The 70,616-nt window shown below is 33.0% G+C and overlaps 5 protein-coding genes across 13 annotated transcripts; 3 read left to right on the top strand and 2 right to left on the bottom strand.

The window, feature by feature from the left end:
- Nucleotides 1-8,490: 8,490 nt before the first annotated feature.
- LOC108456694 (probable cyclic nucleotide-gated ion channel 20, chloroplastic) lies at nt 8,491-31,636 on the top strand. Of its 4 annotated transcripts, XM_017755295.2 has the most exons (14): nt 8,521-8,890; nt 9,621-10,146; nt 15,830-16,015; nt 17,899-17,997; nt 18,921-19,058; nt 19,352-19,481; nt 19,578-19,600; nt 19,841-20,089; nt 21,455-21,600; nt 27,983-28,060; nt 28,719-28,848; nt 30,234-30,480; nt 30,644-30,812; nt 31,181-31,636. In XM_017755295.2, the coding sequence occupies exons 2-14, from the start codon at nt 9,637-9,639 to the stop codon at nt 31,290-31,292; spliced, it is 2,217 nt and encodes a 738-aa protein (XP_017610784.1). In that variant the 5' UTR covers nt 8,521-8,890; nt 9,621-9,636; the 3' UTR covers nt 31,293-31,636. The 4 variants fall into 4 exon arrangements, 3 of the variants coding, with proteins under 3 accessions (XP_017610785.1, XP_017610782.1, XP_017610784.1); XM_017755293.2 differs by having other exon boundaries at nt 8,520-8,890; nt 19,352-19,600; XM_017755296.2 differs by lacking the exon at nt 31,181-31,636 and having other exon boundaries at nt 8,491-8,890; nt 19,352-19,600; nt 30,559-30,655.
- Nucleotides 31,637-32,107: 471 nt separating this feature from the next.
- LOC108456696 (uncharacterized) lies at nt 32,108-33,798 on the top strand. Its single transcript, XM_017755298.2, has 5 exons — nt 32,108-32,387; nt 32,479-32,724; nt 33,028-33,109; nt 33,286-33,500; nt 33,573-33,798. The coding sequence occupies exons 1-5, from the start codon at nt 32,206-32,208 to the stop codon at nt 33,691-33,693; spliced, it is 846 nt and encodes a 281-aa protein (XP_017610787.1). The 5' UTR covers nt 32,108-32,205; the 3' UTR covers nt 33,694-33,798.
- Nucleotides 33,799-34,467: 669 nt separating this feature from the next.
- On the bottom strand, nt 34,468-35,475 carry LOC108456110 (transcription factor MYB114). The gene is made up of 2 exons (XM_017754707.2): nt 35,076-35,475; nt 34,468-34,996 (listed from the first exon to the last, which is right to left on the bottom strand). The coding sequence occupies exons 1-2, from the start codon at nt 35,321-35,323 to the stop codon at nt 34,624-34,626; spliced, it is 621 nt and encodes a 206-aa protein (XP_017610196.1). The 5' UTR covers nt 35,324-35,475; the 3' UTR covers nt 34,468-34,623.
- Nucleotides 35,476-45,968: 10,493 nt separating this feature from the next.
- LOC108454841 (1-deoxy-D-xylulose 5-phosphate reductoisomerase, chloroplastic-like) lies at nt 45,969-50,191 on the top strand. The gene is made up of 12 exons (XM_017753441.2): nt 45,969-46,446; nt 46,623-46,813; nt 47,010-47,096; nt 47,369-47,494; nt 47,583-47,645; nt 48,097-48,246; nt 48,394-48,461; nt 48,554-48,665; nt 48,786-48,890; nt 49,058-49,179; nt 49,438-49,584; nt 49,744-50,191. The coding sequence occupies exons 1-12, from the start codon at nt 46,353-46,355 to the stop codon at nt 49,913-49,915; spliced, it is 1,437 nt and encodes a 478-aa protein (XP_017608930.1). The 5' UTR covers nt 45,969-46,352; the 3' UTR covers nt 49,916-50,191.
- A 246-nt stretch (nt 50,192-50,437) lies between these two features.
- Nucleotides 50,438-63,405, bottom strand: LOC108456931 (pantothenate kinase 2-like). 6 transcript variants are annotated; one of them, XM_053021943.1, is made up of 23 exons: nt 63,051-63,405; nt 62,146-62,544; nt 61,338-61,571; nt 61,095-61,153; nt 60,279-60,395; nt 59,711-59,830; nt 59,517-59,611; nt 59,326-59,419; nt 59,053-59,184; nt 58,543-58,655; nt 58,260-58,452; nt 56,513-56,721; nt 55,905-55,949; nt 55,705-55,753; nt 54,923-55,005; nt 54,276-54,392; nt 53,101-53,164; nt 52,667-52,813; nt 52,389-52,547; nt 51,978-52,061; nt 51,695-51,889; nt 51,508-51,579; nt 50,438-51,034 (listed from the first exon to the last, which is right to left on the bottom strand). In XM_053021943.1, exons 2-23 carry the CDS (start codon nt 62,477-62,479, stop codon nt 50,945-50,947), a joined length of 2,805 nt encoding a protein of 934 aa, XP_052877903.1. In that variant the 5' UTR covers nt 62,480-62,544; nt 63,051-63,405; the 3' UTR covers nt 50,438-50,944. The 6 variants fall into 6 exon arrangements, with proteins under 6 accessions (XP_052877903.1, XP_052877904.1, XP_052877902.1 ...); XM_053021944.1 differs by having other exon boundaries at nt 61,341-61,571; nt 63,092-63,402; XM_053021942.1 differs by having other exon boundaries at nt 63,092-63,401.
- Between the last annotated feature and the right edge of the window lie 7,211 nt (nt 63,406-70,616).

Genomic DNA, 70,616 nt, shown 5'->3' with positions numbered 1-70,616 from the left:
TAAAATATTTTAATTTAATTAGTTTTTCAGTCTAGTTCAATCAGTTCGTATTGACTTATGGGTTAGCTAGTTTTATGTCTCTCTCTGAATTGATACTCGAGCTAGTTCTCTATTTGACCGGTTGGTCCAGTTTTATTTAAACAATCATGACTCTAAGTTTCCACACTTCGTACATTTAGAACTTAGTCATTCAACTATTATTTTAATAATTTAATCTCTATTTTATTGATTTAAAATTTGATTTCTAATTATATATAACAACATAAGATTTTAATTAGAAATTTAACGATATTTATCTTAACTAATTAATAAAATTATAAAATTATAGATACTAAGTTATGTTATAAATTAAAGTATTAGGATCAAATCTCAAATTTAAGCATATTTGTAATAGCCTGAATTTCAACGATGTCGAAAATAGTGGTTCGAGACCATCAAATCTGACAAATGAACTCGTAGATTATATTATTTAATATTTACGAGCCAAATGAAGTTTTTAAAAGATTTTTGGAATAATAAATTGTGTTTTATAAAGATTTATTTGGTCAAGAAATTGAGAAAAAGAGGTATCGAGATCTCGATGTTATAAACCGACCCATAAATATTTTTATAAATATTTACGGAATGTCAATAAGATAGTACTAAAATTTCGTTAGAAAATTTTGACGTTTGGGTGGTCAATTAAACAAAAAGGATTAAATTGGAAAATGTGTAAAAGTTGCTAAAAGGATTAAATAGCTCGATTGTCAAATGAGGAAGGACCTAAAGTGAAAATAAGCCCAAAGGAGATATTTTGGGCGGCAATAGCAGAGAAAAATCAGGAAATTGGTGAAATAAGGGTAAAATTGGAAAATTGCCAAAATTAGCTAAATAAAAATGGGACTAAATTGGAATATCTAGAATTCTCTTTATTTCTCTTCATATTCATCAGTTGAAAAACAGCCATGGAAGGGGGTTCAAGCTGGTTTTCATGCTCTAGCTTCATGTAAGTTTAATTCTTGCTTTCTCCTTGAAATTTCTATGTTTTGGGAATTTTACAATTGGGTCCAACTTACTATTTCATTAGTTTTTGATTCCATGGCCAATTTTTAAAGTTTTTATGGATGAGTGCTGAAATAATATGATGAATAATCATAGAATTGAAGCTTTAATTTTGGTATATGATGATTTTATCAAGTAAAATTGATGGAAATTCATTTTAGGACCTAATTAAGAAAGAGTTTGGAATTAATGTCTAATGCTAAAGTTCTGATTTTTAGGGGTTATGAAGAAGTTTAAAATGATAGACTAAAGTATTAATTGAGAAAAATTAGCTCAATTGAGGGGTTAATTGAGCAAGGACTGAATTGTATAAACTGTGAAATTTAGGGCAAAATGAAAATCAACATTTTTCACTAAAACTGTTTTGGACAGCAGCAGTAGTATAACTTTGAAAAATCACCAAAAATTGTATAAATCGAATTAGAGGATGAATAAAATATGAAATTAAAGCTTATTGAGTCTAGTTTCTTATAAAAGAAACGATGTAAGAATGGAATTGTGAATCATGAGATATAATAAATTTTATGAGACATGGTCAGAATGATTTCGGGTTCCCCTGTTTTGACTTTGGAAAATCATAAAAAATTGGAGAAAAATAATTAGGGGCTTAAATTTATATGTTTAGAATCCTTAGTGAGCCTATTTTCCATAGAAACAAACGAAAACATCATTTTAATCTTGTACGAGGATATAATTAATTTTTAGTGAAGAAGAGTCGGAACTGTTCGACAGCAGAATAGGGGCAACTTTAAAGAATAAACTGTACTTATTGGCTAAACCAAAAATTCTGAAAATTTTATGGTAAGAAGATATATGAGTCTAGTTTCAGGAAAAATTATCGGATATTAATTTGGAGTTATATAGCTCCAGATATAAATAATTTAGTGACTATGACACAGATAGACAGCTTGAATATTCATAAAAGTAAATAATAAAGATTATAGATAATGTTACTTACAAGTGTGTTATATACATTAAGGATGTGGAATGGAGAGGAGGAGGAGGAAAATATATATGAATATTCAGCTAGCATGGTTAATTTGCATGTTTTAGGCTTAAGGACTGAATTGAATAAAAGTAAAACTTCAGGGGGTAATTTTGTAAAAATGTCAAAAATGACAAATTGAAGGGAATGAATTTTTTTATTATCTAAATTAATAAATTGAATGAACTTTTCAATTTAAGATCGGGTGAAAATTGGGAAAATGGTAAATTACCAAAATGCCCCTTAATCTTGATATTTCTGCAATTTCGCCAAGTACGTTCGTGTAACTTGAATTATATTCTTAAATACTTGAAATGCATGTGTTTTTTATATGAATATGATTTGAATGTTCATTATATGGAAATTTATGAAACATTGATATATTTGAAAAAAAAAAAGGGAAAAAAATCCCGGTTGAATGGAAGGAAAATTCGATGGATCTCTAAAAAGGAATTGACGGTAAAAAGGATCTAACCCGGACGGGTGATCCTATCATGATATAGCCCTCCCAAAGAATATGTGGAAAATGGATTTAGCCCGAACGGTAATCCAATTAGGTCTCAATTTAGCTTTGGACTAGTAATTCGATCCAAGCTCATTAGAGTAATTGTCGTTGCAGGGGATTTAGTCTGGACTGGTAATCCCGACAATACTCTATGAGTTTATATTACAGGGGATTTAGCCTGGACTGGTAATCTCACTGTAAGGATGAGGTTTGCGGGAGTGTGCTCTCTGATATGGAATGTGTAAGACCATGGTTGAAAGATACCATGGCAACCTGATATGAAATGTGTAAGACCATGGTTGAAAGATACCATGGCAACGTGATATGAAATGTGTAAGACCATGGTTGAAAGATACCATGGCAACGTGATATGAAATGAATAAGACCATGGTTGAAAGATACCACGGCAACCTGATATGAAATGAGTAAGACCATGGTTGAAAGATACCATGACAACATGACGGGAAAATAAATAAGACCATGGTTGAAAGATACCATGGCAACATGATAGAAAACGAGTAAAACCATAGTTAAAAGATACTATGACATCATGTCGAAGATAAATAAGATCGAGGAAGAGAAGCGCCAAGATATCTATTGAATAATCGATATTCAGGTAATATGTATCAAATGGAATGGTTATATGAAATGGTTGTGTGAAATGTTTACAGGAATTGGTCATATGGAAATATATGTACAAAATAGTTGTATGAAATAATTAAGAAGATAGATAAATGAAATAAGTATAGGTACATGGAATTTAATTTATGTTAAGTTTAATACGAACTATTACCGAAATAAATATATACAAGATATAAGGAAATGATGGTGCATGAAATATTGATATAATGAAATGAATGATATATGCTTATGAAGAAACAAGAAGAGAATAATATATTTTGTGACATGTACATATATAATTATCTTTGATATGTTGATACAAGGAAATTATGTAAGTTGAGACTATTATTAAACTCAAGTGTGATATGTTGAGAAAATAGGTATATCAATGTTGAATTTATATGAAATATGTGCAAGTATACTAACAATGTTGTTGTTTGATGCTTAGACAAGTGCTAAGCTATTGATTGAATGGTAACATGTTTAATTATAAGGAGCATTGATGTAATACCCCGAATATTTTTACAGTAAAATATTATCCGTGATATAGTAAAATAAGGAAATAAAGTGACAAAAATGGAATTTTTGAGTGCTGTCAATATTGAGAAGTATATTATGATATATTAATTCAAGAAAGGACTAAATTGCAAAGATGAGAAAAGTTTTGTTGCATAAGAGTAAATACTCAAAATTTAAGGGGTTGAAGTGTAAATATAAAAAAGTTGAAGGACTAATGGTGCAAATATTTTAAGGGTGGAATGATCTAGAAACCAAGAAAAATTGATGAATTAGGACCAAATTGAATAGGTAAAAAAATTATGAGGGACTAAATCGCAATTTTACCAAATTAAGTGATGACTCAAGGATGGAATTCTAAAAGATCATGAAGGGCAAAATGGTCAATTAGTAAGAGAGAGAATTCTAGAATGTAATGATTATGTTGATGATATTTTAAATTAATTAATTAGATAAATATTATTTTATTAATATTTTATGAGATGTTTATTATTATTATATTATTATTTATTTAGTATAAAAGGAAGGAAATATGAAGAATTAACAACACATTTCCTTTCTCATGCAAACTAACGTAAGATAAGAAGAAGAAAAGAAGTTTGCTTTCTTTACAATTTAGTCCTTTCACCAAAAATTCATTATTTTCACCTAAAAATTGAAAGAATTTCCATAGCCATCAAGAGAGAAAGATAGCAAGGAGATGATGGGGAGCAAGAATAGCAAGTTGGATTCAAGAAATCGAAGCTGGAGGAGAGAGAAAAATCAAGTTAAAGATTGAAGTCAATAAGAAAAGGTAAGTACATCAAGATTTCAATATGTTTTTAAGTTTGTTATTATTGATAAAGCATGGAAATAATGTTATAGTAGAGTTTTCTTACATAAGGTCCTATGTTATTGATATGTTAGTGAAGAAAAAAAATAGAGAAAGTGATGAGAAATGGTGTAGAAAAAGAAAATAAGAGTGTTATAACATGGTAATTAATAGCTTGCACAAAAACAGTTTGGACAGCAGCAGTAGACTAACTTTGAAAAATCACCATAAATTGTAGAAATCGAATTAGAAGATGAAAAAATTATGGAATTAAATATTATTAAGTCTAGTTTCTTATAGAAGAAATGATGTAAGCAATGGAATTGTAAATCATGAGACATGATGAATTTTGTGAGCCAAGGTCAGAATGATTTCGGGTTCCCCTGTTCTGACTTTATAAAATCATAAAAAATTGGATAGAAATAATTATGGGATTAAATTTATATTTTTAGAATCCTGAATGAGTCTATTTTCAATAGAAACAAACGGGAACATCATTCGAATTCTGTACGAGGAGATAATAAATTTTTAGTGAAGAAGGGCCAGAACTATCAGACAGCAGAACAGGGGTAACTTTAAAGAATAAAATGTACTTATTGGATAAACCAAAAATTCTGAAAATTTTATGGTAAGAAGATATATGAGTCTAGTTTGAGGGAAAATTATCGGATCTTAATTTGGAGTTCTATAACTCCAGATATAAATAATTTAGTGACTATGACGCAGATAGACAGCTTGAATGTTCATAAAAGTAAAAAAATAAAAATTATGGATAATGTTACTTACAAGTGTGTTATCTACATTAAGGATGTGGAATGGAGAGGAGGAGAAGGAAAAATATGTATGAATATTCATCTAGCATGGCTAATTTGTATATTTTAGGCTCAGGGACTAAATTGAATAAAAGTAAAACTTTATGGGCAATTTTGTAAACATGTCAGAAATGACCAAATTGCATGAAATGGATTATTTTATTATTTAAATTACAAAGTTGAATGAAATTATTAATTTAGTTCAAGATCGGGGGGAAAAACATGTTTTAGGGATTAAATTGAAAAGTGTTGAAATTATGGAAAATTCTGATATTTTATAGAATTCATGGACTTTTATCAATATATATGAGAATAATAGCTGGAAATAAGGATTAAATTGCAATAATTTTATTTTCCTGACCCTAAGGACGAAATCGTCATTAATTAAAAGTTTAGGGGCAAAATGGTAATTTTGCCTAGAGCATTAATTAAATGCATTAGAAGATGAAATGAATGAAAATGATGATCAAATTTATTTATAAAGATCCGGACGACTCAAATATGAGACTTGATCGTGGAAAAGAAAAGATATCGGATTAATGAAATTATAAACACAAACAAGCAATGAGGTAAGTCTGTGTAACTTGAATTGTATTTTAAATACTTGAAATATGTCGTTATGTGATGAAAATATGATTTGAATGTTCAATTCATGATATTTGATGAAATATTGATAATACTCGATATAAATTGAAAATAAATCCCAGTTGAATGAAAGGAAAATTCGATGGATCCCTGAAAAAGAATTGACGGTAAAAAGGATCTAGTCCGGACGGGTGATCCTATTCTGATATAGCCCTCCCGAAGAATACGTGTAAAATGGATTTAGCCGGATGGGTAATCCGAATTAGGTCAATTTAGCTTTGACTGTAATTCGGATCCAAGCTCATTAGAGTAATTGTCGTTGCGGGATTTAGCTCGATCGGTAATCCATTGTAAGGATGAGTTGCGCGGAGTGTGCTCTCTGAAATGAAATGTGTATGACCATGGTTGAAAGATACCATGGCAACATGATTAGAAATGTGTAAGACCATGGTTGAAAGATACCATGGCAACATGATTAGAAATGTGTAAGACCATGGTTGAAAGATACCATGGCAGCCTGATATAAAATGTGTAAGACCATGGTTGAAAGATACCATGGCAACTGATATGAATGTGTAAGACCATGGTTGAAAGATACCATGGCAACGTGATATGAAATGAACAAGACCATGGTTGAAAGATACCATGGCAACATGACGAAAATGAGTAAGACCATAGTTGAAAGACACTATGGCATCATGTCAAAGATAAATAAGACCGTGGGTGGGAGACGCCTAACATCTCATTGAACAATTGATATTCGGGTAATATGTATCGGATGACGAATGGTTATACTGAAATAATTATGAAGATAGATAAACGAAATAAGTATAAGTACATGGAATATAATTTATGTTAAGTTTGATATAAGCTATTACCTAATAAATATACATAAAATATATGGAAATGATGGAGCATGAAATATTGATATAATGAAATGAATGATATATGCTTATGAAGAAACAGAAGAGCATGATATGTTTCATGACATGTACATATATGATTATCTTTGATATGTTGATACAAGGAAATTATGTAAGTTGAGACTATTATTAAACTCAAGTGCGATATGTCGAGAAAATAGATATATAAATGTTGAATTTATATGAGATATGTGCAAGTATACTAACAATGTTGCTGTTTGATGCTTATACAAGTGTCAAACTGTTGATTGAATGGTAATATATTTATTTATATGATGCATTGAATCGGTAAGTATTTAAATTTTTTTTTTAGTGATCTGTAAATGGTAGTAATGCTCCGAAACCCTGTTCTGGCAGCGGATACGGGTTAGGGGTGTTACAATTGAAATGGTAAGTACTTAGATGAAAATATAATTTAAGATTTTGTGAAATTTTTTATGATCTCGATTTTATTCCAGTTGGTTTCTAATGTATGTTTTGGGCTTCGAGGGCCCAATAGAGAGACGTTATGATTATTTCAAAATATGAATAATAAATGACTCAAAATTATCTGAAAATGTTCAAGAACTCCAGTAATGCCTCGTACCTATTCGGCAATGAATATGGGTAGGGGGTGTTACAATATTAAAATGATCAAAATTGAAAATTAACTATTCCATAAAATAAAAAAGGAAAAAAAGTTGGTGGGTGTGTGCCACGTGTCATAAGGAGAAAGGTAGATAGGTATATAAATATTTTAAAAATTAAAGTATAAAGATAAAATCTCAAATTTAAGCATAGAAGGATCAAAATGAAAATTATCCACTTTATAAAAAAAAAAAGAGTTGATGAGTGCTTGCCACGTGTTATAAGGAGTAAGGTATTTAGAATTTTTTAACAAACACATTGGATAAATCCTAAAATTGTATATAAATTATGGTCTAATGTGTAATTGTGTATGTGATTTTTATTTTGTGTAATTTTATACATAAAATTTTGATTTAATCTAATTTTGTAATTATTAATACAATTATTAATGTAACATCATTTTATATTTATATATTGTATACATAAATAATTATATTTATCAAATATAAAAATAAATTGATGCATTTGTTTCTTTAAATGTACATGATTAAATCAAAATTAGAGTTTCAAGTATATATTTGAACCACAATTAGAGAGTTTCACGTGTATAATTGCACAAAATTAAAATTTATGTATATAACTGCACATTAAATTAAAGTTCATATATAAATTTAATATTTCTCCATTGTTTTATATATAAGTATATAGATTATGCGATTATTACTATATTATATATTAAAATATTTAATAATAAAAATTTTCAGTAATTTATTTGACAAAGATACTAAAATAATATAAACTACAGTAGGAGTGTATGGTTTTTATCACCTAATTATGAAAAATTACAAAATGATCACTCAATTATTTAATTTTTTTTTTGTCACCAACGCCTAATGTACAAATTGAACCATTTAAAAATCCAAAATAGTTGAGTGCCCCAAAAAGATAAAATAGAATAGTTGAGTGGTCATTTTCTAATTTTTCATAGTTGGGTGACAAAAAAAACTAATAATTGAATGACTATTTTATAAATTTTTATAGTTAGGTGATAAAAAGTTTACTAATATTTGGAGGACTGTTAATGCAGTTTACCCAAAAAAGAAATTATTATTATTATTGAAGGAGTTAATAGTTACGTACCGCGTTGTCAGTCATTGTCTGAAGAAAAAAACAAAAGAAAGGAAAATAGCAAATTGAAATAAATTTCCAAGCAACTAGCCTTTGCATGTGGTCGGCTTCCGCCCAATCCAAACTCCTTTCTCTTTGTCTTCTCTACTTATTAAATTTCTCGGCTCTACACTTCGCCCCACTCGACTTTTCAAAGTCTCTTTTCTTTTTCTTTTTCTTCTTCTCTTTCTTAATAATAATGCACATTCTCAGTCAGCGCTTTGAGTCATTGCTTCTCCTTACATACACAACGCAATACCTCCCTTCTCTTTCATTTTTCTAAACATATTTTATCAAAGGCATCAAATTCCTCAGTTTGGGTCTCTCTTCACCACTACCCAATTCAGCTTTAACCAGGTTCCCATCTCTCTCACTCTTTGATTTGGACTTTTTTCTTTTCTGAGTTAAGCTTATTATTTTTCTTTTTAATTAGCTGAAAGATGCTAACTAAACTAAGCTAAGCTAAGGAAAAGCTAGTGTCAGTGTCATACACTGCGAGAAATAACTCATCACGTCCTTCGCTGTCGTATTTCTTTTGGCTTTTAGAAGCAATCAGCATCTAGATACACCCTATGTACTGAATGCAATGCGATGGATGATACTTTGTGGGGTTTTCATTGGCTTCTTCTTTAAACTGGTTTTGTCAAAAATTGATATGAAATACGCCATTGATTGAGCTGGTTTTTGGCTCTAGCAGCTTTGGTGAACTTATTAGTGACCCAATTATGTTATATAATCTTTTACTTGCAACTACTGAGAAGACTTAGGATTGATTAGAGTTAGCTTTACATATTCATTCTGTCAATTAGTGTTTTTAAACCTACGAAACTTTGGTGATAGAAGTGCTATGAGCATAGCAATAGTTTCCTTAAATGGATTAGGAGTTGATATGGCTGGAAATGTCAGTTAATACTTCCACTTTTGCCTAAAGCACAAACAAGCGCAATAAAGCTTGAAAAAGTACACAGTCAACTAACTATGAAGTTCTGATCTTTATTATCAAGCCCTTATCTGGTTGGTTCCTACTGTAGATATAAAGTAGCATCTGCAGTTAACTTATCTGACTGTTTTTTACTTTCCTATGTAGATTTAGTATATGAGAAATGGCAAGTTATGATAAAGATGAGGTTCCAATGCTGTCAGATACCTATCCTCAGTCATCAGAAAATAATCGGGATTCTCAATCTCAGACATTTATCTCGAGGACTCGGAGTGCTTCAATTTCTATCCCAATGAACTCCATGGAATCGTATCAAAATGCTCATCTGGTAGGGCATACTGGCCCCTTGAGGAATGAAAGAAAAACGCCATTTATTCAGATGAGCGGTCCACTATATATCAGTCGTAAGCCTGAAAATTCTTTTCAACTAAATCAAAGTACAGCGGCAGGCCAAAAAATGATGGAACCTAAGGCTGAAAAGTTTCCTTCCTTTAATGGTAAGGATGAAAACGATTGGCCAGATAACAACTATTCTGGCAAAAATGAACATTTACTGAGGTCTGGGCAACTAGGGATGTGCAGTGATCCTTACTGCACCACTTGCCCAACATATTACAATTTCAAACCAGAACAACAGAAAAACTCAAGAGTTTCTGGCATCTTTGATACCAAGGTATTTCATAGATAGTTGTCATTTTGTTCCTTTTTAATGGTTTTATATGTTATGGAGTGCATACATTCATTCACGAGATTACATTTTTCCTAAGTCTTTTCCTCTGTTTGATGATATTTTATTGACTTGACTATGATTTCAGCTGTTAGTAGCTAATTTGCCTTCATCTGCACATCAATGAAATTCATAATATAAAGTTTTACAAGCAAATATGATTAATGTTGCTCTCTAGTTAGCTATAATTGCTTAATGTTGGGCACAAGATGGACAACCCCTTTTTTTACTTTTTCTTATTGCATGAAAATCTTGTGTGGAACTGTGGTTTATCTTCATGCACACTTCTCTAGTTAATAAAATATGATCTCTAATGCTTCAGTTGTTAGATTGGGATGTCCATAACTTATATTTTTGTATTATATTAACTTTATTTATTTAACCTATAGAAAAATGAAATCTCCGGTCAAGAAGTGTGCATGTAAAGTATCTTAAAATAGGATAGCTACTTTAATTGTTAATACCATGTAGCCTACACCAAACTTGTATCTAACTTATTTTCTTTTTTTTTTTCCCAAGAATTTTGTTATATCTGTTAAATTTTGTTGCACATCCTTCAGTTTTCAGTACTTTACTTCCTTTCTCCTTTGCATATTTAATGTATATCAGTGAGCAGCTGCTTGCTGTAGACTATCCTCCCTTATTTTGCTTTCATATGAACGACAAGTTTGATTCTTGATTTTCAGTGAAGGTTTACTTCTTTGTTAGTTATGCACTATTTAGACAAATGCAACTATAACTTCAATTGCACCCCCTGAAATCAGTTTATTTGATGTTGTAGTAGTTTTGTTACTTAATCATTTTTTGAAGTAAAAAAATCTGACGGATTTGGGAATGCCTTAACTAATTACTGAAAGTTTTCAAGAGAGCTTTTGCACAAATTCCTTGAGCCATTGATCTAAACTCAGCCTCTGCACTACTTCTTGCTACAACACTTTGTTTTTTACTTCGCCAAGTCACAAGGTTTCCCCAAACAAATGTATAGTATCCTGATATAGATCTTCTATCTGTTATTGAGCCTGCCCAATCTGCATCTGTATAAGCTTCAATTCCTCTTTGTTCGGATTTCTTGAAGAATAAGCCCTTTCCCGATGAACTCTTCAAGTATCTTAGAATTCGAAACACTGCTTCTTTATGTTCCTCCATTGGGGAGTGCATAAATTGACTCACTAAGCTCACTGCAAAAGCTATGTCTGGCCTTATATGTGATAAGTAAATTAACTTACCAACTAATCTTTGTTATTGCCCTTTATCAACTAATCGACCTTCTTTATTTCCGAATTTTACATTTGGATCAATTGGTGTATCAGCTAGGCGGCAACCATTCATCCCAGCCTCTTTTGAAAGATCAATCACATATTTTTTTGAGAGACCACAAGACCCTTCTTTGATCAAGCAACTTCCATTCCAAGAAAATATTTCAAAGGACCCAAGTCTTTGATCTCAAACTCCAATGCTAGATGCTCTTTGAGACGCCTTATTTCATCCACATCATCTCCTGTAAGAATGATATCATCGACATAAACTATAATAACTACTATTCTACCTTTTTGTGAATGTCGATAGAACATTGTGTGATCAGCTTGCCCTTGTGAGTAACCTTGTTTTTTAACAACTTGAGTGAATCGTTCAAACCAAGCTCGAGAAGACTGCTTCAGACCATACAAAGATTTCTTGAGTTTACATACTCGAGTTCCAAATTTTTCTTCAAAACCTGCAGAAAGATCCATGTAAACTTCTTCTTCAAGTTTTCCATTTAGGAAAGCATTCTTCACATCTAGCTGTTGTAAAGACCAATCAAGATTAACAGCAATTGATAAAAGAATTCTAACGAAATTTAATTTGGCCACTGGAGCAAACGTTTCAAGATATTCTATCCCGTGTGTTTGAGTGTACCCTTTAGCCACCAACTGGGCTTTGTATCTATCTAAAGATCCATCTGGTTTGGATATGGTTGTGAACACCTATTTACAACCTACTGTTTTTCTCCCTACAGGTAATTTCATTGTTTCCCATGTACCTGTTTTTTCAAGAGCGTGCATCTCCTCTAAAATAGCCTCCTTCCACTCAGGAACCTGTAAAGCATGTTTCACATTTTTGGGTATTTGTACAGTATCGAGACACGAAACAAATGTTGAGAATGTCGAAGACAATGCTTTATAGGATACAAAGTTAGACATGGGATATTTGACAATATTTCTAACACCTTTTCTTTTGGCAATTGGAATATCTAAATCAGAAAATTCATTGGCTGGATTATGAGTTTTACTTGGACTTTTGACAGGATCTTGCGGGTCGGATTCTTGGTGATGAATCTGGTGGATTCCACTTTCTTGATTTCGATTTCTTCTTGAGTAAACAATTAACTCCTTTGTTTGTTCTTTATTTTCATGATTAGACTCTACACCTTCATCCTCCTTTTTATTAACATTAACATCATTAATTTCTGTGTTAATTATAAATTCGCCTTCCCCATTATTAGAATCCCTATGTTGTATATTCCTAGTCTTTTCTTGATCAATTATAGAAGCTTCCTTAGTATAATTCCCTCCCTGAAGATTAGAATCAAAATAAGATTGTGTTTCAACAAATGTGACATCTATGGTAACAATAATCTTTCTATCAATTGGATCATAACATTTGTAACCTTTTTTATTAGAAGCATAACCAACAAAGACACATTTTTTTCCTCTAGGATCTAGTTTACCTTGGTTGTGAAGATGAACAAAAACACTACACCCAAAAACTTAGAGGAATAAATCTGTGATCAATTTAGAGTTAGGAAAATTATCTTTAAAGAGACGAAAAGGAGTTCTATAATTTAGAGTTTTACTGGGCATTCTATTAATAAGATATGTAGCTGTTAACAAGGCTTCGCCCCAAAGATAACGTGGTACCTGACTAGTGAACATCAAGGCTTTAGTTACTTCCAAAAGATGTCGGTTTTTTCTTTTTGCAATCCCATTTTGTTGTGGTGTATTTGTACAAGAACTTTGGTGGACTATTCCATGTTTGGTTAAGAAAACACCTAATTGGTCGCTAAAAAATTCCCCACCATTGTCAGTCCGAAATACTTCTATTGTCAGACTTATTTTTTAATAAAGACACCCAACAAAGTCGAGTATGATCATCAATAAAAGTGACAAACCAACGTTTTCCTGAAAAAGTCGAGGCTCTTGAAGGTCCCCAAACATCACTATGAATTAACGAAAAAGGTTTGGAGGCTTTATATTTTTGAGGTGGAAAGAATGACCGATGATGTTTAGCCAATTCACAAAATTCACAATGATATGAAGAAGGACTTTTATTTTTAAATAGATTAGGTAACAAATATCTTAAATAGTAAAAATTAGTATGTCCAAGCCTATAATGCCAAATCATAACCTTATCAAAATCAAAAACAGAATTTAAACATAAAGTAGTTGTTGGTTGACTTAGATGGTCGTCTTCAAGAAAGTAAATTCCACCAAATTCTTTAGCATTGCCAATCATCCTCCCCGAGACCATGTCCTGAAACTTACACATAGAGGAGTCAAATATAACATGACAATTTGAGGACCGATATGAGATTACAAGCTAGATTTGGCACACGTAAAACATCATGTAAAACCAAGGAAGATGAAATTTTAACAGTGCCTTTCCCGGCTATTGCTGAGAAGGACCATCTGCTACTTTGATCTTTTTGTTTCCTGCGCAAGGTGTGTAAGTTGAAAAAAGAAAATGACTACTAGTCATGTGATCACTAGCTCCAGAATCAACGATCCACGTGTTTGTTTTATAAGGCTTGACACTGAAAAAATAGAAAAATCAGTACTTGATGGGCAAAAGAGGAGGAAGGATTATTGAATGAGTTAGGAATAGAAGAATTCATCCGGAATTGTGGTGATTGAAAAAACTTGTGTAGATGCTCTAATTGTTCCTTAGTGAATAGAGACCCTTTCAGAGACCTTTGGCCCTCATAATTTCCATTAGTTGTTTGGAAAGCTCTGTTATCCCCTGATTGTGAACCACGACCATTGCCACTCTTTTTCCTTCCATTTGTCGGTTTCCCATGGAGCTTCCAACACGTTTCTCGAGTGTGCCAATATTTTTTGCAGTGATCGCACCAATGTTTTTTCTTATCTCCAGTGAAGGCTGTTTTAACCATGATGTTACTAGAGATTTTAACCTAGCTCTAATACCATGAAAGTTTTCAAGAGAGCTTTTAATAAAACTGTTCTATATTATTAACTAAAGAATTGAACTTAAATAGAGAAAGAGTCCTAATCCTAATTGGGAAAATAGTTCCTTATTCTAATAAACTACTAAAATATAAAAGAAAATAGTTCCTTCTTTTAATAAACTACTAAAAGATAAAATAAAATATTCCTAAAATATGAATAAAACTTATCTACCTAAATAAATTTAAAATATATACATATTTCAACAATTACTTTATTGCAATTGGTTGGCACTGTTTGTGATTTAGGACTTTTTAGTGATGATGACATTATTATTAGTCTGCAATCATCAAATAGTATATACAATGTTACTTAGAAAATGTTGCATCACATCCATTGGTTATATGTGGAGAATGCTCTCATCCAACTTGATTAAAAAAAGAGGGGAAAAATGCAAGAGATCAAGAAAAACATAGAACTTGGAAGCTTAGTGAATGATCTATACATGCCAGGCAAATTCTTTTTCTTATTTTATGGTCTAAAATCTTGTTTTATTTTTCTTGTAATTTATCTATATTTGTTTCATTAAAAATGTATAAAAAGTTTTGAGTTAATCTATTGGACAAGATAATTCCTTCATCCATATTGTACTTTGTTGAACTTACTGTGTTATCATTATGGAGGTGTCTGGATTTTTTTTTTTATTAATTATTTATATGGTAACCACTAAAATGATATTAAAGAAACAAAATTAGCTAATAGAACCACATAAATTCAGTAGTTAGGTTCTCAAATAAGTAAAAACTTCTTGATATTCGATAGAGTGAATATACCATAGACCGCTAGTGAAAAAAAAAAATTGTTAGTCATCACATGGGTACAGAAAGGTCAGTTGCTGAATTGAAAGTCTCAACTAACTATAGAACTTTATCAGTTTGTCCTTTAATTGAATATTAATAAAACTGTGATGATTAAATTCATTAAAATTGGAGCAAAGGTGTACTATAATTGCTGAATTGAAATAGTAGAGGGACTAAGGTCATACTTTAACCTTTCTTTAAAATATTCCATTGTAATGGTCTTTTCCTTCAAGGTAAAGCTCCATTTTCAAAGAATCAGGAGTAATATAAGCTGCAATGCATTTGGTAGACTAAGCTGAACTGCTGATAAAACTTTTTTCGTTGGACTTAAATGGACATCAAAGTTGATATATAACATATTTTGTATGCAAACCTCTAACATCCTCCATATGCCTTTGTCCTGTTACAAATGATATCTTGTTTTTGCTTATAGGACAGGGAAATGTCTTATAAGTTATATTCATGTATTGTTAGAACATAAATATAACCCTTAGAGATTTTCTTTTTTCTTGAAGATGCATGAAGAAAGATACCCAAACACAAACCATTCTATTATTTGTTCCTAAATACTGCCATAATCATGCAGCTTTATTTATGGCTTGTTTTCAGTATGCTTTCTATGGGGATGCCAAAGGTTGGGCTAGGAGGTCGGTCTCTTTTCTGTGCTCTTATGTTCCTGGTATTATGAACCCTCATGCTAAAGTTGTTCAACAGTGGAACAAATTCTTTGTCATTTCATGCTTGATGGCAGTTTTCATAGATCCACTGTTTTTCTTCTTGTTGTCTGTGCAGAAGGTAAGTTATCTTTTGTTCTCTTCTAGTTGTTTTCTTGATTATTCTGATTACATAGATTTTTTTTAAAAAAAATTCTCATATGGTTTGCATCATTATCATAATACTAGTAATTGGTTGTTGTTTCTTGCAGTAATACATGTTTAATTGCATTATTTGCCTTGGTTTAGCAAGCAGATTCTACATGATATTGAAATTTTTCATTTTTTAGCATTAAGCATTAGGTTCTTAATGATGCTTGCTTCTTTATAACTTTTTACTTCCATTTTATCCTTTCCCTGTTTCCTTGGAGTCATGATGCTTGCTTTAGTTAAAGATAAGTGATATAAGTGTTTTCAGAAAGCAACTGATATTAAATATATTTCTCCATAAAAATTCCTTTTAAACTTTTTGGTTGGTGAATGAGTTATGCTTTTGGCGCTTAATTACTTAAGTGTAGGAATGAGGTCAATCTGAGTGGAATTTAGTACAAATGCGTGGTAATAGTGCATGAAGAGTTTTTGTGGATGATACTTGTTAAGACAGTAACTGATCAGGATCAAAATATTCTAGTTCCTAGATAGAGTAATTAGAGAGAAAGTATGAGGGCCAGTGGATGCTGCTGATGAGTAATGGGATGGCTTACCTCAATACCAGATGTCTTTCACATTCCTTTAACAATCTTAATGGAAAATTTTATTGGACTAAGGCATGGTATAGAGGTGAAGTAAAAGAACCTAAAGGAAAAGAAAATAAAAGAGGCGAAGAAGCTTAAGGAAAAGAAGTGATTTATTTATCTTTTGTTTGATAGTAAAAAACTGAAAATTAATAAAAGAAAGAAAATAAAGAATTCTAATATCTCTTGTTTAGTTAAAATATAGAAAGGAAAGGAAAGGAAAGGAAAGAAAATGATTTGCTTTGTTAAAATTTTCAGGCTATAACCTTTGCAGCCTTTACTTAATTAACATATAATAACAAAATTATTCATAAAAGAAAATATAAAACATATAAGAAACCAAAATTATTCATAAAAGCATGATATAGTATTAAAATAATTCATAATTAAAGAGTGTTCAGCTTAACCGAATTAATATATTAATATCAATATATCCTTGTTTAAAACAAGCTAAAAATTTTATATTAACTAAAGTATTTTATTTTAGCAATATAATGAATTGATTGCTAAAATTCTAGAGAGTTCAGAGGTTAATTTGCAAGATACAAATAAAAAAAATATAAAATTCCTAATCAAAGATAAAAATCCCAATTACAATATATTGTTAAGTTTGGATCATTTCTTGTCCGTGTTGTTTTGCGTAGGATACTTTTCCATGGGTTTGAGTTGTTGATTTTTTCTTATCAAATGATATTGGGTCAAGTTTGGGCAAGATATTTGGTATTTGAGGTAGCTTTGCAAACTCAACTTGGAAGCAAATTATTTGAAGATTTATACCATAAAGAAAATGTTTTGTCGTAATGGAAAGCATATTGTTTTGTTGATTAATTTCTCTGTAAGTTATTAAACATAATTGTAATTTCTACTAACTACTAACTAGTTCATGTAAATTCACCAAAAATAGATTTCTTTTACATTGGATGTCTGCAATGTTAAATTTACAGTATACTAATAGTATAAGCAAACAGGCATTCTCTTAAATAAAGTTTTTATTACTTGCTCTGATCACAATAAAAATTCTCCTAATTTAAAACTCAAGTAGCTTTTTCTTTTTGCCCCAAATTATTTTAAATATTACCAACCATAGCTAATAATTAGTTATTGGAAAGTTATATCATCTTTGTAATTTTCTTCCTTTGCTAAAAACAGTGGTTTACATATTTTCCTTGTTCATTTGGCTTTCCTGTTTCTACATATGGTGCTACTGCAATGACTTGTGATTTGGATGCAGGAGAACAAGTGCATAGTCATTGATTGGCCTGCCACTAAACTGTTTGTCGTGTTAAGAAGTGTGACCGATTTTATCTATATGCTTAACATGCTCCTTCAGGTAGATAGCTTCTTTTCCTCTAAATCATTTTATCTTCATTAGCATCTCTCTCTCTCTCTCACACACACACACAATCATGCAGTTTGAATAATAAAAGGAACAGACACCATTTCAATTCATTTAAATATTATTAGATTATATAATGGCGACAAGATAACTGATGGGGTGAAACATGAAACCAAGAACCTACAGTTGTCATATGATTGAAAAAAGACATCCAAATGAACAAATTAATATTGTACCATACACAAATCTAAAACAGATGCTGATTTTTATATGAACCTAGCTAAACTCAACTTTTGCTCAGAAATCAAATTGAAGCAAAAGTTGCTTATTATTTCTAGGTTTAAAAATTCTATGTTAAGATGCAAGCTTAAGAGGCATGTTAATGGTTCCGAAGTAACCTGCACTTCTAGTCGACATGAACAAAATTTCAAGAGGACCATTTATAGTTTATTATCATTCAAGCAACTGTCAATTCGATATGAAGCATATTTTATCTGAAACAAAATTTAACTCTAAGAGGACAAATCCACTCTTATACCCTAGAATATATTGCAACGGATCAAAATCACTCATATTGAAGTTTTTACCAAGATAATTATTGCTTTAGTAAATATTAAAAGTACGCATGTTACTGTCTTATCACCAACGTAGAGAAGAAATAAAAAGAATCTCACTTATATTTATGAAATAATAATGTTGAATCAGAAGGCTTTGCATGAAAAAGTAAATTATAGTATCATTGTACCCTATTTTTCAAACCATGTATGTGGTGCCTAGATTATATAAGTCTCCTTGAAGCTTACAAATTTCATTAACTTGGAAAGACAACTATTACCTTGATAATTCATTATAACCTTTTGATAATTTTCATTTTCTTGTGCAACTCTGACAAATATTTATTTGATTTTTCCCTGCAGTTCAGGTTGGCTTATGTAGCTCCTGAGTCTACAGTAGTTGGTGCAGGAGAGTTAGTTGACCATCCAAAGGAAATTGCTTTCAATTACCTTGGGGGATACTTTTCTCTTGACTTGTTTGTGGTACTCCCACTTCCTCAAGTAAGTTATTCTGGTTTTCCATGTTGTAAAACAACTTCAAATGCCGTGAACTCCACTTTTGATGAATTTTATTATATCATTTTGCTGATATTTATGATTTTTTCCCATATTCATGTTTATCCAACTTCACTTACCAAGTTATAATGGTATACTTGGCATATATTTTCTTGAATGCCCTTTTACCTTCATTTTGAACATCAGTAACATAATTATTTGTTTATTTGTTCATTCGGTGCTCAGGCTCTTTATTAACAAAAAAATTCTGTTGTCATGAATTGTTTGCTTAATTCCAGATCATGATATCATTGGTCCTACCAAAACATTTGGGATCGTCAGGAGCAAATTTTGCAAAAAATCTTTTACGGACAGCCATTCTTATTCAGTATCTTCCCAGATTGTATAGGTTTCTACCTTTCCTGGCCGGTCAGTCTCCATTGGGATTTATATTTGAGTCAGCATGGGCAAATTTTGTCATAAATCTTCTCACTTTTATGTTGTCTGGCCATGTCGTTGGGTCAGGGTGGTACCTCCTTGGATTACAGGTGGGCAACTGCCATTTTAACATTTAAAAACATTTCATGATCTTTAATAGCCTTTCGGAAATTGTCTTTAATTTTTCTATGGTTGTATTATGAATGCACTTATAAGTTACTAAGGAACTAAAAGCTACCTGAAACCATGATAGTCTCCGTGATCTATACTAAGAGATGTGAACTATGAAAGACGATATCATCCAGTTCCATAGCATACCCTTTAATAGTCTCCTTCTGTATCTTTGCCAGAGGGTTAATCAATGTCTTCGAAATGCCTGTGGTAACTCAAATATCCCAAAGTGTAAGGAGTTTATAGATTGTGGCTCCGGGCATTCTCCTAGTCGCAGTGAGCTGCAAAATTGGACGAACAATTCCAATGTCTCTGCCTGCTTTACAGAAGATGGATTTTCTTACGGAATATATGTACCGACCGTCAATCTAACGACAGAACCAAGTATTGTTACTAGATATGTATATTCATTGTTTTGGGGATTCCAGGTAATTCATTGAGTCTATCATCATTTTCCACAGTTATTTAAGTTGTGCATTTTTACTTTATTACCTGTTCGGCATATTTTAGTTGCACTGAGTTCAATTAAATATTATTGGTGTTTGGTTGTTGCCTTTTGCTTTTTTCTATTTATTTAGGTTTGCTTTCAGAAGCAAAAGGTTACTACTGCATTGAAATATAAAAGAAAATAATATCTTTAAAGATTTTAAAATTAAACATTTTAACATATTTTAAGAACAAAAGACAATGTTTCACTTTTGTATGAAATACTTCTGTTTAAACAATGTTAAGTTTTATCCATTTGCTCACTTTTTTTTTTTGTAAATGATGACTTTTTATTTTCTATTTGCTTTTGTTTTCTAGCTAAATTTTTAGGAAGCAAGAAACCAAGTAATAAAAGTAACAAATAAGTGAAGCCCTAGAAATCTTTTTCTGTAGTGACAGCTCATTAGGACATATATCATCACATGTTTTTGCAGATTAAATTATAATAAAATTAGCCTAAACTCTCATAGTTTCTCATGGTGGTCTGTTATACTCATTTTATAATCTCTTTTGTTGGTGCCCTTGTATGTATTAAACCAACACTTTAGGATTTTGTATGTCTTCTTCTTTGTGTTCTTTTATATGTATATATGTTGTGTGTGTGTACACACAGACATAATTATGTACAGAGAGAGAGAGTTCACTGATTGATCTTTTGTCATGAAAAAGGTGTAAAGTGTTTCCTGGCTAAATTTCATCCTTTAAATATTATATATCATCATACATATCATTGGTCTTCATAGAAAACCGTTGTCAATGGGCTGGGAGTTTAACCTCAATGGAATACTCTGGGAAATGGTTGTTGGCAAATGTTACACTAACATTTTGCTAAGTAACTTTGGAAGATACTATATTCTACGACATTTCTCTGTATTATAAGTAAAATGCTTTGTCAAAATTCTTATCGCAAAGAGCACATGTTGTCTATTCTTTTTTTCCCTCTTATAACAGTTTTATCTTTTTGCATTTGTTTGTAGCTTTCCCCCCTACCCCGAGGATTCTTATTACTGATTAAGTATAAAGTAGATTTAAACGCTCTTGTTACACTGCTTCTATTTCATCCATCTTATTTGCTTAATGCTGTCATGAATATACAGTCTTCCCCTTAAAGTAACCGACTGAATGTAGTGAAACAGCTAAATCATCAATCTATCACATAAGGGATTTTGTCTGTCTTTGTTGACATATTTGATTTTTGTACCTTTTGTTTAAATACTATGAGCAGTTCTATCAACTAATAATACCTTGCATTGACCTGTTTCTTCTTTCTTCTTCTTCTTATTTTTTGTCAATTTAATATTTTGAAGCAAATCAGTACTCTGGCTGGAAATCAAACTCCCAGCTATTTTGTTTGGGAAGTTCTTTTTACCATGGCCATTGTTGGACTAGGCCTCTTGCTTTTTGCTCTTCTTATCGGAAATATGCAGAACTTTCTCCAAGCACTGGGACGGAGGTATAACATTGCAGAAAGTTCTTCAAATTGCATTTTAGTTCCCAAAGAAGGCGTAGTTGTTGCTAAAATTCTCACGAAGTTGTTCTATAGCAAATAGTATGAATAAGCTTGTCAGTGTTCTACAAATTCTACTCTTAAAAGAACTCCAAAAATGGAAACTATGAAAACACTCTAGAAAAAAGGAAATATGGAAACGAGGTCCTTACCTCAAATTTTGGAGAAGTGAGAAAATACTCCTAACCACTAATTACTTTCGGTAGATTACTGAGGTATATCGAGTTGTGTCTTGTGCTTGTTCTTCCATCTTCTCTTCCATATCCTATCCGACATCATATTCCATGTCCAAATCCTGTAGTTACCAAATAAATACTGCATTGTGTTGAGAATTGATCATGCATAAACAAAGCTACAAGGGAAACTTGTGGCAAGAGTAGGGTTTTATACCATAGGATTTTCAACATGTGAATATTAATCCTCTAAAAATACCAAGTTAGTTTATAGCAAACCATCAGTTATCCAAGTATCTGACCTCTAATAATACTCTGAACAAGCAAAGAATGTAAGAGACTTCTTGAAGGATGAGGCTAAAGTTCAACCATACCAGATATATTGCCTTCAATTTCAACAATTGAAGATTATGACTGATCATAAATAAATACTCCAAAAAGGAAATATGGAAACGAGGTCCTTACCTCAAATTTTGGAGAAGTGAGAAAATACTCCTAACCACTAATTACTTTGGGTAGATTACTGAGGTATTTGGAGTTGTGTCATTGAAATATGTATATATTTTAAATTTAATTAAGTAGATAAATCTTATTTGGATAGATAAGTTTTATTTATATTCTAGAAATATTTTTATTTTATCTTTTAGTAGTTTACTAGAATAAGGGAACTATTTTCTTTTTATGTTTTAGTAGTTTATTAGAATAAGGAACTATTTTCCCAATTAGGATTAAGACTTTTTTTCTATATTTAAGTTCAATTCTTTAGTTAATAAGAGAAGTACAATTTTATTCAAAGCTCTCTTGAAATCTTTCATGGCATCTGAGCTAGGTTAAAATCTCTAGTAACATCATGGTTAAAACAAATTTTCACCGGAGATAAGAGATCCAAGAATCAAACAGAGGAAAAAGTTCTACATTGAAACAACTACCGAGAGTACAATGACTCAAGGGACAGAGGCGTCTCACCTTTCTTTTCAACCGACATCTCACAAGTTGAATGGCAAGAATTATCTGGAATGGTCGCAATCAGTAAAATTAGCAATTGATGGTCATGCAAGCTAGGTCATTTAAATGGAGAAGTTGAGCAACCATAGGTGGGTGATCCAAAGATGAGCAAGTGGAGGTCAGAAAATTCTATGGTAATTGTGTGGCTTATTAATTCCATGGAAGCTTCCATAGGTAAACCTTTTCTTTTTCTCCCAACTGCTAAAGATGTTTGGGACGCTGTGAAAGACACCTATTCAGATTTAGAAAACTCTTCACAGATTTTTGAGTTAAAAATAAAACTGTGGAAAGCTAGGCAAGGGGAAAAAGAAGTTACTCTTTATTATAATGAGATGATGTCTCTTTGGCAAGAACTGGATCAGTGTTATAATGATGAATGGGAGTGTCCCGGAGATGGTGTAAAAGCTATGAAAAAAGAAGAGAATGAAAGAGCTTATTTGTTTCTGGCTGGTTTAAATAAAGAATTTGATGAAGTGAGATCTCGAATCCTAGGGAAAAAACCGCTTCCAAAACTTCGTGAGATTTTTTCTGAGGTTAGAAGAGAGGAGACAAGGAGAAAAGTAATGTTAAAGCCAGGGTTTGAAGCTAATGATGATAATTCTGCTATTGTAACTATTAAAAATAATGATGATAGTGAAAAAAAAAAAAAACCTTGGTGCGATCACTGCAAAAAATATTGGCACACTCGTGAAACGTGTTGGAAGCTCCATGGGAAACCGACAAATGGAAGGAAAAAGAATGGCAATGGTCGTGGTTCACAATCAGGGGATAGCAGAGCTTTCCAAACAACTAATGGATATTATGAGGGCTAAAGTTCTCTGGAAGGGTCTCCATTCACTAAGGAACAATAGAGCATCTACACAAGTTTTTTCAATCACCACAATTTCGGATGAATTCTTCTATTCCTAACTCATCCAATAATCCTTCTTCCTCTTTGCCCAATCAGTCTTCGATTTTTACTGCTTTTTCAAAGTCAAGCCCAGAAAACAAACACATGGATCGTTGATTCGAGCTAGTGATCACATGACTAGCGTCATTTTCTTTTTCAACTTACACACCTTGCGCAGGAAACAAAAAGATCAAAGTAGCAGATGGGTCCTTCTCGGCAATAGCCGGGAAAGGCACTGTTAAAATTTCATCTTCCTTGGTTTTACATGATGTTTTACATATGCCAAATCTAGCTTGTAATCTCATATCGGTCAAGAATTATCCCATCCTCAAATTGTCATGTTATATTTGACTCTCTATGTGTAAGTTTCAGGACATGGTCTCGGGGAGGATGATTGGCAATGCTAAAGAATTTGGTGGAATTTACTTTCTTGAAGACGACCATCTAAGTCAACCAACAACTACTTTATGTTTAAATTCTGTTTCTGATTTTGATAAGGTTATGATTTGGCATTATAGGCTTGGACATCCTAATTTTTATTATTTAAGATATTTGTTACCTAATCTATTTAAAAAAAAAAAGTCCTTCTTCATATCATTATGAATTTTGTGAATTGGCCAAACATCATCGGTCATTCTTTCCACCTCAAAAATATAAAGCCTCCAAACCTTTTTCGTTAATTCATAGTGATGTTTGGGGACCTTCAAGAGTCTCGACTTTTTCAGGAAAATGTTGGTTTGTCACATTTATTAATGATCATACTCGACTATTAATGATCATACTTGACTTTGTTGGGTGTTTTTATTAAAAGATAAGTCCGAAGTTAAAAATGTGTTTCAGTCTTTTTATGCTATGGTGAAAACACAATTTGGTGTGAAAATAGAAGTATTTCGAACTGACAATGGTGGAGAATTTTTTAGCGACCAATTAGGTATTTTCTTAACCAAACATGGAATAGTCCACCAAAGTTCTTGTACAAATACACCACAACAAAATGGGATTGCAGAAAGAAAAAACCGACATCTTTTGGAAGTAACTAGAGCCTTGATGTTCACTAGTCAAGTACCACGTTATTTTTGGGGCGAAGCCTTGTTAACAGCTACATATCTTATTAATAGAATGCCAGTAAAATTCTAAATTATAGAACTCCTTTTAGTCTCTTTAAAGATAACTTTCCTAACTCTAAATTGATTACAGATTTATCCCTCCGAGTTTTTGGGTGTAGTGTTTTTGTTCATCTTCACAGCCCAGGTAAAGCTCATAATCCAGCCAATGAATTTTCTGATTTAGATATTCCAATTGCCAAAAGAAAAGGTGTTAGAAATATTGTCAAATATCCCATGTCTAACTTTGTATCCTATAAACCTTATCTTCGACATTCTCAACCTTTGTTTCGTGTCTCGACATCTTGTCCAAATACCAAAAATGTGAAAGATGCTTTACAGTTCCCGAGTGGAAGGAGGCTATTTTAGAGGAGATGCGTGCTCTTGAAAAAACAGTACATGGGAAACAATGGAATTACCTGTAGGAAAAAAAAAGTAATGTAAATGGGTGTTCACAACCAAATTCAAACCAGATGAATATTTAGATAGATACAAAGCCCGATTGGTAGCAAAAGGGTACACTCAAACATACGGGATAGATTATCTTGAAACATTTGCTCCAGTGGCCAAATTAAATTCCGTCGAGTTCTTTTATCAATTGTTGTTAATCTTGATTAGTCTTTACAAAGAACTAGATGTGAAGAATGCTTTCCTAAATGGAAAACTTGAAGAAGAAGTTTACATGGATCCTCTTCCGTGTTTTGAAGAAAATTTGGAACTCGAGTATGTAAACTCAAGAAATCTTTATACGGTCTGAAGTAGTCTCCTCGAGCTTGGTTTGAACGATTCACTCAAGTTGTTAAAAATAAGGTTACTCACAAGGGCAAGTGATCACACAATGTTCTATCGACATTCACAAAAGGTAGAATAGCTGTTATTATAGTTTATGTCGATGATATCATTCTTACAGGAGATGATGTGGATGAAATAAGACGTCTCAAGGAGCATCTAGCATTGGAGTTTGAGATCAAAGACTTGGGTCATTTGAAATACTTTCTTGGAATGGAAGTTGCTCGATCAAAGAAGGGTCTTGTGGTCTCTCGAAAAAATATGTGATTGATCTTTTAAAAGAGGTGGGATGATTGGTTGCCACCACCGACACACCAATTGATCCAAATGTAAAATTTAAAAATAAAGAAGGTCGATTAGTTGATAAAGGCGCATACAAAGATTAGTTGGTAAGTTAATTTACTTATCACATACAAGGCCGACATAGCTTTTGCAAGAAGCTTAGTGAGTCAATTTATGCACTCCCAATGGAGGAACATGAAGAAGCGGTGTTTGAATTCTAAGATACTTGAAGAGTTCACCGAAAGCGCTTATTCTTCAAGAAATCCGAACAAAGAGGAATTGAAGCTTATACAGATGCAGATTAAGGTGCTCAATAATGCATGTAAGATCTACATCAGATACTGTACATTTGTTTGGGAAACCTTGTGACTTGGCGAAGCAAAAACAAACTGTTGTAGCAAGAAGTAGTCAGAGGCTGAGTTTAGATCAATGGCTCAAGGAATTTGTGAAATGGTTTGGTTAAAAAGAATTATGGAAGAGTGAGAAACCAATAACTTCACCAATGAAGTTGTACTGTGATAGCAAAGTCGCCATTAGCATTGCTTACAACCTAGTCCAACATGATGAACTAAACATGTTGAGATTGATAGACACTTTATCAAGGAAAAGATTGAAGAAGGCCAAGTGTGCATGCCGTTTGTTCCTTCAAAACAATGATTGTTGACATAGTCACCAAAGGACTCTCTAAGACAAGCTTTGATTTTCTTGTAAGCAAGTTGGGCATGATTGATATATATGCACCAACTTGAGGGAGGGTGTTGAAATATGTATATATTTTAAATTTAATTAGGTAGATAAATCTTATTTGGATAGATAAGTTTTATTTATATTCTAGAAATATTTTATTTTATCTTTTAGTAGTTTCCTAGAATAAGGGAACTATTTTCTTTTTATGTTTTAGTAGTTTATTAGAATAAGGGAACTATTTTTCCAATTAGGATTAGGACTTTTTTTTCTCTATTTAAGTTCAATTCTTTAGTTAACAAGAGAAGTACAATTTTATTCAAAGCTCTCTTGAAATCTTTCAGTGTCTTGTGCTTGTTTTTCCATCTTCTCTTCCATCTCCTATCCGACATCATATTCCATGTCCAAATCCTGTAGTTACCAAATAAATACTGCATTGTGTTGAGAATTGATCATGCATAAACAAAGCTACAAGTGAAACTTGTGGCAAGAGTAGGGTTTTATACCATAGGATTTTCAACATGTGAATATTAATCCTCTAAAAATACCAAGTTATTTTATAGCAAACCATCAGTTATCCAAGTATCTGACCTCTAATGATACTCTAAACAAGCAAAGAATGTAAGAGACTTCTTGAAGGATGAGGCTAAAGTTCAACCGTGCCAGATATATTGCCTTCAATTTCTACAATTGAAGATTATGAATGATCATAAATAAAAAAATCAATTGGGAGGGATGGGAAACTTTTCTTATATGGGAACTAGGAAGTGGTCACCAATATCCTATTCCAAGTAGGATTGTGCCTTAACTATTTTGTTTTGTGCTTTTATCTAATTTAATTAGTGTATAAAGTTTCAAACTTCTTTAGATTAAGTCCAACTTAATTTATGCCGAATTTAATCTTTCACAAGCCATGTTCTATGGTGAGAATGTAATTCTTAATAAATTTAGATAGTCCAAATTGTTTAATTTTATTACTAATTCTTTAATTAATAAACTTTAGATTTGTAGATCATGATTAACATCTAGCAATGAGTTACAACCCCTTTTGTTAAGAAGGCTCAATGGGGTTTGAACAATTCATCTGTGTTTGGTTTCTCAGTATAGTTATTATCCTTTCATCTTTTAGTATCTTGGTTTATTCTCGAGCATGAATTAGTGTCTACTCAATTAGTTTAATCATATTAAGTCTCAGGATACACAGTCAATTCTTCGAATAAGTTTTTAAACTAGAGGTTTAAATTTAACCACTGTGGTGTTCCCTTGAGGACAATATCCTATATGTTTACTAAAACTTTCTTCAATTTCACCCCCACTACATGCCTTTATTTGTTCGAATTAGATTTACTTATTATTTTGAGTTATAATCTGACTTTGCTTGATAAATTTTGTTCTCTTTATAGGAGGTTAGAAATGTCACTAAGACGTCGTGATGTGGAGCAATGGATGAGTCGTCGACGCTTGCCTGTAGAGTTAAGAAGGTATGTGTCCAAGTTTAAGTCTCTTTCTCCACCTTTTTTGCTCTTATTCTTATTATGTCTTGTAACAATTTTCTTCCGTAAGTAGAATTAAAATGCAATCTTATTTCTTATTTTACTTTTTGGTTTCTAGTATTGACGCAGTGTATAAGTTTTGAAGAAAATAAATTGAATTGAGCCTATACATGGGTCCTACATAGAAGAGAAATAAGTTAGAGATGCGATCTTCAAGTTCTAGTCTCAAAGATACCCTTTCTGGAGTGGTTATGAATATGCTTTAGTACCATTATCTAACTTATTATCTCTTTCTTGGGCTTGTGAATGTCATTGCAGCGTGGTATGATTTTTCTCCCTCGGTTAAAAATGTAAAATGTTACTGTGCCATATCTACTATCATGCACCACTGCTTGGAATGTATTTATTTGTTAGCATAGTTGTCATATTGCATTATGCTTCTCAGTTGGCACTTCGATCTTTGTTCCCTTGAAGATTGCTGCCTTTTAGATGAAAAGCTAAAGGCCCCAACTTTAACATAAGACCAAAGAAAACCCAATATTTATTAGAATATTGGACAAGATAGGCTTCAGCCAAAGCCTACATTCTGCATCATATTTAAACATGTGATGTTCATTTGGAATTAACCATTTAAATTACTGTGTAGGAAAGTACGAGAGGCTGAACGATATAATTGGGCTGCCACAAGAGGGGTAAATGAAGAAATGCTTATTGAGAACTTACCTGAAGACCTTCAGAGAGAGATAAGACGCCATCTCTTCAAGTTTGTTAAGAAAGTGAGCTTAAAGACTAATACTCTTTTCTGTGTACTGAAAATTTACTAGCACAATTAAACTATTTACATCTCCGTATTGCAAAATATCTTACTTGGACTCCTTTCAAAAGCACCTCCTACTTGTCCTTGTATGAAAATCAGTTAGCTTACCAATTGAAGCTAGCGGCATTAATCTGCTAAAAGCCAAAATCACTTTTTCCACTGGAGGTATGAATGATAAGCCTTTGTATATACATGTGAATATTAAAGATATATGACTGACTTCGATGATGGCTAATAGATTAGAGAATTTGTGTGTACTCTATCCCTTAGACTAGAAAATACATCCTTTTGCATTAACTATGGTTGTTACTAGAGGATATAAGTTCATATTTTTAGCTGTTATGCTACAATGATGCTTTATATATCATCGCCTTCTATCAAGACATCTTCCAAAAGGTTTCTAATTTAGTTATTGGTCCTAGTATTAAAATATGTTAGGATTAGGACTCTTTTCTCTATTTAAGTTCAGTTCTTTAGTTAATAATAATAGAACAGTTTTATTAAAAGCTCTCTTGAAAACTTTCACCTAGCATGCACTTCAAATTACTTTATGCAGTAGCTTTTCCATTTTTCATTTATTTTGATCTTCTGTAAACATGATAACAGCTTTAATAATTAGTCCTATTGTTTAAAAAGATAAATGCTTACTTCAGAAAGTGGCATGCTAGAAAACCTTGTTATATTGTTGCTGGTGCCATGTTTTTACACATTTTCCTTTATTTTCCTTTTCAGAAAAGGGATGTGGCTGATGGTTACCTAACTCAGCATATTTTCCTCCTAGTTACGCTCAGCTTTATGTGTGATAGGTTTTTCTTGAAAATTACCTAAAAACGTGCTTCTTGTAGTTTTTAGTTTTAACAAATCTCAAAGGGAATATATAGAGTCAAAACTTGTACTGGATAAATGCTTCAACCCAGAAATTTTCTATATTCTGTAAGTGTATGCTTTTTAACAACTAGCATCTTTACAGTCCATTGAAAACTTCTAAACTGTAGAATCTTGTGATTCCAATTGCCCTTGGTCTCATAACCTTAAGCTCACCAAAATTAATGCCCTTGCTCCTGGTGAGGACCAAAATGCTATTAGCTTCAATTTATGGAAGTATTCTAGTCCATGTGCCTATGGAAATGTTTCTTTTGCCATCCTTCTAAAGAACATTGACTATGGTGATGACTTTATGAACCTTTGAGTTAGAAACATCATTTACCAGGTTTCTTCTCCTGAGAACTTTTACCTGCAAATGATGGTTTGCAGCATAGCATTACTTAGATTATGTTGATTAATTATGATGTTATAAACACTGGGATGCTCTTTCAGAGATTCAAAAAATGTTTCATTCTGCAGGTTCGTATATTTGCTCTCATGAATGATACTATTTTAGATGCCATCTGCAAGAGATTAAGACAAAAGATCTATATTAAAGAAAGCTATGTTTTGTCTTGTGGTTGTCTGATTGAAAAGATGGTTTTTATTGTGCGTGGGACAATGGAAAGTGTAGAAGAAAATGGAATAAGAAATCCCTTGTCTGAAGGGGATGTCTGTGGTGAGGAGCTTCTCAATTGGTGTCTTGAGCATTCTTCAGTAAACCGAGGTATTATCATGATTCCTAACTTTAAACATTTACTTTGGTGCAGTTTCTTGATTAAATATTTCCAAATCGATTATGCAGGCTTTAGAATAGAATTATTTTAGAGCTGTAGAATACCTGATGTGCAAGCCAAAGGTATTTTATCAAATATGGTTTTGTGTCATAGATGTGAAGAAAATCAAGCTTCCTGGACAGAGTTTGCATAGTATTAGTAGCCGAGAAGTTAGATGTGTGACAAATGTTGAAGCATTTTCCATTCGGGCTGCAGACCTACAAGAAGTTACCAGTCTGTTCCCTAGGTTCTTCCGCACTCCTCGAGTTATAAGAGCCATAAGGTTATTTTCATGTGTCTGATGAACTAATCTACACGTATTCTTTCTTTGTTTCATTTTACTTTTTCCCATGCATGTTGAGGTTATCTTTTAGGTTAATTTCCTTGAGCAATGAATAAATAGCTTGAAGTTGTCCTTGTTATCAAAATGGTAGTAAATGATACTAATGGTAATCTGAAAATGAATAAATAGCTCGTAGACTCAAAATTCCAGTGAAGACTATGGAGTTCATCAGTCATGACTTGTGTAAAAACATGCATTCCCTTAAGTTTCTGTGCACCCATTAATTCTTATTTAGAGACATTTTGAAAGGGAGAGGTAGTAATTAGAAGCTCATTATGCATATGATGATCTTCTTGTTGTTTTGACAGGAATGAATCACCATATTGGAGAACCTTTGCTGCTATTTGTATTCAAGTAGCGTGGAGATACAGGAAAAAACTTCTGAATCGTGCCAATACCTCTCAATCCACTTCTTGTTGAGGATAGTATGCATGTATGTATTTCAGCTTTTGCACTGTATAAATGTAAGCTTCATTTGTAATAATAATACAGTTAGGTATATTAAGATAGATACCCAATCTTTGTAGGAAATTTGTTGTAACTTTATCACAGGGTTATCTCCAATTTAGCATTGGGAGGAACAAAGAATGATCTGCAAGATTGCTGTTTAGATTTTCTTTATAGATGTAGCTAATATACGTGTAAAACTATGTAAAAGGTTCCAAGTCGTAGCATGTGAAAATCTCATGTAACTTGAACGAAGCTGAAGGTGAGGACTGTGCAGTAATTTATTTATAATAAAAACTTAATTGGTTCAACTTAAATTTCAGCTTCTTTTTTTCTTTTTTTGTGGAAATATAGAATCTAAGGATTTCATACACTAAATATATGATTAGTTTCACCATGTTATATCATATATGATTCGAAATATTAGGAAACAAAAAGAAAAATAACTGATATCTTCCACGGCTAAAATTAATCTCTTTATTATTAAACGGATCAATTTAATTTATGTACTATTAAAATTACTTAAATAAGATAAAATTAGAATAGTATTAATATTTATCATTTAAAATTATTACTGTTTAACATAGTTAATATTTTAAAAGTTTTTATAAATAGAAATTTTATTTAGAATTAAATTGCAATTGAAAAAATAATTTTCAAGATGTTCTCTATAGAGTAAATATTAACTCTGTTATAATTTAGACTTATTTAATTTTTTAATTTAATGGTATAGGGACTAAATTGACTCATTTAATAATAGGAGATTAATTTGAAACAATTTTTATAATACAGCGATCTCTTAGTTACTTTAACCGAGGATGAAAACTAGTGATAAATAGACAGACACACTTGCGGTTGCGCTTCAGGAGTGTCAAGTCCCGCCAAAATGCTGACAATAACCACCGCCTCCGCCTCCATATCTCCACCAACAACACCTAACCTCCAACTAATCAACCGCCGTCACTTGCTGCTCCTCACTTCCCTCTCCTTATCTTCATTCTCAGTCTCAGATTCGGTGGCCACTGCTCGTGGCCTTCTCCAGATGCCCCCACCTCGCCTCACTAACAGGTACACCAATCCCTCTTCCATAATAGCTGATGAACTCTATCGAACAAAATGAATGTGAACTTTGAATTTGGGTTGTAATTGTTTTTTCAAGGTATTTTTTGGTGAGGGCTGGGGAGTCCCAATATGAGAGCCTCGGAATAATCAACACCAACCCTGTAGCAAAAACTTCTGTTGATAGTGGGTTATCAGACAAGGGGAGAAACCAGACTCTGAAATCTGCTTTGGAATTGAAGGCTATGGGGGCCTGTGAAAGGAATTGCTGGATTTGGCCTTCTATTACTCAAAGAGCTTACCAGGCTGCTGAGATCATTGCAGCTGTTAATGGTGTCAGTCGTAGGTATATATACAAATTAATCCTACATCTTCTAATGGATAGTTTTTCTTGAAAGAATCAATTTTTTTTTTTTCTGTTTGCTGTATTCAACGTGAATCCATGAAAATAAACTTTCCATGTCCTTCAACATATGGTTTAGTTGAAACATTGAATGATGGAGGAATGAACTTCAACCTACTTTTATTTGTGTATTTGATTTATGTTGTGATTTTAGGGTCAATGATTACATACATACACACACCGAGACAGATTGATTGCCAATAGGATAAGGTCAATGTATGTTGACTTGCTATTGGTTGGCTGCAGTTATATAGTTCCAGAGTACAGCTTCCTGGATGCTCGTGGACTGGGAGCATATGAAGGCAAGGAACTGGAAGCCATTTCACAAGTACAATCTCATTCTTTATATTCTAACAAGCCCTATCTGGTGTATATAACATGTTTTGTTGGGGTAGCTTCTGAGTGTCCATATATATTTATATATTCCTCTTAAGAAACCATATACTAAAATCCTTGGATGCCTGAGCTACTGTAAGTGTTATTGGGTGCTTGGAAATGATTCAGGTTTATGAATCGGATAGCATATCTTCTACAATCAAGCCACCTCCTATAGATGATGGAACACCAAATGAAAGTGTGGCAGATGTATTTGTGCGTGTGACACAACTCATGTCTATCCTTGAGACTCAGTACTCTGAAGACACTGTCATTATAGTGTCTCCAGATTCCGACAATTTGACGATATTGCAAGCTGGTTTAGTCGGACTTGATCTTCGAAGGTAAACTGTCTTCAATGCATCAAACCTAACATCTGGTCCTGCTCCACTAAAAATTATTAATGTTGTTTTCAGGCACAGTGAACTTTCCTTTGGGCCAGGCGAAGTAAGATATGTAGATCCAAGTAGCATTCCAACCTACAAGCAACCTGCATCCGCTGTGTATAAATGTTTAAACCCACCAAACTGTAACTGATATAGCTAGGCCTAGGAGCAGTATTTCTTTATAAATACAGTCTAATGTATACAAGAGAAAGCATCTGATGATATGATTATTTGCCCCTTCTGGATCATTAATCCACCACCCTGCCCTTTTTTTTTTTTTTTTTTGTACTCGTTGTTGGTATGGTGAATGCATGACAATGGCATTTATTTATCCATTGATTTGATAAGAGGCCAGGGCACGCAGTTATGCCTTAAATCAAGTTTCTCATTCATTAACCGTGGTGGCTATTATTGTTATTATTATTTTCTGATGAATACCTTAATGAATACAATTGAAAATATAATTAATATTATTGGTAAATGTTTTGTTTATATTTTAGTATGGTCATATTTCAATATTAGGTATTAATGTGTTTTCTAGTAATTATATAATGTGTTTAATTGAGTTGGCGTCATGAGTCAACTCGACACTAACTCAACTAAAAAATTACTTAAAAATCATAATTTATTATTTTTATATGAAATACTTAAATAAAATAACTAAAAAGCTATTTATATTTATCAGTTTATTAAAATTAAGGAATTCAAATTACTAGTCATTTGCATGTAACTTTATTTATACTCGATTATTTTTTTCTCACTTTCTCTTTTATATTCAGGTTGGGTTATTTAAATCTAGTATATAAGTTACAACAAATAAAATGAAGTGAAATAAAAGCATAATCTTAATTTGGACTAAACTTTTATTTACTTTTATGAATAAATTAGACTAGAATAGAGGAAAGGGAGGAATAAGGATAATCAATTATTAATTATAACAATGCAATCCCAATCCATGTAATATAACACAAAAGAAAGAAGGAAAACAGGGAAAGTAGTAAAAAAATAATAAATGTTGCAATCCAATCCAAAGTAGAAAACAATAATTGAGGTGACAAAAAGGAGTGCAGAGATTACAAGGTTAGGCAAAGCCATGCCAAACAAAATCAAGAGAGACGTGGTCGTCGTGGTCTAGTAAGTCCAAGACATTGACAGGGGTAGGTGTATACAAATTGAAATGATCATTGTTATGACACTGCCAAAACCAAGAAGAGCTTCCGTTTCCGTAGTCACGAGGCGAGGGCAAGGCATCTGTGGTGGTCATCATCACCTGGTCTTGGGCTTGGCTATGGTTATTATCATCATCTCTACTAGACTTGGAGTGAGTTTGGGATTGTGAAGAATGAGCAGTAGGATTTTTGATGATCCCAAGCTTTTTGCTCAAATGAGTGTTCCAATGATTCTTCACTTGATTGTCTGTTCTTCCTGGAACCCGACCAGCTATGAGTGACCACCTACAGTTGAGTTGAGTTAGTTAACAAACAAACAATATATGTTTTTATTTAGTAACTAATTAACAAGGCGTTTAGCGACCTGTTGCCGAGTAGGTTATGAAGGCGGATGATAAGATCATTCTCCTGGTCGGAGAAACGACCACGCTTAACACCGGGACTAAGGTAATTGATCCACCTCAATCTGCAGCTTTTCCCACACCTCTTGAGGCCTGTTACTTTGGGTATCCGATTCCATTTCCCTTTCCCATGCTTCCTTACGTACTCCATCAGGATGCTGTCCTCCTCTGCACTCCACAGCCCCTTTTTATATTCACTCTTTTCTTCCATCTCAACCTACCAGCTACTACCTCTATTATCACTTCTCTCCCTCACCTTCTGCTTATATACACACACCCACACACATTGTTTGTAGTTTGATTGTGACTTGTAAAGATATTATATATTTAAATAGGGTGAAGAGTAATAATAATATGTGAGACATCCATTTATATGGATAAATGGTGTAAAATTTATCATAACTTTTTTGTACATTTAATATTTTTTCATTTGATTTATTATTATTATTATTTTGTTGAGGCCTACCTACCAACTTTTATCCATTGTCCTCCCCAAGCAACGGTTATGATCCACTTTTAGCCCTTGCTTGGATTATATGCATGCAAGCAATACCCTTCTTCCACTCTAATTAATTTTATTCAATTTACTACACTATTTATATAATTAATTTTATGCTGTATGGTGTTAAAATTTTATTTAATTTACTACACTAGTATTTAGTAAATCTAAATCAATGGATAGAATAAAAAACTGACTGATTTGATTACTTGGATTTAGTTTGTGAAGAAGACAAAGTCAAATAATAATTGTAAGAAAGCAAATGGCATCTGTTGGGTGACCGAAATTCATCACAAGAATATTTGAGACACCCTCATCACAAGAATATTTGAGACCCTCTGGTATCTGCTCACAAGTTGACTAGCAAGGATCAATCATATTTGAGACCCTCTGGTCTCTGCTCACAAGTTGACTAGCAAGGATCAATCTTTCTTTGTCCTTTGTATTTAGTTACACCTTGCTTCTTCCTCGTTTCGTTTTGTGGTTTCTTAGCTGGATGCTCACTCATTTCACATACATAAAAATAGAGTGATATGGGAATCTTTGCTCTCTCTCTTTTTGCTATAAAAATGATACACAAGTACCAGATTGCATCAAGACAACATAAAAGGGGAATATATAATACATCCATCAAAATTCTTGTTACAAACGATCTCATCTGATCAATGTCTGTCTGTCTGATACAGCCATCTACTACAAAGGATGGGCTTTGACATTACACACAGCCAAATAAGACAAAACTCCATTTTGGGAACTTTGCCTTTGAATCAATTTCATCCCACTACACAAATAATTATTACTCCTTTTGAAACAAAGTAGCACATACAGTTGCCTTTTTCTTTCTCTTCTTCTCGCATTCATCCTATTCCTTTTTATTGTCAAAGACATACTCATTCATGCATGAGAAAAAGTAAAAAAGAATATAAGTTGTTGTTAGCAAACTGGTTGATTATGAATTTGAGGAGCAAAAGAAATATTATTATACTAATTAGGTAATTATGAAAACAATCTGTGTTTCTGATCACAAGTGACCCTATGATTGGGGTTGCACATTGTGTAATAAATAAGAAAGAATGTAGTGGAGGACACTAAAATGGAAAGAGGAAGGTGGGGCAGGGGGATCCATGTTTAGTTTAGGCCATCAATCAATGTTGGAAAATGGGCATCAATTTACATGTGCTTGCATTTGCCTATGCTATGTACTTGATTGCTACATAATGCCGTTTTAGCTGGATAAAATCTTACGCTCATTATTACTCATATATCACTTATTATTTTTCTTACATTATTTAAAATTTACATCCAATGTCTATATATAATAAAATGAATTTAAAGTCGTATTAGGAGAATAAATGCATCTGTTGAAGTAGTAAATCATGCCTTTTTGGATCTAAAAGTCAGTAGGCGAATGAGTTATTCCATCATGACATATGTTTGATGCCTTTAACAATTAAATATTATTTCAAAAGGGCGAAATGGATAGCCCATAACTTGTTGGGCTAGTGACGACTGATTGATTTACTAATTTAACAAAAAGTAAGTGATTCTTTTAGGCCCAAAAGGTCATTAAAATTATCAGCCACCAAGATCCTAGGAAATGAATAGTTGTATTAAAAACACAGAGGTCATGCTTAAAGTAGCAGCCATCTTGGTGAGCTTCTTTATATTCCTTCGACTCAAAACCTTCCCACTTGTGCATGTTAGGATAAGTTGCTACAGAAAACCAATGGTTTTAGAAGAATACCAAGTCTTGGATACGTTGGAAGAAGAAAATGGCCATGCAAGCCTGGAAATGGTTGAATCCGAAAATGAAGATGTAATTCTATTGTTTTCTGCTGAGTAGTTTGATTGGTATTGTTGCTCTCTTCTTGTAACTTGAAACCAAATTGATTGATTTTTGAAGGAATTAACGATCCATTCAGGGTGTTATAGTTATCATGCTACAAGATGAATAAAATTTGTTATGAATACTGAAAAACGTCTGCTAACACAATGAACAAATTTGTAAAACAACACCCCAATAGCAATTTGATTTGAAACTTATCTATGCAACATCTTAAAATTCACTCAATAATCTTCTACCTTTCTTACTAAAGCTTGTAAGCCTACTTTTGTTTAAAATGAGTTGGGAAGCCCAGAATGGATCTAGGCAGTCGTAGGTAAATGTGAAAGACTTGGGTGAGCTGCCCTGGTGACAAGGTCAAAATCACGTAGATTGAAAATGAAAATGAAGAGCTTATAGGCGCATGTGACTGGCAATGGTAATACCAGCTCACTTTATAAGATTCCTATTAATATTCATTCCTACAACCTCCGACCACATCACATTACATCATAAAAGACTTAAATAACAGAACATCTATTAACAATTCACGAATTATAAGAAGACACGTGGCCTACTAAAACATCAAGTAAACCTCTCGTAAAAGCTTCTTAGATATGTGATTAAGGGGATTTATTCTCTCCAGCTCTTAGCCGGAATTTTTTATAAAAGAAAAACAATAGGTTAGTAATTTGAATAAAAATTTTTAAATTGTTCTATAATTTATGAAAATTTTTAAATAATTTAATCATCATTTTGTAATTTTTTAAAGTTAAAGTGATCAAAATATACAATTAATAACTGTGTTTTGTCAAAACTCAAAGGTGAAATCTGACATATTTGAGCCTAAATGATTGCACATGCATCTATGATAATTTTAAACCTGCATCCAAACGTTTGAAGGCATAAGATTTGCTGGCCTACAAAATTAATTAATGATAATTTTTAAAATGGGATAAAGAGCATTTGAATTAAGATAACTGTCGGCATTTAAACATGTAATAAAATCTTATTTTCTGATTGCTGATCACGTTGAAAGAAAGCTTATAAATAAACTGATGGCCGACTTCCTCTTTAGCTGTTTGGGGTGCATTTTGACACTCCTTATTTAGGGATTTTTGAGGAAATTATTGATTTTAAGTGAGATATTTGTAGAGAGTGGTTTGTAATAATTTGGATATCAAAATTTGTCAATCATTAGACTCCCAATGACATAATTTTGCTAAATTGCATATCAAAAGAGGTAAAATATAAGAAAAGCTATCATTAAACTAAAATTTACGAATGAATAAAAAATTAAAAAACCTCATAAACTACTTGAAAACAAGCTCATTAAGTACTCGAGAGAGTCTAACTTGGCATATCAAATTACAGTAGATCACTTGCCCCTGTCATCATGTTATGGCCTTAACTACCTTACTTCTTTGTTTTCGACCTTGTTTGATTAATAAGGGTTTTGAGCCAAAAATTGCTTAAGGTGGCCCTTTCCAGATCACATTTTTCAAATGCATACATTGCTCAATTCGGTGTCCCCGAGCATTATGGTATCTATAATAGTGATTGGAGTTAATGCGATATTATCTGGATGGGAGGTGTGGGGCTGTCTCCAAGATTCCTTGATACTTCACTTGTACGAAAATTTGTCTAGGGAATAGTTAAGCTCATGATAAGTTTTGAATTGATTATATAGAGTTTGAAGTCGCTAATCTTGGCCTCCCCTATATCTGCGAATGTGTCCTTGGCAGTTTGTGGTATGGTTATTGTTCACCCGCTGGTTATTTCTCTGATTAGACTAGTTTTAATGTTCATACTTACGCCTGCTTGCCCTTGAATCGATCATTGGCTGCTGATAGCCTTGAAATCTCATAGAAGGCAATCTTCGTGGAGGGTTACTTTAACGGGGTGCTAGTGTTGAAAAGTCAAACTTTCTCCACCTCGTCTCATTCCAAGAATTTGTGTACCATCTCATAAAGGCTGGAGAGTTTGCTCGGGGTGTTTCCGATGATAATGTACCTTAGGTTATGATGCGAGGTTCCGACAATAAAAGCCTAAATTTCCCATTCATCAATAACTCCCTTTGTGACCATAGTAGCTACACAGGATCTTTTGACATAATCACGGAGGGACTCATTTGCTCCTTGGAGATTGTCATCAAATAGGCAGAGGACTATTGCAACACCTTGTTGGCCAGAAAATGACTCATGAATTGGTCAGCCAGTCGTTCAAAAGAATGGATGGATCCCCTGGGTAACGACAACTACCATTGTCGAGCCATTTGAGACAGGGTCATATAGAAGGCTATGCATTTTACTTCTTCAGATGCCTCAAATATGTTCATATGGTTATTGTACCTTGCCAGATAATCTTCCGGGTCTCTCGATCCATTATACATAAACTTCAAGAATTTGAAGGATATTGAGATATGGTTGTCAAAGATCTTTAGTGCTAACGACTCGTTAGAGTAGTTCCAGACAAATTCGTTTGTTTTTACCCCTTTTATCTCTTGCATCAATTAGGCCCTGAAGGCTTTGAGTTGCTCTTCCACAGAGATATTTTTATTGCCTTGAGAATGCTGAGATGTTGCCAAGAGGTCAGCATTATTTCTGCGGAGGCCTCCCAAATTGTCACCCTAATTGTCTTTTCAGAGTGTGAATAAAACTTCCTTTTCCTAATGTTTTAATTTTTTTTTATCTTGGAACCTCTCATGTGACTCTCAACTCCGTAATGAGCTACTCATTCTGAGTTTCTCTAGTCAAGAATGCACTTTTGTTCTGTTGGAGATTTTTGGAGAAGAAGCAGAGAAAGAAAACAGGACAGACCAAGGCAGTATCTTGCTCACAAACGTGCAGCAAGGGAGCTATGGCTTCAGCTCATTTAACTCATCTTTTCAATAAGAAAAACAAAAGATTTATAGTCAACTACACCACCTAAACATCCACCTAACACTACTAAGTTACATTGGAATTTATGAAAACATTACTTGCACACATAGGTAAGCTGATTTATCAATCTATCAGCACCTAATTACATTAAAAACTATACCAACTCAGTTCATTTTGAACTAAAAAACTAAACTAGTGCTTAAAGTAACAAAATTAGCAACAGCTTGAACTTTAGCCAGCATAAGTATGGCTTTGCAACTCGGTCTGCTTCTTGGCTGCTTCATCTGCTGCATGTGCTGCATGCATGTCATTGGCTTGCATGCTGCATACTCCTAGCTTAGCTTGCAAATTAGTGAACCTTGCTGTTACAGCAAGCATACGTGTTGTAGCATGTTTAGAAGCTGCATACACTTCAAAATAAATATCAGAGCAGCATGGTAGGCTCTCTTTGGACTCCATGTTGCGACTATCACTCATTCATCAAGTTTTTGAGCTTGACAGTCCTTAGATGCTTTGTTTCAAGCTGAACTTGCACAAGCACTTCATTTTTTTTACTTTTCTCAACAATGGCCTCATTTTCAACCAAATCTGACTCACCCACTTGACTATCTCAGTCTTTTGTGCCACAGATTTGTTCATCAAATGGAGTGTTCTCCTCCTTCACAGCCTTGGTTGGTATCACCATTCAAACACATCTTGCCTTGTTCCCTTGCTAATTACAGTCCTACTTCTTCTTGCTTCCACATGTTGCTGAGCTCACACCTTTGACAGATTCGCATCTTTGCATACTGTCTTCAGCAGGTGTCTTCAACAGGCTCGTAACGATTGGTGAGCTCGCACTTTTGATAAGCTCACAGCTCACTTCTCGCTAAGCTTGCAGCTTTGACATCTTGCTAATCTTACAGCTTGCACATTTTTGCTGAGCTTGCAGCTTGCACATTCTTTTCTTGAAACTCCTCCTTCAGCTTATTCAAGCTTGTTTGGGAGTCTTTAAGGTTGAACTGATGTTGTCTTCTCTTCAAGCAGTCCTTGATGACATGCTTTGACAACTTCTTTCTTTTAACAAGCAGCGGAAGCAAAAATCAATGGCCCTTAAGACTTAAGCTTATGATACCAATTGCTGGGGATTTTTGGAGGAGGAGCAGAGGAAGAAAATAGGACAGAACAAGGCGGTATCTTGCTCACAAACGTGTAGCAAGGGAGCTATGGCTTCAGCTCATTTAGTTCATCTTTTCAATAAGAAAAACAAAACATTTATAGTCAACTACATCACCTAAACATCCACCTAACACCACTAAGTTACATTGAAATTTATGAAAACATTACTTGCACACATAGGTAAGCTAATTTATCAATCTATCAGCACCTAATTACATTAAAAACTATACCAACTTAGTTCATTTTGAACTAAAAAGCTAAACTAGTGCTTAAAGTAACAAAAAGAGCAACAGCTTGACCTTTAGCCAGCATAAGTGTAACACCCCCTAATCCCAAACCGTCGCCAGAATAGGGTTACGAGGCGTTACCGAACATATTGGTTAATTTACAAACAATTCATGAATAAACAACAAATATATTAAAATTAAATCATTAAGTCTCTTTTATGAACCTTCGAGGCCTAAATCACGTATTATAAATGAATAGGGACTTATTCAAGTACTCCGAAAATTTTTCGTAATATAATAATAATTATATATTTTTTAAAAAAAAAATTCAATATAACCCCTTTAGAAACATCTAACCTTCCCTGCAATTTCAAATTTGCAACTAACTCAACACAACAACAACTCAACAAATACAATCTTCATCCAAATCACATTCGTCTTATAACAATATCACTAATCCTTATTTTATCTAACATTATATCCATTCATACTTTCAAGTAGTATTTAAACATCTTAATTAATTTCCATTCATATCATATATCAACTTATATTAACTTAACTAATATATTCATGAGTTGATACAAAACATAGTCACATAAGCTCCTATACATGCCATATAAACCATTTAAAGTATTTATAACAAAATCTACCGGAAAATCGAGATAGTGTGACTTGAGTGTGATGATCCGATCCTCTGACCCTCCCGTTAATCTACAAAGAGCAATAAACATTACAGGTAAGCTAATTATAGCTTAGTAAGTTCGTCGGCTTAAACCATAAACCTTACCAATATTAGTTTCAAAAATTCAAATCATATGGACATTTTAAGTAAGTTTCTTTCATCCTGTAAATCATAATCTCATTTTAAAAATAATTTACTTAATTGAGCTAAAAAATAATGATAACATTATTTACATTTCTTTTTCCACACGTTATAATTACGACTTACCGACTTGTCAATTTAAGGAACGACTTACGGATTTAGGTACATCGTGATCTGAAACCCGAAGGCTAACTGAAGCACATAAGTGCTAAACGGGCTTAGAAGGCTAATCAAGCTCATCGAGTGAATCGAAACCCCAAAAGGGTTAACTGAAACTCATATGAGTTAACGGAAGCTCGTAAGAGCTAAACAAAAAGCAAACACGAGAGTTCGCAACAAATGCTGAATCTCGATTTACTTGGGTAATTTACCCTCAATTCGTCTTTTTCATCGAACGTTCGTACTCATTTCCTGCGTTCCGTTCCTCCGAAATACTCAGTTCAATTTCGTAACTTTTGTACATGATTTAATTATTTTCAACAATTAACATACATAAATATTAATCACCATTCATAAAATAACATTAAATTTTAATAATTTAATCGTACAAACTTACCCGGAACAATTTGCAGTAGTTGTAGAGATTTCTGGAACTATTCCGGAAATTTCTCTTTTCCTCGTTTATCATCGATTTCTTGATTTGGTGCAAAAATTATGAAATACCAGATTATAGAACCCTCCTATGGCGTTTTTAGTTGCTGGAATTGAAGAAAAATGAAGAGAAATCTAGATAATTCCACTTTAGTCCTAGCTTTATTAAGTAAATTTTGCAATATTCCAAATTTGCCCTTAATTCATCAATTTTCCTGCTGATTTCAAGCCCCTTGCCGTCCAGCCCAAATAGACCTTGGGTCTATTTGCCTTTTAAACCCTCTTTCTTTTATCATTTAAGCTATTTAATCATTCTTCTTAATTTTACATTTGTTACAATTTAGTCCTTTTTATTCAATTAACTATCGTAACTTTAAAATTTCTTGACGAAACTTTAATACTAACTTATTAACACTCCATAAATATTTATAAAAATATTTATGACTCGTTTTAAAATTTTCAAACTCTCAATACCTCATTTTCGATTTTAATTTTTTAATTTTTTTTAAATATTTATTTCTAGTACACTATTCGCTATTTCAAAAAATTTTCCTAACTTCACATTTAACTTATATTCACTAAATTATTAATATTTTTCCACTCATTTGTCGGATTTAGTGTCGAATTTAGTGATCTCGAATCACTGTTCCGACACCACTGAAAATTTAGGCTATTATAATAAGTATGGTTTTGCAGCTTGGTCTGCTTCTTGGCTGCTTCATGTGCTGCATGCATGCCAACTTCAACATGTTCTTTGCTGCTCCTTGGAGCGAAATTTTTGTTGAGAAAACTGCTCATCTAAACATTGCAGTTTCTCTTGGGTTTTTGTGTCGTGGGGTTGTGGACTTGATGCATGTTGGTGAGAACCTTAGTCTAATGAAATAGGAATCACAACTAGTGGAAGAGGCATAACTATGAGACAGGTTACAACTTCTTGTAAATAGTGACCTATGTGGTCAAATGGTCCTAGAAAGGTCATGCCAGGTTGTGGCTGAGGCACTGTAGAAATTGGGGGAGTTGAAACAACTGAAGGTGTGGTTTCTATAGGTACAACAAGAGTGGTAGGGTTAGATGTTAGAAGATCCCTCAAAACCTTCACTAACTACTCTAAGGTGAAGAGAAGGGTATTTGTATATAGTAGAAGGGTTCCTGCAGGGGGCAGAAGGAGATGGAGTCTAGGTAGAGTTCAAGCCAGTGGGAGTTCCTGAGACATGTGAAATGGGATGATGAGTGGAGCAGAAGAGTTGATTTGGTTAGCCAGGCCATTGGTCTGGTTGGCTTGATTAAAGCGGGTGCCACTTTGAGATTGTGAAGCCATGTCTTTCATGCTCACCACACCTATTTTTGATATAATAATACAACAATGAAGAAGTATGGAGGAAAGAGTGGTGGTTTTTATGGAGGTCAATTCACCCAATCGAGGCGAAGAGTTGGAGGTTATAAAGAGTGAATATGAAGAATAAGGGTGTTCGAACGGTTAACTAAATTGAACTAATATTAATCAAACTTTTTAATCCTTTAACTGTAAATTGAATCGAATTTTTTTCAAAAAAATTAACCGAACCAAAATATTTCAGTTAATTCAGTCGATTAACTAAATTAACAAAAATTTATATATATTTTTGGTTAAAACAAGTATAAAACATATAAAAAAATTTGATAATGTTCATTTGATCGAATTATCCGAATTAAAACTACATATAATTTGTATTATTAATTATTAAGTCCAGTTAATTAGGTTAATTACTCAATTTTGAACTGAATTAACCGATAACCAAACTTCTAAAAAATTATTAACCAACCTCCGATCGAATTAGATTAGTTAACTGATCGATTAACCAAATTAAGATCGGTTCAGTAGGGTAATTCAGTTTTAATCAAAATTTGAACACCCCTAATAAAGGTAAAAAAGATAGAGGCTAAAGGTGAGTTAACAAAGTGTAGGCTTGATCTTTTGAAGGGTTGATCTTTTTTTCCTCGTTTTTGGAGGTATTTATATGTGAGGGTTTCATAGAAGGTTGCGTTAATGTGTTGGATTTGCCATTAAGCTATCATTACAGTGGATGTTGATAGTCATACAACTAACTAAAATTTACAACAAAGATAAGCGCATCTATCGAATAATAGTATAGCTACGGTGAGTAAATATATTGTATTCACGAGGATTAAAAGTATTAGTAATTACCGTTTTCTTATTATTTAGCCGACAATTTAGAGTGATGAGTTATAATCTAAAATTATTAAACTAATTTAAGTAAGAACGCAATAGAGAGCGAATAAGGAAAATAATCGAAAGATAACCAATGAGAGAGACAATATAAATAAAAAAAATCTACTTAGACTTCATCTTGAAAAACTACTTATTGATAGTTATCTTACTGTTTGGATGTCTCTTCACTCAGTATAAAAAATATAACACAAAAAATCCATTCAAGTGTTATGCTTGAATGAATTAATTATAGGTTGCATGTGAAACATACTCCGTTTTCTTACATCCACAAAATCTGTCCAATTGTCGTTTTCCTGCAACAGTTCTGTGATATAATTAAACGTTTTCCTCACCGATATGTTTAAATTTGTAGTATAAAAGTTTAGTGTTTAGGCAGTGTAGGGTTGGATCTCAATCTCATTAGAGGTGAATTGTTAAAAAGTCAGCGCACGATGCATGCAATTAATGTATCAAAACAACGTGTTTCTCGACAGAAGGATCTTTTCAAAGAAAGAAAAGGCAGATTTCCACTTGGATTATTTGTACAAGTGTTGAAGTTGAATCATACGTGGAGAGGGACCGACCACCTTTGACTGGATACTGCAAAGCAACGGAAGGTGAGTGGATTGGGTAAAAAACTTTCCCAGAGAGAGAGATTGTAAGCATAGAAAGAAGCAATCCGCGATTTCATTTCCCCCAAAGGACTAATCTTACCAATTAAACAAAACACCCTCGGATTGTCGCCATTATTGGGATTGCGCTATCAACAAGGATATAAAAGATACCTTGGTTAAAACAAAGACAACCTCAACGTCATACTGATTCCCAATTTCCATCCTTACTATCGTCTTTTCCCTATTAATATTACCAGATTATTTAATTTAATTCATTCAAATACCATCTAACAGGTAGCTCCCCTGCTTTTCAATCCCATCACTCGTTTATAAATTTTCTGCCTTCTGCATCTCCCAGTTTTTGTTTTTATTTTCATCCCATTCATTTTCTCCACTCCAAAGCCTGCTCTGTTTCATGGCTTTGAATATGGTTTATCCGTCTGAAATGATTAAGTCTACCTCCTTCTTCCATCCCACCAACTCCGTTTCCCTCCCCAACCTTTCTACAGGTTTCTTTGTTTTACTCCATCTTCCTTTTTTCTCTTCCATTCTTGCTTCGTCCATGCTACGCATCTGAACCGAGAATTTTTCTCTGTTTTTGTTTAAAGATTCTCAAAAAACCTTCTCCTTTTGCTTCTTGGGTTTGAATTATAATTGTAATGAATGGTGTTTTCTGGATTTTAAGGTGGGTTTGTTTGGAAGAGGAAGGGCTACAGCACAGCGATTGGTAGGATTAGGAGACTACAATGTTCAGCTCAGGCTCCACACCCACCACCGGCATGGCCAGGACGAGCTTTTCCACACCCTGGACGCAAGACTTGGGATGGCCCCAAGCCTATCTCCATTGTCGGTTCAACTGGTTCCATTGGAACTCAGGTGAAGTTAAAGGGGGAAAGAGAACTATAAAAAAAAAAAAAAATCTTTTACATACTGAAACTATCTTCTTTCCGTTTTGCCGTTTAACTATCTGGCAATGCGCCCATGTAGATTTTTGCCCAAATTTTAGGCTTGCATGTATGTTTTGTTTGGCACTTGATCAAGTTGTTTAGAATTAGAATTTGGCGTTATGTAGACGTTGGACATAGTTGCGGAGAATCCAGATAAATTCAGAATCGTGGGGCTTGCTGCTGGTTCAAATGTCACCCTTCTTGCTCATCAGGTAACTCTTCAGTTTTCACGGAGCTATATGACTACTTATAATGGACCAGTTTTAAATTCTTCCGATAAGAGCCATTATGGTTTCATAATCACTGATTCTTCCTTCAGCCATATGTGGTTTTGCAGTATAATCTCATATAAAGTGGTTTCTGCAGATGCTTACAAGCGTTAGAACTAATACATAAAGTTCCCTCTATACAAGATAAATGATTTAAACATGAATTGGGGTTTTTGCAAAATTTTGATGGCTGATAATGTTTCTGTGTATTGCAGGTGAAGACATTCAAACCTCAACTGGTTGCTGTTAGGAATGAGTCTTTGGTAAATGAACTCAAAGATGCTTTGGCTGACATGGAGCAAAAGCCTGAAATTATTCCTGGGGAACAAGGAGTTATTGAGGTAGCCTATGATATAGCTCATTATTTCTTTTCTCTGATTATATAATGCATTTTCTTATTTAGATAATTAGTCTTAAAAAATTTTCCAGGTTGCTCGCCATCCTGATGCTGTCAGTGTGGTTACAGGGATAGTAGGATGTGCAGGATTGAAGGTACTTCATGATTCTTTTACTGTTGCCCTCTGTTTGGTCATGTTCCACATCCTGCCTTTTCAACCCTTTGATTCATAATACGTAGGCTAGGAGGGCTCTGAAAAGGCTGCATGTAAGATATCTTTGTCTAGTTGTTGCATACATAATGTGAAAAACTGAATGCAGTTGAGACTAATTGAAAGAAGAATAGACTTCACCAAAATTTTAAATTGTGTTGGATGATACTTCTCATTTGCAGGCAATCCTTATACTTCAGAGAACCGTATGCAGATCTATTTCTGCTTCCTCTATATATAGCTTTGTTTGCCTCCACTGAAACAAATATATTTGAGATATCATCAATTGCAGTCTTATTGTCAAGAATTAGGATATGTAAAGAGAAGCAAACAATTTGTTGTTTATTAGATTAATTGTTTAGCTTGCTAAAATTTCCATCTTTTATCTTTTATAGCCTACAGTTGCTGCAATAGAAGCTGGGAAAGATATTGCTTTAGCCAATAAAGAGACCTTGATCGCTGGTGGTCCCTTTGTCCTTCCTCTTGCTCACAAGCATAAAGTAAAAATCCTTCCAGCAGATTCTGAACATTCTGCCATTTTTCAGGTATTGCTGAATAATATTATCTGAAAATTGTTCATTGCTCCAAGTTATTTTGTCAATCATGTTTCCTTGTTGGTAGTTGAAACAACTCGCCTGTCATTTTATCCCCCAAGTCATTCTTGGTAATTACAGAATCTTTTGTTTCTTCAGTGTATTCAGGGATTGCCAGAGTGTGCGCTTCGGCGTATTATTTTGACTGCATCTGGTGGGGCTTTCAGGTGTGGAATCATAATTTATGTTAGAATGGTAAACCTTGTAAAGTGGGATGACTAGGCCACATTGAACAATTTTCTCACCTTGTTTCACACAGGGATTTGCCTGTTGATAAGTTGAAAGACGTTAAAGTAGCTGATGCTTTGAAACATCCGAACTGGAATATGGGGAAAAAGATCACGGTGGACTCTGCTACCCTTTTCAACAAGGTTTTTATCAAATATCTCATTCAAAATTATAGGCAGCAAATTTTCTACAAAGTTTATTAGTATTTTAAAATGTAACCCTCGTCAAAATTACTAGCATTAAATGCTTTCTCTATTTGACAGGGTCTAGAAGTTATTGAAGCCCATTACCTCTTTGGGGCTGAGTATGATGACATTGAGATAGTAATTCACCCACAATCTATTATTCACTCAATGGTTGAAACACAGGTTTTGCTTTCAACTTTATCATGTTGGTTACTGCTTGGTGATCCCATAGATGTCACATTCACTTTTTAATTTGTCTTACAGCCGTACCTTTGACTGGAGAGTTGGATAATACAAATTGAAATTCAATTTCCATTTCTCATAATTATTTCTTATATACTTATTTTCAGGATTCATCAGTGCTGGCTCAGTTGGGATGGCCAGATATGCGCTTGCCAATCCTCTACACTCTGTCATGGCCTGAAAGAATTTACTGCTCTGAAATAACTTGGCCTCGCCTTGATCTTTGCAAGTAACTAGCATCTCCCCATTCCAATTTAATCTCCCCATTCCAATTTAACATTAGTACTTAACTTTTAAAATTTTGATAGTGTTTGATTCAGTTTACAATAATAACAATTATCCCGTGTCCCACAATAGTTGGTCTTAAGTTTTATTTACATCATGTTGCATTTGAAACTTTTTTGGTGATTGAAAAGTAAAATTTATTGAAAAATGGACGGACACTGCACTCATTCCATTGAGTTAAATTGGTTGATGGATAATACAGGCTTGGTTCACTAGCTTTTAAGGCTCCTGACAATGTGAAATACCCCTCAATGAGTCTTGCCTATGCTGCTGGAAGGGCTGGAGGCACCATGACAGGAGTTCTTAGTGCAGCTAATGAGAAAGCTGTAGAGTTGTTCATCAATGAAAAGTAAGTATTTTGTAAGATGAGTAGAATTCCCCTATCCAGCTTTATTGTGGTTGATTGAAAGTTTATTGATTGGCCCTTTCCTAACTTTGGTATCAAACATTGGAAACGGGGATGTAGTGATGATTGTTGAGAGGTTAAATTGGTATTGCTTCTATTCAGGATAAGCTATTTGGATATATTCAAGGTGGTGGAGCTAACTTGTGAGAAGCACCAGGAAGAATTAGTTGCCACTCCTTCCCTTGAGGAAATTGTACATTATGACTCATGGGCACGAGACTATACCGCTGCTTTGCAATGCTTTTCTTCCGGTCTAAGTCCTGTCCCTGCATGATTCATCAACTAATTTGCAAAGATTTTTGGAGTATTTATTGGCCTAGAACTGTCATATATAATAATAATAATAATAATAATAATATGAAGATCATTCCCCTGTACAAATGTACATAGTCCATGCCATTAAAATGATCGTTTAAGCTTTATATAACCGAAAGTGGGGAAGATTATGGTGATGAAGATTTTGCTTTTTGCGATACAATAACTTATCTCTTTTCTTTACTTCTTGCTGTTATTTCAGGGTCTAATGGATAAATATTTTTTCAGATTTGAATAGTTGACCCCTGAATTTATATATATATATATTTAAAATATATATTGTTTCATATTGTTAAGTTTAATGAGGCTAAAGAAACCCTACTTTAAATGAACAAAAAGGTACACGTAAATTAGAAAATCAAGTGAAATGAGTTTTTTATTATTTTTTTATGAAAAGATAATAATTTAAATATCAAATAATTCAATATAAAATTTAACATTTATTTATTATTATATAAATTCATTTTAACAAGAAAAGAACTTTCAACAAAATCAAATTTCTTATAAATGATAAATCCAAATGTTAGTAAAATTAAAATGCTTATAATGAACATTAAATGTTTCTCTAACTCCAACCTTGTTCATTTTTATGTATAAAGTTTGGACATGGCATCGGCTCTCTCATCCTCTTATAATCCCATTGATAAACTATGCAATCGATGTCCAAACTCTTCATTCTGTTGATTAGTATACAGTCTGATGATACATTAACAACGTTTGTGATGTGTGCAGTGCAGCCCTACTAAACATTATTCTATCTTCTTTCTCGAATCATACAAACAGTAACAGTCTTCAAGAATTGAGCGCAGTTGTCTCAAGCTTAGCTCAGCTGCCTGCTAATCACTCACTACACACTAACCACTGACTGCCCTATTCAACAAAATCACAAACTTAAATGGAGAAATTTAAACAATATCATATAAATATAGGCTAATGCTGACAGCTTTCCATTGCTCTATCTCCATTCTCCATGTTAGTATATAATATTTTAACTCGCAGGTTCATATCTGCAAACACAATCATAAATCTCTCCCTTGATCAGTTTTTCTGCCAACCTCTGATTCTTCACCATTGCGAGCTGCAAACAAGGTATTTTGTGTTATATTAAGAGTTGATTGAAATTGAAACCTCTGAGCCTAAGACATCTTCTCAAGCCTCAAACTTGCAGGTTAGAATCAAATAAACATCTTTTTCATGTTTTCTGCCCTAGGTCATGTGATTTTTAAAGCCTTTGGTGAAGATCATAGTTTAAAGAACTCTAAGATAACAAATAAGTGTTGGGTATAATGATAAGGCAGATTACACTTCCAAGGAAAGGACTCAGGTTAGAACTTTAGAGACAACATTGTTGGAAGGGGCAGCCATAAACCCTGAAAAGATTAGTCTCTATAAAACCGTAAAACAGACATGGAGGACACCCTGGTTCCAAAAAAAAACCTGGATAAAAAAGAGGTTGATACAATGATTGTTCCAGCAACAACAATGAGGCCTCATTTAATTGCTTCCTGCTCTTACATTCTAAGATGCATACAATATCATATAAAACCATACCTTCAGGGCTTCACATTTAAACCGAGCATTAAAGTTGGTGTGAAGAGCTCTACCCATTCCTTCTAAGATAATCTGCAGCAAAATGCATGGTTTCTCTTATTTCTTCTAGCATTTCTTATTCTCCAGACACAAGTAAGAAAGGGATGTAAAAGTTTGCTCTACCCATCACGGAACAATAATAACATACCAAATCAGCATGTTTGGCTGCTGAAGCTAGCTCCGAGCTGACCTGCCTCAAATCGATGCATGGGCTCCCACACCCATTTTCAACAACCATCAAAGGAACCGAAGAACAATTTTCTTTAGAGCCATCTAGAGTGTTAGTCATTGCATCCACTAGGAGACCTCCAGCTTCAGCAGCTCTGCGAAGGATGTCACAATGCTTTGGACTAGAAGAGTCAGCATAACTTGTCCAACACATGATGATAAATAAGTACTACAAAAACAAAGCTACATTAAAAAAGGCAAACCTTTGCAGCCTCAGCAACAATGTCAGGAAGCTCCATAGCAGTTACATCATTCAGTGCAGGGAGAGAATTTGCAACCAAAACAACCTGCAGAACATCTCATTATAAGTTATTCTGAAATTTAAATGGTAAAGAAACAAGATAAAAGCCATGGCAGAGGATCTTCAGTCTCAATAGTGAGATTACTATTAAAGTTACAAAATTATGGCATTTGTATAGCACAACCATCATCTACGAGAAGAATAATTGTACTAGGTAATTAAAACATCAACTGAAAGAGTACTCACATATATTTCAAACATGCAATTGAGGGTTCCGATATGTAAAGGCATCACTACCCAAGCTACTCTTATTGTAAAAGTAATTATTATTCAGTGGCAGATCATTCACAGCACAATAAAATGACAAACTTACTTCTGTTCCACGCCGGAGAAGTTCTCTTGCTAGTGGAAGCATGCCCAGGACAACATCAGCACCTGAGTTGTCCACAAAGAGTAAAGCTCTCTTATGGGGCCGAGGTTTCTTCCCTTCTGACCCTAACATTCTCTCCCTAAAGAGATCAAAATCATCCACCTGTAGTACAGAAAAGAAGGATTTTCCTTTTTTTCACTGAATTTCTAACAAACACTCAATAAAGAATAATACACTGCAAATCAAGATACCATAAAGATAATCATTTTTTCTCCACTTACACGCCAGGGTCTTTGCATTTTGTTCCGACTCATTCTATAAATATCGATAATTGTTCCTTTATGATAGAGATCAACACAGGCTCGGGATCCCCAATCAAATATGTTTGCAGCTAGAACACCTTCAATTAAGGTAAGCAACCTTGCCTCCTGCAAAGTGAGGAAAATGTTGAAGGGTTAGGAAAATAGTGGCAAAAACAGGGCAGTAGAACTGGTAATGTGCACTGTAACCGAAACTGAAAACCTGAGTTGGAACTTTTATCAAATGATCACATATTTTCACACCTAATCTTTTACCTGATAAAGCAATTTTCATGCCTAAAACAACGTATTTCAGTAAGAATGAACAAATGCAAGCAAGGCTAACAAGCAGAATCTGACAGTAATTTTGGTAACTGGCAAGCTCCTCCAAAGAGGAAACAAAAATATCACCATACCTCATCCATACGATCAAGCTCCATCAATAGATCAGGTAAAACAGCAAGGGATACCTCATTTTCCCTGTCATGATCGGAGAAACAGTGATAAATGACTTAAATGAGGTCCAAAGAAACAATGCCATCAATGTGCATCAACTTGATAAAATGTGTCATGAAACGGTAAATGTTGCCTGTGCTGTATGACTTGTCACGCAGGCAGGTATTTGAACAAATCTTCCAGCTAGTTTCCTTTTCACGAACCATGCATATAAATGCTTGAAATTTAATAGAAATGGGGCAGATTTTAGCTCTGGTCAAGGGAGGCCATAGGCACCCCAAATGTTGTCAAAGTTGTCAGTGTAGTAGAAGGCTTATATAGATTTACCCAACCCCCCTGCTTTTACTGTTTAAACTAATATGCCTACCCACCCCAATATCCTTTTCTCAATAGCAAATAGAGTAAATGTTACTTTTTATTTTAAGAAACAAATACAGCGCAATAAATGGAAAATGAAGGAAACTGTCCATCTAATTTAAGATTGCCATTTGCCAATGAAGTTATCTTTAGCTTTCCCACTGGGCTTTGAAAACATTATCCAGAGTAGTGTTTCCTTTTCCAATGCAACTACTCAGTAAACCAGTTTTTGAGGAAAAATATGCCAATTTCCCATTTTACTGGAGGAACATGCAGCTGTTCTGACTAAACTTCTATTAAAGAAAAAATTATCTTCCCAATGAATTTTAAATATTTTATTAATTAAAAGAATATTAGAGATATATTTAAGTTCTTAAGATCAGGCCCGATACATATATATTTCTACTCTGCTCTTTATACATACATATATATATTTGAAATTGCAACCATATACACAAAGGTTATTGTACAAAAAATTTAATGCATTGAGAGTGAAATTTTGAAAACCTATTCCAATCAAGGGATACCATACATAATACAGCCAGCCAAATGCTTTTAAATAAACACCCAACACCATCATGAAAGGATTTACTACGAGTAGTTTGTACAATAATGTTTTTAATGCTCATGTAGACAGAATGTATTGATGCAAGGTAGTAATAAGAAAGCAAGCACATATAGTGTAGGCACAGACAGAGGAAAGGACTTCTAAATTTATAAATAATACTAATAAATAAATAAAGAGAAGAGTTCAGAACTTGGTTGGAACGCAGGTTACCTCTGTTTGATGCTTCTATAAGCATCAAGAAATTGAAACTCCCTCAAGCATTCTTCCCTTAGTTCCAAAAGATTGGCCAATCCTAACTTCCCATAAGCAGCTGGTTCCTCCATCAACCTATTCAGGAGGAAGTAAGCGCATAAGTATCTAAAAGTAAATGTTCAATTTATTCCAATGATTTTCAGTTAAACAGAATGCAGAAAAAAGATTAAACCGTATCACAAGCTTTTTGTTTAAAAGAAAGAAAAAAAAACATAAATCCCCTAGTAAAAACATCTAGGAAGCAATATTTGTAATAACTACTGTTTACATTTTGCACAAAAAATGATTAAAGAGCATTTACTTTAGTAACAAAAACAAACTCCCACTCTCTGTTGGTCTCTAAATGCATTATACCTTTCCATTATATGCTCTATTTAAGACCTCATCCTGAGAAAAACATCATTCACCTTTGATGAAAATTTCTAAGCAGAGTGAGCCAAGTATGAAATTCAGTTGTAGTCTTCCTCCAGTATCTCATGTTTTTTACTAATCCTCAAAGATAAGCTACAATTATGCTAGTTTGCTGTCTATATGGGTAGATTAGATTTTGCCAGTTAACAATATTAATAATAATGAATAATATACTTTCATTAGGTATAAGTCACCTTGCCAAGTGAGCAGAGAAAGCACGAGCAAAAGCATCACCTCTTCTTTTAGCATCATCAGTTCCACCTTCACTTGCCACTGCCTAACACATTTGACAAGCTCACAGATTACAAAGTAGTTCTAGGAGTAATTTAACTTCAAATTATTTCCACTAATTGATAAGAGTTCAATTTTCTTTGGACTTCATGGTTATTTTCATATGGCCAATGAACACAAGGAGAATTCCCTTTCTCTCTCTTCTTCGGAAAAGGGGGAAGTTCTTTCATCAAATCCTAAAGAACAAAGAAATGGATAAATGTACTTTAAGCATTTTAAAAAGCTTTGTTACCATCAGTTCTTATATTTCTTTTGAAAATAGAACCAGGCATCAGAAGGCAAGTCACAGGAATGCTCAAATTGTTGTATTCAATTTTGATTGCTATTGTGAAATTCCATCAGCTATCAGCAGCATTGAAGCTGTAAAAATTCCACCAGGAATGGCTCACTTCTTAGAAAACAATTCATATATCTTCATGATTTAGGTACTCAATAAATATCTGCGGTCTTCTAAGAGAGAGAGTCCTAGGGGCCCGACAAGGTTTATATTCGACATTACTCGAACTCAGGTATGAATGTCAAGTACAAGTATGTGTTTGACAGGGGAATGTTCATTCCTTTCTAAGTTTTTCCATATATTTGAAGGGTCCTTGGAGGGTTATATCTCCTACATTGTCCAGATACACATCAGATACAGGTAATGCAAGAAAAATGAAAAATTCAGAGCAAGACAGTTTTTATTTACCTTATCAACAAGGTCTGGCAAGTGCTCTGAAAGCACAGTGAACCAATACCTGAGGGAACAAGTATATCCAAAATAAAATGAGAAATCCATGTTTGTGGATCAGTATAATGAAAAGTAAAAAGTTATTAGATCTATTTTTCAAAGCAGTCTTAGGAAGTCTCGAATAAGTAAAAAGTAGCATATTTCAACCGCATACTTACTCAAGCTCGCAGTGATCTGAGAGATCAATGGTATTTGGCTCATACCTGTTTGAATGTATTTCAAGTTAACAAATTAAAATATTGCATGGACAGATAAAATCTAACCACCAAAAAATTCTGTATAATAATAGTAGTTTCATAAAAGGTTCTTGCAGATCCTAGCATGCCAAATTACAAAGAGAAAAGAGTAACATCCAACTTCATTTCCAAAAAAAATCATTTTACCTCTGTGAGTAAATAGTAGCCGAGCCAAAATACACATTATATGAGAGAAAGAGAGAGAATCTCCACTTATACTGGTGCACAGCTTGCTGAGTTTACGCGACTTAATATATTTCTATGCCATATTTAATTTTCAATCAAAGCCTAAAATTCCATTCTTTCTATTTGTAGATCATGAGAACAAATTTCAAATTAATCAAAAATGCATAGCTATTTTTTGTTCCAAGTGCTAATTACATGCAGTGAATACATATCAAATTGACTAGAAAATTATGTGCATGATAAGCATTAAGATAAAGTTAAATCCAACAGCTGTTTTCTTAAAATATTATATATATTGTAAAATTTATAAATGCTACAAAAGATACACAAGTTCTTTTACGTACATTTTAGGGTTGGCTAATAACGGGAACACCTCCAAAGTGGGTACAAGATGGAGAACACCAACATTTAAAGCACTTGCATCAGAGCGCAGAGTACCACCTTTGGAAGAGGGAACTTCAAATCCCCCCAGTCCAGTGGTTCCAGGTGGAGCCATTGGTACTGGTGCAGTAATCTCAGTCCCCTTCAACACAAACTTTTCCATCCAAGAAATCTGCAGTTGAACCCACACAAAGTGGAGTGTGAGGTCTAGTAGGAGAACTAAAGCTAAAAAGGAATTCAAAAGAGGAATTAGCTTTCAAGTTCTTAGACAAGAAATGTATGGGGAAAAAAAATAAAACTCGGATTAAATAACATGAGCTCTCATGTTGAAATGAGAAGATTCCCTGTTCTTAGTACTCTAAAAGGTTAACATCATCTATTTTCTCTCCTCGATTTGGCAACAAGAATGCCAGGACTTAACTCTTGTTAGACCATCAAAATATTCTAATCCCTCTTTGGTCAAGTTTGCCTATAATAATCCAGTTTTATGGGATATATTCCTACACAGGTGCTTTAGGAATCAAGCCTTTATGATGCCCTAGAAAAGAAAGGTTTATGCTAAGATTCTAGGGAACCACCATAGAATTTTCAACTTTTAGTTGTTTGATTTTTTTTTTTAAATGGTAGGCATAAAGTACAGGTTCTAAGAATCTGGATGAGCCTAGCATAGCTCTTGAAGCAATACAGTAGGGTGTTCCTGTAATTCACCTAAAATGGAATATGTTCTTTGAGTGTTAAAGAGTATTCCTCACTTGAAAGCTACTCCAAACCTCTATCACTACCACTATTAAATAATGCATTTTTGGCAAAGTTTGAATCCATTTTACTTTCTTCAGCTCCCCAAAATTATTTGTCCACAACACAAAAAGCGTATATCATTTACTTTAATCCAAAATCTGCAATTTGTTTATTGTAAATTATTAACTTGGAAAAGAAATAAAGAATTATTAAGAATAAAAGAAAGTAAAAGGGTACTAATGTCAATGAATTAATTGCTACATCTAAAACTTTGTTCCATCAGAGCCAACGTACATGCATAAAAGTTTTTTGTTTTCATCCTTTTAAAGCAGGACAGAAAGTCAAAAACTGCGTGAGAAAGTGCATGGAGCAGTAATTCTGCAATTCATTGTTTTGCAGGAATGATAATTTTGGCTGCTTCAAGAAACAGGTTCTGCAGAACCTTAGTATTTGAAATACTGGAGAAGCTCAAAATTTCTCATACTGATAGATAACAGAGTAAACATACTGATAGATAACAGAGTAAACAGGGTAGAAAAGACAATCTAGGTACTAAAAAGAAAGAAAATTGATGTAGAACATATATGCTATTGTTCTTTTAATGTTACGAATGGATAAAAGTTCATGTTTGCAAGTACTAAATTATGATTTGTCGATATACAATTCTCTATTTTATATTTCCTTTTGGAAGATTTTTAAAAGGCCCAGTGTTAAGCTCAAAGCAATTTATATCCAAGATTAACTCCAGGTACTAGATTTTTAATCAACTCCCCATGGCCCATAGAAAAGACTAAACCTTGAAGATTTTAGAAAATAGATATGTAGAATGGTTTCAAAATCACAGAACGCGAGGTTGAAAGGCAAACTCAAATCCAACCCATTTACAGTCAACTTGGACCCCACTCACACTCATTGGTATCTATGGCTTTGATGGTGGTCAGGTCAGATATGACAAAGTCTAACTATACTTGCCTTTTCATTCAAGTTACCAAGTGGTGGTCCATGAATCTTTCCTCCTGTGTATGGTGCGCCCATTGGAAACCTTTCAACTAACTGATGCACCATCAAGTCATCGAGGCCAAGCTTCTCATAACTCATAAATGCACCTAAGGCTCCCAAAAACCCTTCGTGTCGCAAGAACATAGCTTGTGCCTGTCCCTGTGACCTTAGACCAAGTATGCAACATTTGATCATCTGAAGAGTACAGTAACCACTCATCAACATGTACAAACAAGGATAAACTTTCTACACTTACCAGAAATGAACAGCAAAAGAGATTGTATCCATAGTATACGCATGACCCCTAATGAAAAATCCTCCGAAAAAAATTCGCTTAAGCCCAAACCGAAGTGCATTTAAGTATGATATCTACATAGCAGAACTACTCAAATCAGAATCAGGACAACTAACAAAATAAGGAGCACTATAACTAACCTGAAAGGTTATATAGAAGCATGTATGACAAATTTACAACATAAGCTAGTTACAAGATAATATACAAGTAAATTAAAATGTTTGCTCCTAGAGGTTTAAGAATTTTCTATATGTCAAGCAAATGAACTGTTCTTCACAATACAATTCTTCACCCTTCTCAAGAATCTAAAGAAAATGGCAAGTATTGCCCTCTTAGGAAGGATGATCCTCGAACACAATTCAAGCAAGACATTCAGCCTAATTCTGATAATCAATTCCTTCAAAAAGAAAACAACAAAAATATATTTCAAATAAACATACTTTACATAATATTTTTTATTTTGAAATTAACCTGCCCAATATTATATGAAATCATTCGCAAGAGAGACAAGGAAATATCTTCAGGTCTGTGATCTTCAAGCTCCTTTTTGTCAGAAATAGCCTTGCCAAAACTTGAAGCTATGGTTGAAGCGGAGAGACCAATCTGCCATGATTTAAGTTAGAAGGAGCTAACAATGGAGAAGAAAAAATCAAGTTGTCCATTAATCATAGAATTGAAACATCTTAGAGTTGCCCAAGCCTGTTAAGTGTTCAGGTAATAGAAAGAAAAGATGATAAGATATACCTTAGAGTAATCCATACCACCATAAATGTCTCCAACAAGCATGTCTATGGTCCTGTTGTCTCCCCTTTGACTCAGTTCTAGCAGTTCATCAAAGCTGAAAAGGAGATGAATTTAGGGGGAAGGTCTGGATAATACAGAAGATGTAGCATGTTGGGATCACACAAAAAGGAAAAAAAGAGACTAAAAACAACCTGTTGCACTTCGTTAGTAGCCTTCCCAATCCCCAATAGGTACCACCTCCAACATTTGTTCCGCTAACACGCTGAAATTTTCCATCCCCATCAACCTGAACCAAACCAGTAGTGTAGATTGTTTTAGACCATAATCAACCTCACATCCCAAGCAGCTTGAAAAAGAGGTAAAAGAAAAATTACTTAAAAAATACCTTTATCATACTAACACCAGATCCAACATTAACAAGAAGATAGGGGAACAGATCATTGTGGTCAATCTGAACAAACTCTTTGTGACCCTCCATGTGTGTGAAAGCTTCATGACGAATAGCCTGCTCAGTATAAATACCAAATTTACATTGAGTGATATGCTGTAAACCATTGGAGCATGCATAAATTTTGTAAAAGAATATGAATACTTCCAAAAATCAATTTTAGAAACAATTGGTTACACAAATGCATGTTTAGATTTTAGATTATGCATAAGGAAAAGTTCCTCCATAGCCAGGATAGGCCTCCTCAAGCATTCATGAGATTATGTATTAGAAATAATCATCAATTCTACACATTTAAGAATTATTACCACAAATGACCACATTCAACTTTCACCAATGCGCTTATAAGGTGATCTATCTCACTACTGTTTATATATAATAGTCTCCTGAAAGTAAACTTGACCAGATCAAGAATATACTACCATCATCCATTTTTCTGCTTAAACAAGTGGCATTATGTACTAGTTTATAAAAGATGTAAATGAGATTATGACGAAGAATTGACCTTTAGTAAGAAATTTGCTCCTGCCACAAGACAATCCATTTCATCTTCTTTGTCGATACTGACCCCAAGCCTTTCTTTAAAGAGGTCTGCAAACTTGTATGCCCCACCCCCTGTGGCCTTCTCACAAACTCAACTTGTTAGAAGAAGTATGCATTCAAAAAGGTATGAATGTGAACTGTGAAGCAATCTATTAACAGTTTAAACCTCAGCTAAACAACTCTTCTACCTATAAAGAACATTTACTATACCATTGCAATTATTACTCAAGCAATTTATTAACATTCTAACCTCAGTTAAACAAGTCTTCTACAGACAAAAAACATTTGACTTTTATCATTGCAATTATTACCCAAGAACAAGGCCTTAATATTCTCAAATTAATGAATTTTTTCCATATTCTTCTAATGAAACCTCAGGAGAATATTTCATAATGTACCAGCTTAAGTAAAAGAAACAAGACTGCTAAATATTGGGGAAATGAATAGTCAAGAACTTCTTCCAGGTCATCTAATGAGCAAGGTAAACACAAAATCTATGAGATGGTATGTTTGTATGATCAGTAAAAGAAAAGACTGTAGCAGAAATGAGACTGCAGCATATCCATCGACAGTAGTCATATATTCTTGTGTCTGAAATAGAAAAATATTGCTTAGAATAGCCAATAACTCAAATTACCATTTTGTACATATATTTAAGGATTTTGAAAACAATGCTTTAGTACAGGATCTTCTCACCAATGTAACACAAAATTGGTCCAACTTGTATGAAAGTAGAACATAAAAAATGCTATGAAGAAAGCACTAAACACAAAGTTACCTTGATAACTGCATTTTCTTTGTTTGGGGACTCAGAATTCCAGTAATGAGAATCAATTCCTATTTAGAAAAAAGAAGGAAAAGAACAAAAATAATCAAAAAGGTTAAATGTAATTGCTGAACATAATATGTTAATGCAGGTCAACAAAGCCATGAATATGATGCAACCAGCATGTAATCTCCATTAATAAGAAAAGAATATGATCAAGGAAAAATGAAAAGGGAAAGAAATAAGAATGTTTACTGCCATTGTGGAGCTGCTTGGAAGAAATAAAATCCAAACACTCATTCAACTTGCTTGTCTCAAACTTCACAAAGTGAAGCCTCCCACCAAGAATAGGATAGCTTCTCCTGCTACCATTTGAAATTTCCTTGACAGTTCTCTTCCTCTTATCATCAATTGATTGACCTTCATGTCTTGAAAAATACACCAACTTAATAAGAGAGCCTGAAAAATAAGATTTTGAAGTTTTCAATGCTGTAGAAGAGGCAGAAAAATAATTTCGTTAAAGGTTTGAACTATGATTAAAGAACCAGAAAAAGAACAGAACCGACATGCACAGCAGGGGGAAGGTGGAAGCCATTACAGTAAGGAATCCCATTTTACTAAAGAAACAATAAAAGCTTATGAAGTCACCTCAGCTCTTCTGAAATAAGTTAAAATACTGAAACCAAACGCAATGTACAAGTATTCCTCAAAGAAACAGAATATATCCATATCAGGTACATAGTTGTGGCATAAAAAAACTTTGGAACCTAAGTTAGACTTTGAAATAGTTCCTTCAGAGTTCAGATGTAGTAGTATCGAATATCAATCTTCTCCCATCATTAGTTCCACAGTAATTCATGCTAGATTATTGTAGAACTTCCGTATAAGGGGGAGTGAAAAGGAAGAGAAGAAAACTCAGGTTTTCTCCAAAGACTGAAAGAAAATAGCCAACAGTTTAAACAAAAAGCAACTCAGAATGCAAAAACCTTTGAGAACTAAACCATGAGAATATACCACAAGGACTAGTAGGAAAAAAAGAAGGTTGAATTAGAAATGATGATACCTCCAATATCAAGAGCAAAATGAGAAATATCATCAGATTGATTAGGCAACAAAATGGTAGGATCCCTTTCCTCAGAATTGCCTTGGATTGCAGCTTTGCTAAGGTCAAGTTGAGGCCTTGAACCTGACCTGTGAAGCGAATTGCTAGTAGGAGGAGCCATATCTCTCTCACCTCCCTGATTATTGTTATTGTTATTACTATTTTCCTCTCCTTTCAACACCAACCCTGCCTTGTCTATAACCTCCTTGTTTTTATTATTGTTAATAATATTATTTTGAAGTTCCTCAAACTTATCGCCAATTTCCAGAACTGGGTGTCCAGTTAGACCAGCCATTAATCCCCACAATATTCTCACCTCCCTAACTACTTTTGGGGGCTGAGCCTTTTTGGTCACTTGTCCTGTACTCAATTGACCAAATTTATTTTGTTAAGAAAAAAAAAGAATACAATTATGTATGATAATTAAGCAAACGTATCAGTCAAGGACTTGGGGATTAAAGACGAAATACTCCAGCAAATAAAAATATAATTAATTCATTATCGCAATCAGTAAGGCAAAATATGAAGTGGGGTTGTTGAATTTCAATTGATAAAAGCTGAGAAAAGTGGGCTGCTTTGAGAATTGACCATACGATTAATCGAGACCCAAATTATATATATATAAAAAGAAGAAGAAAATATTTAGTGTAATTGAATGCGGGAAAACTCCAACAAGAAAAGCAGCCAACATTGAATGATCCAGATAAACCTAAAAAAGTATTAAAACAAAATAAAAATCAAAGTTGAACACCAGATACTGATGAAAAAGTCAAAAGAAGGAGACATGGAGTAGGTGGGAAGATGAAAGCCAATCCAGAAACCCAAAACGCAAGACGAAAAAGCAAACAATAATAATAATAACTTACCAGCAATAAAATAAAAATTGAAAAAAAGAAAAATGGCCGACCTTTGAGTTGATGATTTGTGAAGGCAAAACAGAGTAGCAGGTCCAGGTATTATGGGACACACGATTTGCGGTTCCAGAAAACCTTAACCCGATCAATGTTCCTTGCACACTGGAATAGTGAAGCTCAATGCACTCCCACCCGCAATGAATGCACGTGTTTTTCACCTCCTGTCTTTTCACTACATTTGTTTGTTGGTACTTGGTAGACTCGTCGTCCAAACTTGTAGGAATCTTTAATTTGTACTCCAACATTAAACACTTGAATTTAGCCTGCATCACCAGGTTGAGATATTGAAATTTTTAAGGTTTTTGGTTCAAAGTAATTTTTAAAAAAAAAAAGTATTTTTGTATTTGTAGTTAAAAATAATGTAATATTAATCTAAACTCTCATGTTATAAAATAAATGCTCTTCTCGCCAGAGCAAAATATTTTGGAATTAATTTTAGTTTTCTCTTTACATTTTTAATTAATCAAATAGATATATTTACATGATAATATTTTTGTAGTCTATGTTCAAATAATTCATAATATTTGAAAATTAAAAAATATTATAAAATTTTACAGATTATTGGTAATTTAAATATTTATAAGATTTTTTCGATTAAATATTAGAGTAAATTGTACTGCAAGTCACTTTAAAATAGTGTAGTTCTTATTATGGTTACTCTAATTAAGATAATTGTTCGATTGATCAACGTTATTAAAAATTTTGTTAATCCACTAACGGATTGTTGGCATAACTTTTATTTTTGACTTTTGACTAAAGCTAGAGACATCTCTGTAATTAGTCCAAAATACATTTTTTCAGTTATTTGTAACATAAAACTAAAATTTATAAAATTTCTCTTTTTCTTTTATTTTTATTTTTGAAAAAAATAACAACGGAAATAATGACTCTTTTAAAATAACTCAATTTCAATAAAGCAGACTATTACTACTCCTATAAATACTACACGTGCAGGAAATAAAAAATAAAATACTAAAACTTCGATTTTTTCTTTAATATTTTAACTCCAAATCGGTAGATGTAATATCTAAATATATTTATAAGTTAAAAATATCCGGATCAACTCATCAAATTAAACAAATAATTTAGCTTGAAATTTGAATTTTATTAAAATATCTATATATAATATAATCTATTTTAATCCTACAATCATCTTGCTTCAAGTGAGCCTCTTTTGAGCTTTAAATTAAAATGTTGGTTGGATCTTGTTTGTGAGCTATTTGGGATGTGGCCCAATAAGAAGGAGCCCGCATTTGTTTTATCTTTTCATTTTTTGTTATTGAAAATAAAAATACGAGAAGTAGAACATCAATTTGAGAATCAACCATTTGCACTTTCGATAGTAAATCATCAAGAACCATAATCTGAGACACCAATAGTGGTATGCTAAATTGTCATTTGCTACATTTATATATTTAATTATACATACCTTTTGTAGCGACGTAAAAAAAAATTTTGTTTCGCTTGGTCGCTAATTGTGGCGATTTATTAAACATTTGAAAACCAACTTTCGATTTCATTAACAAAGGGAGTCGCCACCGATCCTTTTTTATAGGTGTGATCGGACACCTAATAAAATTATTTTAAAACAAAAAGAAGGCCAAATTTAAGTCTACGTGAAAGTCCAGAGAAAAATTGGGGTTCGGGAGTCAGTTACGCGGGAGGAAGGTATTAGCACTCTAGCGACGCCCAAAATTGGTATCTAATAAACATGTGTTGACTTGATTTTCAAAAATACGAGTTCAATATAATATTTAATCGTGATCCGATTGAAAAATGAGAATTTTAGTTTTCGATTTTTTAGAAAGGGTGTCCGTTTTTAACACAAGCCATTTAATTTCACCCAACATAGCGATGAAATCGATGGCTTAATATTAAATCGGTACATTGCCTTATTTTTGAAATTAATTAAAACATGAGAAAAATATTCCTAAAGTGAGAAATTAAAAATAGATAAAGGACTTAAAAAAAATGATATCATTAATGAAAAATATTAACATGGAATACTAGAATATTAGAATAACAATAATAATGATATTTACAAAATAAAACAAATCATGTACTAATAATAAAATAGGAAAAATGATATATTTGGTAATAATAATATAAAATAATAATATGTACATAAAATACATATATATATGCATATAATAAAAGTATGTAATAATAATAATATCTACAATAAAAGAAAATATTAGGAAACATACATAAAAAATATATACATAAAAATTTACAACAATAATATAAAATAATGATATGTACAAATATATATATATATACATATGTACATAAAATATACACTAATATAATAATAGTTATAATAATACTAGCAATAGTAATAATTTGTAATAATAATATGTACACAATATGGTATTTAAAATATATATATATGTATATATAATAGTATCTAAGAATATATACATAAGAAATATATAACTAATGGCATTAAAAAATATATACATAATATATATAAAATACCTAAAAAAAAAAGAAGGGGGAAAGAAGAGAGAAGAGAGGGGGGAAAGGAAATCCGGCCAAGGGAGCCGATCACCGGCCGATCGTCGGTCGCCGCTGTCATTGCCGACACCACCCACAGTGGCGGAAAAAAATTCTTAACAATATATGTATATATAAAAAGAAAAAAAACACACAAAAAAGAAAGAAAAAGATTCAAAGAAGAGGAAAAAGAAAAATGCAACCTTTTATTGATATTTTTTGTGTACAAAATTTGAAGGATTTTGTGTTTTTCCTTTTCAATCTTTCTAAAATCCCCTCTCTTTTTACATGATTTTTGAATGGCTTTTATAGCCATCTTTACATGATTTTCTATTTTTTTTTCTATTTTGTAGGTGGTGGTGGTAGACAATGGGAGGAAAATGGGAGGAAAAATGGGGCAAGTAGGAAAGTGGTTAGGTGGCTAGGTTTTTAGTTTTTTTTTTGTTAGGTTTTTCTTTTTCTTCTTTTTTTTTTGGGTTAGGTTTTTTTTTTTTCTTCTTTTTTTTTGGGTTAGGTTTTTTTGGGAGGGCTTAATGGGCTTTTGAATTGGGTTTAATATTTGGGTTTTGTAATGGGTTTGGGTAGATGTAAATGGGTCATGGGTTAAGGGTTTTAGTGGGTTTAGAGGTTTGGTTGGGTTTTGATATAATCGGGCCGGGCAATTTGGGCTTCTATTTGCCCTCTTTGCTCATTGTCGTTAACGATAATAGAGCAAAGACTTTCAAGAAGACCCTTGCCGGTCTTGCTAGGTCTTGACTTGCTTTGGAACTCTTCTTATTTAGTTAGTCCTTTTCGGTCTACCGCATCTTGTAGCTTTGGTTCAATCCATCGCAAATTCGAGATATGCCTTGTAGCTTCAATCTATTCCAATGTAACTTCAAGGATATGAGATTTGTGGCTTGATCCACTTCACCGTAACTTCGAAAGATAAGATCTACAACTTCAATATGCTCTTCTATCGCTTGGTGAGATAAGGTTTTGGTCTTCTCTTCTGCGACTCGGAAAGGCAAGATCGATGCCCTCGATCAACTCCACTGCAACTTTAAGGAGACAGAATCGGCGTCTTCAATCACTTCAATATTTATTCTCTACTCGGCATGTGATCCCGAGCTCAACTCATTTTTCGCAATATGAATTGACTCTCTAAAAGCAGACATTAAAAGCAGAAATTGAAAATAGCTCAATAGCGTGAGCCAAGGCTCAACTCACCTCTCGCAATATGAGTTGATTTTTGAAACTTAACTTGAAAAGCGATTTTGAAAATACCTCGATATGTGATTGGAGGTTCAACTCACCTCTCGCAATATGAGTTGATTTTGAAAAGCAGAAATTAAAAGACTCAACTCAACTCTCAGAATTAAAAGCTCAACTCACCTCTCGCAATATGAGTTGAATTTTTTGAAAAAAAAGAAATTGAAAATAGCTCAAGACGTGAGCCAAGCCTCAACTCACTTCTACGCAATATGAGTTGATTTTTGAAAATGTAATTTGAAAAAGATTTTGAAAATACCTCGACATGTGACTCGAGGCTCAACTCACATCTCGCAATGTGAGTTGATTTTTTTGAAAAATATAAATTGAAAAAATACCTCAGTGTGTGATCTGAAGCTCAACTCACCTCTCGCAATATGAGTTGATTTTTTTGAAAGACAGAATTGAAAATAGCTCAACAGCGTGAGCCAAGGCTCAACTCATCTCTCAAATATGAGTCGATTTTTTTTTGAAAGGCAGAAATTGAAAAACGGAAATTGAAAATACCTCGGCGTGTGACCTGAGGCTCAACTCGCCTCTCACAATACGAGTTGATTTTTTTTTGACAACAGAAATTGAAATTACCTCAACGTGTCCTGAGGCTCAACTCACCTCTCGCAATATGAGTTGATTTTTTTGAAAAACAGAAATTGAAAATACCTCAGCATGTCTTGAGGCTCAACTCATTTCTCACAATATGAGTTGATTTTTTTTTTTTAAAAAAAAGAAATTGAAAATACCTCAGCATGTCTTGAGGCTCAACTAAATTCTCACAATATGAGTTGAATTTTGAAAACAGAAATTGAAATTACCTCAGCGTGTCTTGAGGCTCAACTCATTTTGAACAGGAATTGAAATTACCTCAACGTGTCTTGAGGCTCAACTCATTTCTCGCAATATGAGTTGAATTTTGAAAACAAAAATTGAAATTACCTCAGCGTGTCTTGAGGCTCAACTCATTTCTTGCAATATGAGTTGAATTTTTTTTTTTTGAAATTGAAATTACCTCAACGTGTCTTGAGGCTCAACTCATTTCTCACAATATGAGTTCATTTTTGAAAACAGAAATTGAAATTACCTCAGCGTGTCCCGAGGCTTAACTCACCTCTCGCAATATGAGTTGATTTTTTTTTTGAAAGGCAGAAATTGAAAAATGGAAATTGAAAATACCTCGGCGTGTGATCTGAGGCTCAACTCACCTCTCGCAATACGAGTTGACTTTTTTGACAACAGAAATTGAAATTACCTCAGCGTGTCCTGAGGTAATTTGAGCTTCTACACCTTTTATGGAAATATGCCTTTTTAATATTAAAAGAAGGTTATGGTATTCATTATAATTTTTACAAAGTCATTTTATATTGGTTTTCAATTGAATTTTTCAGTAATATTTATTTATATATTCTTAAACAAACTTTGAAGTTTTCAAACAAAGCTTGGAGCTTTAATGATAGAATTTATAATTTTATTTCAGTAAATTAAATTTGAGATACATAATTTACAATGTTAAACATGAACTTTGATTTTGTATAATTTTACATACAAAATTTTAATTTAATTAAATTTTCACAAATCAAAAACATCATTAGGGATATAGAATCATTTTAAGTTTATATTTCTGAAATATAAAATGGTTTCTTTAAATGTATTTTTGGTTTTTAAAAAAAAAAATTATGGTTGTAATGCAGAAAATTCCTAAAATAAGGTATATCTTTTGTAGGAAGACATGAAAAATTCTTTAATTTACAAACAAGAGTATCACCGCATATTCCATTAGTTTTAGCTTCAAGGAAAACAAAACCCAAGTGTTAGATAATGAAACAATGAATTAAATCCTCCATCCATTACACTAAATACAAAATTGGAAATTTATTCCACAAATGATTGAAGGGAATTCCTTTTTTTCATGTCATTCAACTCATACGGTATCTAAAAATGTCTTGTTAATTATTAATTAGCCTTTAGTTTGTTGACTACAAAATAGTACCCAATTCTGATTTTCTGGGTGGATATATATGGTTTCTTTCCTTCATAAATGAAAATTTTGGAAAGTTGTATTATACTAGCCCACCCTAGCCTAGCCAATTTCTGTTAGCTGTCAAGCTCCTCCAATTTGATTGACAACTGAATTTCATGCATTTATTTTATTTTAAAGTTTTCCCATGGCCTCATTTCTTGTTTTCTTTTCTTATGATTCTTGAAAATTCATTAAAGAAACAAACTATGATTTACTAAATTACTTTAATATTTTTATTATTAATTTCTAAATTTGTCTTTATAATTTACAATAAACAATCAAATGGAGTTTTTTTTTCTTCTTTTGTATTTTTCTTGCATGTAATGTATACATATTTATATATATATATTAAATACTAGAAATCTTATCACTCATATATGCATGTAAAAATCACAGTTTTAGAACATAGGTGTGTGTTTAAGGCTAACATATAATAGTTAATAAAATCTATGGTTAAATATATATTAAATTGTAAGTAAAATAAAATTTAAACACATAAATACATCATACTAACAATACTAAATACGCTGCAATTCTTTATATGGCATTATTATTGTGCGTTATGGTCAAATTGACTTGTGACACTATAATTTATAATTTATAAAAGATTAAAGTATTCTCAATTAATATAATTTATTTTAAATATGAAACACTATTTTTATAATTTCTTAACTGTTCGATTGACTCGTGATACCAATTTAATAAATATTTTATTAATAGTATAGATTACGATGTGTATATAAAATTGTTTGTTGGGAGAGGAAACATATATTTTAGAAAATAATATATCGTTTAATAGTAAAAAAAAATATAACCTACATAAATAAAACAAAATTATAGGAGATTAGAAAAACAGGGTTGTTAGATGTCTATCATATTTATGGTGGCAAACTCGAAGCAAAAATGCAACAAGGGCAGTTACTTTATTTACAACCAATCAATTGCATGGTCCATTTTGATAGATTTCATATTATGTGTATAATGAATATTAGGCATGAATTACTTGATTTTATTAAAATATAATTAAGAGACTTGTATAGGTTTATGTACTATTTTTAGAGTATTTAATGTATTTAATTAAGGAATATTTTGTTGTGAGAGTGTATTTTATTGTAAAATTTTTGTGTTATGATTTACAAGTTAAGTTCATAATTGTTGAGTATGCCTCATATTTCAGTCAAATTTAAGAAATAATCTCCCAGTTAAACTTTATTTATTTGTTTTAGTCTAATTCTGACTAGTCTAGATTATTTTATTACTATTTAACCTACGAATTTAGCCTATAAATAGTTATTTGACCTACGAATTTAGTCTATAAATAGGCTTTTTTTTACAACCATAAAAGATTAGAACTTATAACACTTTTAGAGAATTTTGTGTTTACCTTTTGAAGGATTTTTGTTTTCGGGTTTTGCAGTTCAGTTTTTATCTCCATCTTTTGTACTATTCATTATTTTTCCATTATAGTAATATTATCTTTTCTCGTGGTTTTTTATCCTCTTTAGAGGGGTTTTTTCATGTTAAATTTCTGTGTTCAATTTCTCAATTTCTTCCACCATTTTTTACTTGTTCGCTGACTAATCTGGTCGATTCCCAACAAGTGGTATTAGATTCAATTTTCACATATCAGCCCGTTCAGAGATGGCAGCAACAAAGTTTGACATTGAGAAGTTCGATTGTGTTACAAATTTCAATATGTGGCAAATTTAGATTATGACAATTCTAGTTTAAACTGACTTGAAAAAGGTCATTACCGA

Source organism: Gossypium arboreum, chromosome 11, assembly GCF_025698485.1.
Source record: "Gossypium arboreum isolate Shixiya-1 chromosome 11, ASM2569848v2, whole genome shotgun sequence".
Lineage (NCBI taxonomy): Eukaryota > Viridiplantae > Streptophyta > Magnoliopsida > Malvales > Malvaceae > Gossypium > Gossypium arboreum.
The sequence above is the reverse complement of the archived record's forward strand: the minus strand, read 5'-3'. Positions and strand labels throughout refer to the sequence as shown.

What these genes read in the sequence shown, in the direction of transcription:
- LOC108456696 (XM_017755298.2), top strand. Translation starts at nt 32,206, where the DNA reads ATGCTGACAATAACCACCGCCTCCGCCTCCATATCTCCACCAACAACA. An exon ending in AACTGGAAGCCATTTCACAA is followed by an intron (nt 33,110 to 33,285) that starts GTACAATCTCAT and finishes GAAATGATTCAG; the next exon opens with GTTTATGAATCGGATAGCAT. An exon ending in GTCGGACTTGATCTTCGAAG is followed by an intron (nt 33,501 to 33,572) that starts GTAAACTGTCTT and finishes TGTTGTTTTCAG; the next exon opens with GCACAGTGAACTTTCCTTTG.
- LOC108454841 (XM_017753441.2), top strand. Translation starts at nt 46,353, where the DNA reads ATGGCTTTGAATATGGTTTATCCGTCTGAAATGATTAAGTCTACCTCC. An exon ending in AACATTCTGCCATTTTTCAG is followed by an intron (nt 48,247 to 48,393) that starts GTATTGCTGAAT and finishes TTGTTTCTTCAG; the next exon opens with TGTATTCAGGGATTGCCAGA. An exon ending in CTGCTACCCTTTTCAACAAG is followed by an intron (nt 48,666 to 48,785) that starts GTTTTTATCAAA and finishes TCTATTTGACAG; the next exon opens with GGTCTAGAAGTTATTGAAGC.
- LOC108456694 (XM_017755293.2), top strand. Translation starts at nt 9,637, where the DNA reads ATGGCAAGTTATGATAAAGATGAGGTTCCAATGCTGTCAGATACCTAT. An exon ending in TGCTTAACATGCTCCTTCAG is followed by an intron (nt 17,998 to 18,920) that starts GTAGATAGCTTC and finishes TTTTCCCTGCAG; the next exon opens with TTCAGGTTGGCTTATGTAGC. An exon ending in CATTGTTTTGGGGATTCCAG is followed by an intron (nt 20,090 to 21,454) that starts GTAATTCATTGA and finishes AATATTTTGAAG; the next exon opens with CAAATCAGTACTCTGGCTGG.
- LOC108456110 (XM_017754707.2), bottom strand. Translation starts at nt 35,323, where the DNA reads ATGGAAGAAAAGAGTGAATATAAAAAGGGGCTGTGGAGTGCAGAGGAG. An exon ending in CATAACCTACTCGGCAACAG is followed by an intron (nt 34,997 to 35,075) that starts GTCGCTAAACGC and finishes ACTCAACTGTAG; the next exon opens with GTGGTCACTCATAGCTGGTC.
- LOC108456931 (XM_053021943.1), bottom strand. Translation starts at nt 62,479, where the DNA reads ATGGCTGGTCTAACTGGACACCCAGTTCTGGAAATTGGCGATAAGTTT. An exon ending in AAGAAAATGCAGTTATCAAG is followed by an intron (nt 60,396 to 61,094) that starts GTAACTTTGTGT and finishes GTTTGTGAGAAG; the next exon opens with GCCACAGGGGGTGGGGCATA. An exon ending in TTAAATGTGAAGCCCTGAAG is followed by an intron (nt 51,035 to 51,507) that starts GTATGGTTTTAT and finishes CCTTGTTTGCAG; the next exon opens with CTCGCAATGGTGAAGAATCA.